This window comes from Elephas maximus, chromosome 8 (genome assembly GCF_024166365.1).
Source record: "Elephas maximus indicus isolate mEleMax1 chromosome 8, mEleMax1 primary haplotype, whole genome shotgun sequence".
In the NCBI taxonomy this organism is placed as follows: domain Eukaryota; kingdom Metazoa; phylum Chordata; class Mammalia; order Proboscidea; family Elephantidae; genus Elephas; species Elephas maximus.
Window position 1 is genome coordinate 7213627 of NC_064826.1, and position 72089 is coordinate 7285715.

At 44.1% G+C, this 72089-nt stretch overlaps 2 pseudogenes and 2 gene segments (V, D, J or C); all 4 read right to left on the reverse strand.

Moving 5' to 3' along the window:
• Nucleotides 1–43640: 43640 nt before the first annotated feature.
• Nucleotides 43641–44169, reverse strand: LOC126082139 (T cell receptor beta variable 6-5-like). The segment is given in 2 exon segments: nt 43641–43981; nt 44091–44169. Coding segments are annotated over 2 exon segments (390 nt in total).
• A 16332-nt stretch (nt 44170–60501) lies between these two features.
• On the reverse strand, nt 60502–61636 carry LOC126082140 (T cell receptor beta variable 20-1-like; annotated as a pseudogene).
• Nucleotides 61637–62647: 1011 nt separating this feature from the next.
• On the reverse strand, nt 62648–63333 carry LOC126081534 (T cell receptor beta variable 19-like). The segment is given in 2 exon segments: nt 62648–63003; nt 63122–63333. Coding segments are annotated over 2 exon segments (405 nt in total).
• Nucleotides 63334–72050: 8717 nt separating this feature from the next.
• The window catches only part of LOC126081532 (T cell receptor beta variable 20-1-like), a 1249-nt pseudogene continuing 1210 nt past the window's right edge, over nt 72051–72089 (reverse strand).

Here is a 72089-nt window from a genome sequence, read left to right on the forward strand (position 1 = left end):
TGGGGAAGCAGGGCTTATATATGATTTGGGCAGCAAGATGGTGTCTGCACAGGCATACTAGGGAGGAAAATTCTAGAATGCAGCCAGGAAACAGGAGGTGATGTGGCTCTTGTTGGACCTCCTGCTTCGAAATAGGATCCAGGTGATGGTTTTTCTTCTGATTTGTTCCTCCTGTTGCTGCATCCTCTGTTAATGTCAATTAATGCTCACAGCTGGCCCTTCTGTGTACGCAGGGCAAGCTCAATCTGGCTTGGGCTAGTTTAAGGAGTAATAGAAATTTACTGGAATTCATAGGGTCAGGTTACAGTAGATGCTATGGGGATTCCAAAGTGGAAAATCAGATCCTTCTATTACAGGAACTGTTAGCATACCAGGATATCTGCAAGTCATTATCAGGGATGAATTACCCAATAAGCAAGGTAAACATGAGCTTAATTGTGCTTACTTACCAATCTGTAATGCAGAATTTTGCCTGTTTTTCAAAAGATGTGGTGAAACCCATGTGAAATTGTAAACTACAGAGTAGTAAGTAAACAGAGTTTAGGAGCACTGGTGATGCAGTGGTTAAAGTGCTGGACTGCTAACTGAAAAGTTGGTGGCGTGAAATCACCAGCTGCTCTGTGGAAGAAAGATGTAGCAGTCTGCTTTGGTAGAGATTTACAGCCTTGAAACCTAGGGGGTTGCTATGAGTCAGAACTGACTTGACAGCAGTGGGTACCTTGGTTATTGTAAACTAGTGCCTATGGTGCTTACTGGTTAATCCACCCCTGGCCATTTATCCATCCAGTACAAGGATCTAACAGCTTCTCTTTCCAGGTGAAGATCTGTGTCTGCTCTTTAGGGTGCAGGCATATTTTATAGAAAGACCTACATAACTCTCCCTGGCGGTCAAAGGGTTGAATTCACCAGATGCCTGTGGACCTTTCCTGTAGTCCTTCCCCTCCCCTGAGGTCAGTGGAGAGTGGACAGCTCCAGCAGGTGAGGCAGCAGCCAGGTATCTCCAGCATGTAGTGGAGTTTAGAAGAAGCCGTATGTGGTGTCGTGACCTGCCAGCATCCTCCGCGGAAGTGTATTATAGCTACACCATTGTCCAGCCATTAACATGGATTGACAGTTTGTCAATCTCCCTAGCTGCACTCAAGGGGAGTGTGCCCCTAAATCTCTGTTCTAAGTTCTCTGCCTTTCTCCTTGTACATTTGCTCACTGAGGGGACGTATGCTCTTTCATTCTCCAGCCTTGCTGAATGTCCCGAGCTTCTCCCTCCACCCAGATCTGTTCTTGGGCATCCACCTGATTCCTGCGTATCCCTAGTTAGATTTCTGTCCCAATAGTACTTGGTCTCAAGGTTAATCATGGTCTCCCCCAACTTGGTCCTCCCAGCCCACCCAACTGTAGTAATCTCCACTACCCCTCTTCCTAGCGAATCCCATGTCTAACCAGTTACCCATCCTTTCGATTGGACTACCTAGACATATTTTAAATCCCTCCTTTCCCTGTATTTCTACCGTCACTATCATCATCCTAGCTCTACTTAAGAGTACAGGATCCCCATGTCAGTTGGCATGAGCCAGTGCTGTGTCCAGACCTGCCTTTCTCAACCCTGCTGACTGTTAGAGGCCCAGGCCACTTCCATTCCCTTGGATGAATATGGCCACAGCATCGACCGTAATCCAATCCAAATTTTTCCTGCTTGGATCAGGACTATCAAGTAAAATCCTAGAGCATTTCTCCCAGACTTTTGATGATCTAAATGTGAATTTCTTTTTTAGGTGTAGCACTTTCTTTCTGTGCTCATTCACTCTTGACAATAAGTACGAGGGGTGGCTTCATGGTTTGCTATTGTTGACAGTGCTGCTTAGGAACACTGTCGCATCTGTGTCTTCCCATATGTGAGAGTCTCCCAGAGCGTAAACCGGGGAGTGAGCTGCTGGGGTGTGAGATCTAGGAATGTGCAATAATATGAGATAATGCCAAACTGTCCCCAAATTTTTTCTGTCACTATGCTCCCACCAGTGATTTGTAATTGATCCTGTCCATTCTCGCCCTTGCCAACATTGGTATTATCAAACTTTTCATATTTTCATAACTGTCATGGATTGAATTGTGTCCCCCCCCCAAATATGTGTCAACTTGGCAATTTTTTTTTTTTTTTTTTGGCAAGGTCATGATTCCTAGTATTGTGTGGCTGTCCACCATTTTGCCATCTGATGTGATTTACCCATGTGTCATAAACCCTGCCTCTGTACTGGTAATGAAGCAGGATTAGAGGCAGTTATGTTAATGAGGGAGGACTCAGTCTACAGGATTAGGTTACATCTTTTTCTAAAAAAATTTTTATTGTGCTTTAAGTGAAAGTTTACAAATCAAGTCAGTCTGTCACATATAAGCTTATATACACCTTACTCCATACTCCCACTTACTCTCCCCCTATTGAGTCAGCCCACTCCCTCCTTCCAGTCTCTCTTTTCATGAAGGTTTTGCCAGTTTCTAACCCTCTCTACCCTCCCATCTCCTCTCCAGACAGGAGACGCCAACACAGTCTCAAGTGTCCACCTGATACAAGCAACTCACTCCTCATCAGCATCTCTCTCCAACCCATTGTCCAGTCCCTTCCATGTCTCATGAGTTGTCTTCAGGAATGGTTCCTGTCCTGGGCCAACAGAAGGTTTGGGGACCATGACCGCCAGGATTCCTCTAGTCTCAGTCAGACCATTAAGTCTGGTCTTTTTATGAGAATTTGGGGTCTGCATCCCACTGATCTCCTGTTCCCTCAGGGGTTCTCTGTTGTGCTCCCTGTCAGGGCAGTCATCGGTTGTGGCTGGGCACAATCTAGTTCTTCTGGTCTCAGGATGATGTAAGTCTCTGGTTCATGTGGCTCTTTCTGTCTCTTGGGCTCATAGTTATCGTGTGACCTTGGTGATCTTCATTCTCCTTTGCTCCAGGTGGGTTGAGACCAATTGATGCATCTTAGATGGCCGCTTGTTAGCATTTAAGACCCCAGACGCCACACTTCAAAGTGGGATGCAGAATGTTTTCATAATAGAATGTTTGCATATTGACTTAGAAGTCCCCTTAAGCCACAGTCCCCAAACCCCCACCCTTGCTCCGCTGACCTTCGAAGCATTCAGTTTATCCCAGAAACTTCTTTGCTTTTGGTCCAGTCCAGTTGAACTGACCTTCCCTGTATTGAGTATTGTCCTTCCCTTCACCTAAAGTTGTTCTTATTTACTAACTAATCAGTAAATAACCCTCTCCCACCCTCCCTCCCTCCCCCATCTATTTCTCAAGATCTTATAATAGTGGTCTTATACAATATTTGTCCTTTTGCCTCTGAGTAATTTCACTCAGCATAATGCCTTCCAGGTTACTCCATGTTATGAAATGTTTCACAGATTCGTCACTGTTCTTTATTGATGCATAGTATTCCATTGTGTGAATATATCACAATTTATTTAACCATTCATCCATTGTTGGACACCTTGGTTGCTTCCAGCTTTTTGCTATTGTAAACAGAGCTGCAATAAACATGGGTGTGCATATAACCGTTCATGCAAAGGCTCTTATTTCTCTAGGGTATATTCTGAGGAGTGGGATTTCTGGGTTGTACGGTAGTTCTGTTTCTAACTTTTTAAGAAAATGCCAGATAGATTTCCAAAGTGGTTGTACCATTTTACATTCCCACCAGCAGTGTATAAGAGTTCCAATCTCTCCGCAGCCTCTCCAACATTTATTATTTTGTGTTTTTTGGATTAATGCCAGCCTTGTTGGAGTGAGATGGAATCTCATCATAGTTTTAATTTGCATTTCTCTAATGGCTAATGATCGAGAGCATTTTCTCATGTATCTGTTAGGTGCCTGAATATCTTCTTTAGTGAAGTGTGTGTTCATATCCTTTGTCCACTTCTTGATTGGGTTGTTTGTCTTTTTGTGGTTGAGTTTTAACAGAATCATAAAGATTTTAGAGATCAGGCACTGGTCGGAGATGTCATAGCTGAAAATTCTTTCCCAATCTGTAGGTGGTCTTTTTATGAAGTCTTTTTTTTTTTCAGATGAGCATAGGTGTTTGATTTTTGGGAGCTCCCAGTTATCTGGTTTCTCTTCGTCATTTTTGGTGTTGTTTTGTATTCTGTTTATGCCTTGTATTAGGGATCCTAACATTGTCCCTATTTTTTCTTCCATGATCTTTATCATTTTAGTCTTTATGTTTAGGTCTTTGATCCACTTGGAGTTAGTTTTTGTGTATGGTGTGAGGTATGGGTCCTGTTTCATTTTTTTGCAAATGGATATCCAGTTATGCCAGCACCACTTGTTAAAAAGACTATCTTTTCCCCAATTAACTGACACTGGGCCTTTGTCAAATACCAGCTGCTCATATGTGGGTGGATTTATATCTGGGTTCTCAATTCTGTTCCATTGGTCTATGTGCCAGTTGTTGTACCAGTACCAGGCTGTTTTGACTACTGTGGCTGCATAATATGTTCTAAAATCAGGTAGAGTGAGGCCTCCCACTTTCTTCTTCTTTTTCAGTAATGCTTTACTTATCTGGGGCTTCTTTCCCTTCCATATGAAGTTGGTGTTTTTTTTCTCCATCACATTAAAAAATGTCATTGGAATTTGGATCGGAAGTGCATTGTATGTAAAGATGGCTTTTGGTAGAATAGACATTTTTACTATGTTATGTCTTCCTATGCATGAGCAACGTACGTTTTTCCACTTAAGTAGGTCCTTTTTAGTTTCTTGCACTAGTACTTTGTAGTTTTCTTTGTATAGGTCTTTTACATCCTTGGTAAGATTTATTCCTAAGTATTTTATCTTCTTGGGGGCTACTGTGAAAGGTATTGATTTGGCAATTTCCTCTTCGATGTTCTTTTTGTTGATGTAGAGGAATCAAAGTGATTTTTGTATGTTTATCTTATAACCTGAGACTCTGCCAAACTCTTCTATTAGTTTCAGTAGTTTTTTGGAGGATTCCTTAGGGTTTTCTGTGTATAAGATCATGTCATCTGCAAATAGAGATAATTTTACTTCTTCCTTGCCAATCCGGATGCCCTTTATTTCTTTGTCTAGCCTAATTGCCCTGGCTAGGACTTCTAGCACAATGTTGAATAAGAGCGGTGATAAAGGGCATCCTTGTCTGGTTCCTGTTCTCAAGGGAAATGCTTTCAGGTTCTCTCCATTTAGAATGATGTTGGCTGTTGGCTTTGTATAGATGCCATTTATTATGTTGAGGAATTTTCCGTCAATTCCGATTTTGCTGAGAGTTTTTATCATGAATAGGTGTTGGACTTTGTCAAATGCCTTTTCTGCATCAATTGATAAGATCATGTGGTTTTTGTCTCTTGTTTTATTTATGTGGTGGATTACATTAATGGTTTTTCTGATATTAAACCAGCCTTGCATAAAAAAAAAAAGTAATTTTTTTTTTTTTTATGCAAGGCTGGTTTAATATTAGAAAAACCATTAATGTGAAACCTGGTATAAATCCCACTTGGTCGTGATGGACTATTTTTTTTTGATATGTTGTTGAATTCTATTGGCTAGAATTTTTTTGAGGATTTTTGCATCTATGTTCCTGAGGGATATAGGTGTGTAATTTTATTTTTTGTGGTGTCTTTACCTGGTTTTGGTATCAGGGAGATGGTGGCTTCATAGAATTAGTTACGTAGTATTCCATCATTTTCTATGCTTTGAAATACCTTTCGTAGTAGTCTTGTTAACTCTTCTCTGAAGGTTTGGTAGAACTCTGCAGTGAAGCCGTCCAGGGCAGGGCTTTTTTTTTTTTGTTGGGAGTTTTTTGATTACCTTTTCAATCTCTTTTTTTGTTATGGGTCTATTTAGTTGTTCTACTTCTGAATGTGTTAGTTTAGGTAGGTAGTGTTTTTCCAGGAATTCATCCATTTCTTCTAGGTTTGCAAATTTGTTAGAGTACATTTTTTTGTAATAATCTGATATGATTATTTTAATTTCAGTTGGGTCTGTTGTGATATGGCCCATCTCATTTCTTATTTGTTTCCTTTCCTGTATTTCTTTAGTCAGTCTGGCCAATGGTTTATCAATTTTGTTAATTTTTTCAAAGAACCAGCTTTTGGCTTTGTTAATTCTTTCAATTGTGTTTCTGTTCTCTAATTCAGTTAGTTCAGCTCTAATTTTTATTATTTGTTTTCTTCTGGTGCCTGATGGATTCTTTTGTTGCTCGCTTTCTCTTTGTTCAAGTTGTAGGGACAGTTCTCTGATTTTGGCTCTTTCTTCTTTATGTATGTGTGCATTTATTGATGTAAATTGACCACTGAGCACTGCTTTTGCTGTGTCCCAGAGGTTTTGATAGGAAGTGTTTTCATTCTCGTTGCATTCTATGAATTTCTTTATTGCCTCCTTAATGTCTTCTATAACCCAGTCTTTTTTCAGGAGGGTATTGTTCAGTTTCCAAGTATTTGATTTCTTTTCCCTAATTTTTCTTTTATTGATTTCCACTTTTATGGCCTTGTGGTCTGAGAAGATGCTTTGTAATATTTCAATGTTTTGGATTCTGTAAAGGTTTGTTTTATGACCTAATATGTGGTCTATTCTAGAGAATGTTCCATGCACGCTAGAAAAAAAAGTATACTTTGCAGCTGTTGGGTGGAGTGTTCTGTATAAGTCTATGAGGTCAAGTTGGTTCATTGTAGCAATTAGGTCTTCCATGTCTCTACTGAGCTTCTTACTGGAAGTCCTGTTCTTCTCCAAAAGTGGTGTGTTGAAGTCTTCTACTATAATTGTGGAGGTGTCTATCTCACTTTTTAGTTCTGTTAAAGTTTGTTTTATGTATCTTGCAGCCCTGTCATTGGGTGCATAAATATTTAATATGGTTATATCTTCCTGGTCAATTGTGCTTTTAATCATTATGTAGTGTCCTTCTTTATCCTTTGTGGTGGATTTAACTTTAAAGTCTATTTTGTCAGAAACTAATATTGCTACTCCTGCTCTTTTTTGCTTGTTGTTTGCTTGATGTATTTTTTTCCATCCTTTGAGTTTTAGTTTGTTTGTGTCTCTAAGTCTAAGGTGTGTCTCTTGTAGGCAGCATATAGACGGATCGTGTTTCTTTATCTAGTCTGAGACCCTCTGTCTCTTTATTGGTGCATTTAGACCATTTACATTCAGTGTAATTATAGATAAGTATGTGTTTAGTGCTGTCATTTTGATGCCTTTTTGTGTGTGTTGTTGACAATTTCATTTTTCCACTTACTTTTTTGTGCTGAGACTTTTTCTTTGTAAATTGTGTGTTCCTCATTTTCATAGTAGTTGAATTTATGTTTGCTGAGTCGTTATGTTTTTCTTGGTTTTTATTTTGAGTTATGGAATTGTTATACTTCTTTGTGGTTACCTTAATATTTACCCCTATTTCTCTAAGTAAAAACCTAACTTGTATTGTCCTATATCGTCTTGTTTACCTCTCCATATGGCAGTTCTATGTCTCCTGTATTTAGTCCCTCTTTTTGATTATTGTGATCTTTTACATATTGACTTCAATGATTCCCTGTTTTGAGCATTTTTTTTTCTTTTTTAAAATTAATCTTAATTTGTTTTTGTAATTTCCCTATTTGAGTTGATATCAGAATGTTCTGTTCCATGACCTTGTGTTCTGTTGGTATCTGATATTACTGATTTTCTGACCAATTTCCTTTAGTATTTCTTGTAGCTTTGGTTTGGTTTTTGCAAATTCTCTAAGCTTGTGTTTGTCTGTAAACGTTTTAATTTCACCTTCATATTTGAGAGAGAGTTTTGCTGTATATATGATCCTTGGCTGGCAGTTTTTCTCCTTCAGTGCTGTATATATGTCATCTCATTGCCTTCTTGACTGCATGGTTTCTGCTGAGTAGTCTGAACTTTTCTTATTGCTTCTCCTTTGTAGGAGACCTTTCTTTTATCCCTGACTGCTTTTAAAATTTTCTCTTTATCTTTGGTTTTGGCAAGTTTGATGATAATGTCTTGGTGATTTTCTTTTTGCATCAGTCTTATATGGGGTTTGATGAGCATCTTGTATAGATATCCTTTTGTCTTTCATGATGTCAGGGAAGTTTTCTGCCAACAGATCTTCAACTATTCTCTCTATATTTTCTGTCATCCCTCCCTGTTCTCGAACTCCAATCACACGCAAGTTATTCTTCTTGATAGAGTCCCACATGATTCTTAGGGCTGCTTCATTTTTTTTAATTCTTTTATCTGATTTCTTTTCAGCTATATTGATGTCAATTCCCTTATCCTCCAGGTCCCCCACCCTGCATTCCAATTGCTCGATTCTGCTCCTCTGACTTCCTATCCAGTTGTCTAATTCTGTAATTTTACTGTTAATCTTTCGGATTTCTGAATGCTGTCTCTGTATGGATTCTTGCAGCTTATTAATTTTTCCACTATGTTTTTGAATAATCTTTTTGATTTCTTCAACTGCTTTATCAGTGTGTTCCTCGGCTTTTTTTGTAGATTGCCTTATTTCAATTATGAGGTCTTCCGTGATGTTTTGAAGCATTCTGTAAATTAGTTTTTTATATTCTGCATCTGGCAATTCCAGGACTGTATATTCATTTTGGAAAGATTTTGATTCTTTAATTTGGGGAGTTGTAGAAGCAATCATGGTCTGCTTCTTTATGTGGTTTGATATCGACTGCTGTCTCCGAGCCATCTATAAGATATTGTAATGATTTATTTTATATTTGATCACTGAGTCTTGTTTTGTTTTCTTTCAATATACGTAGATGGGCTACTAGATTGTGCTGTCTTGATTGTTGTAACCCTTGACTCACTTATGTCCTATTGCCAGCTGGTTTGGGCTGTTACCAGATACATAAGCCTAAGAGTCCATTCACTATTCTTAAGTAGAATCTGATTTTGGGTCATCAAGTGTGTGGTGCAGACTGTCACCTATCCACCTAGAGAAGTAGCGGTGATAGTTGTGTGCACCAGATTCTAGTAGCAGCAGGGTTTCACACTCTGGGGGGGCAGGATGCTGACAGGCTTCCCCCAAGTGCCAGTGAGGTAGGTATGTCTCTTTTCCTAAAGCACTTTGGTGGGTGGGCTCTGCAACTGTACCTTAGTCACCCAGTGCAAGTACCTCTACAGATTGGTAGGTGTCACCATCCTTAGACCCCTAAGGCAGGAGGCTAGGTGGTCTGGGGGAGCTTCAGCCCTCGGTTCCCCATTGTGGGTCAGTGAGGGCTCTGTTGAATACGCAGAGATATCAGAGCTGGGAAACTTGTCTTTCCAGTAATCAGCTAAAACAATTAAAGTCAGATCCCTATCAGAATTGCCCTTGCATTATAATAGCCACCTTGTTCCCTGTAGGGATGAAAGCCCAAGACTGTGGATCTCATATGCTTGGCTGGAGCTGGATCTGTATTTTTAGTCCAATTTCGGGAAGTCAGGGAAGGATTTTTGGTCCCTGGGTTTTTTGTAGCTGCTTCTCTCAGGCCAGGAGAATGGTTTAGGAAAAGACCAAAAAAAAAAAAGCCGCAGAGCACTTCACTCTCTGGCTCAGGAAATTCCAATGTTAATGAAGCCGCCTGGGAAGGGGAGGGGAGCGATCAGATAGATAGGAGAGAGTAGCACCTGGGAATATAGACAAAGTTACTTATCTTGCTTGGTGATGACTGTTTTATCTGAGATTCCCGAGGGGTGTGTAGCCTGTGTGCTTTGGCTGGGTCAAGATTGCCCCCGAGTGTCAGGCCCGCGTCCTGTGCTTGTGCTGTCTCAGAAGCCGTGGTCAGTTTCTTCACTCCCAGTCCAAAGCCCAGCGCCAAGGTTCCCCAGGTGGGACGCCACACGCCAGGCTCCAAAACCAGTCGCTGCCTCCTGGTGACTTCTCCTGTCAGCTGTGTCGCTGTGCTGCCTACGTGCACTGGCTGGGCTTCCCCCGAGGTCACTTCTGGGGGCTAGGGCTGTGTCCTGTGTTTGTGCCATCTCAGGATGCCGTGCTCATCTCCCCTGCACTCAGTCTAAAGCCCGGCGCCAAGGTTTTCTGACTGGGACGCTGGCTCCAGGCTCCGAAAACAGTCATTGCTTCCCCATGGTTGCTTGTTCTCAGTCTTAGTCACTCAGGTCAAGTCTTTAGATCTGTGTTTGATGGTCAGGGTTTGTAGATTGTCATGTATGTGATCGATTCACTTGTTTTTCTGAGTCTTTGTTGCAAGAGGGATCTGAGGTAGCTTCTACCTAGTCAGCCATCTTGGCCCTGCCCCCACCTTCATTTTTTGAGTGATAGTTTTGCTGGGTATAAGATTCTTGGTTGACTAGTTTTTTTTTTTTTTTCCTTTCTTTCAGTACTGTGAATAGATCTAAACATTTTATGTCATGTATTGCAGCAGCTCTGGATACTGATTTCTCTGCCGCACCCGCCGCCTTGTTTGTGTGTTTATTTATTTGTGTGTTGGTTTAGCGACTCAACTGGAGCAGCCTATTTCCTCTGCTGTGTGCAGTCTCCAATGCTGCCACTTCTTAGAGTGCGTGGCCTTGACGTGGTGCAGACTCTCTGACTCCCACCCCTTCAGTGATGACAGAGGTTTTGGCTGGGCTCTGTTTGAATCTCCTAAAAGAATATCCCTGCTCCATAAATGAGTGGGGTACTGGGGGTGTGTGGCAGTCACTAGTTTTCTTGGCCTGTCTCTCCCTATGTGTAATACCCTCCCAATGAACAAGCTGGGTGAGGAAGACCAGTCCCAGTATTCTTGGCCTGTTGTGCCTGGGGCAGAGCATCCACCCTACCAGTGGGTGCTTGTTGGAAGAAGGCAGCCCAGACCTCTCGGCTGTGCTTGCCTGGAATAGAGTTTCTGCGACACAGAACTAGGGGGAGGGGTGAGAAAGAATGCTCATAGTCTGCCTTTCCAGGGAGAAACTGTAGCTCTAGATGGGGTGGGGGTGGGGGGCTGGGAAGAGGGAGCTCCATGTCTTTAACTCACCCAAAGTAGAAATTCTGTCACACTGAGCTGGGGAGAGGGGAGTGGTCAAAGCTCAAACGCCACAGGTTCTCACTGTTCTTACCAAGATTTAGTAGATTTTCTTAAATAAACGTGTCCCCATATGCTGTATGCCCTTGGGAACATTTCCAGAGACATTAAATGATTTTCTTCTTCTTCTTTTTTTTTTACTAGAAATGTACATTACACTGGGGAGAGAGACTGTGGAGTTCCTCATGCTGCCACTTTGGAAGTGCTTCTCTCTCAGTAAAACTTTCTTTACAGAAACAGGTGACTAGTCTGTGGGCTGTATTTGCCAACTCCTGCTCTAGGCTACCTTTGCCTCTCTACAAAGCATGGCCCTTCTGGGGGTGCTGGTGAGTGCTCTCTGGTGGTCTTCCTTACAAATTCTAGCTGTTTTGGTCTCTTCCAAATTTCACCTCTGTCTTCCCTCCCTTCTTCCCCCACTTCTTTCTTCACTCCCTTGCTTCCTTCCTGTCTGTCTTCCTTCCTTCCTTACACAAGCTAATATATGTTAAAAATAAAAAAGTTTAGTGCCTAGTTGTAGTAAGTGCTTATTGAACAATAGCTGTTATTACTATCATTATCATTAAAACACATACTAAGAATTTATAGAAATCTCTTTTTACTACTCTTGACCTATTTTTCTAGACTATTGTGCTTTTTTAAGGTACAGGATTTTACATTTCTAGGTAGTCAATTTTACTATTGCAACTTGAGGTTCAAAATTTTTCTTCAGCTCTTTCAGCTTGAGAAACGCCCAGCATGTTCTTCCTTTTTGGTTTTCCATCTCCAGCTCTTTGCACATGTCATTATAAGACTTTGTCTTCTTGAGCTGCCCTTTGAAATCAACTGTTCAGTTCTTTTACTTCATCAATTCTTCCTTTTGCTTTAGCTGCTCGACGTTCGAGAGCAAGTTTCAGAGTCTGACATCCACCTTGGTCTTTTTTTTCTTTCCTGTCTTTTCAATGACCTCTTGCTTTCTTCATGGGTGATGTCCTTGATGTTATTCCACAACTTGTCTGATATTCGGTCACTGGTGTTCAACGCGCCAAATCTATTCTTCAGATTGTCTCTAAATTCAGGTGGGATGTACTCAAGGTCATATTTTGGCTCTCGTGGACTTGCTCTGATTTTCTTCAGTTTCAGCTTGAACTTGCATATGAGCAATTGATGGTCTGTTCCACAGTTGGCACCTGGCCTTTTTCTGACTGATGATATTGAGCTTTTCCATCATCTGTTTCCACAGATGTAGTCAGTTTGATTTCTGTGTATTCCATCTGGCGAGGTCCACATGTGTAGTCAGCGTCTATGTTGGTGAAAGAAGGTATTTGCAATGAAGGAGTCGTTGGTCTCGCAAATTCCTATCATTCATTCCCTGGCATTGTTTCTATCACCAAGGCCATATATTCCAACCACTGATCCTTCTTCTTTGTTTCCAAGTTTCACATTCCAATCACCAGTAATTATCAATGCATCTTGACTGCATGTTCGATCAATTTCAGACTGCAGCAGTTGATAAAAATCTTCTATTTCTTCATCTTTGGCCCTAGTGGTTGGTGCATAAATTTGAATAATATTCGTATTAACTGGTCTTCTTTGTAGGCATGTGAATATTATCCTCTTGCTGGCAGCGTTGTACTTCAGGATAGATCTTGAAACATTCTTTTTGACAATGAATGCAACACCATTTCTCTTCAAGTTGTCATTCCCAGCATAGTAGACTGTATGATTGTCCGATTCAAAATGGCCAATACCAGTCCATTTCAGCTCACTAATGCCTAGCATATTGAAGTTTATGCATTGTATTTCATTTTTGATGATTTCCAATTTTCCTAGATTCATACTTCGTGCATTCCAGGTTCCAATTATTAATGGATGTTTGCGGCTGTTTTCTCTCATTTTGAATTGTGCCACATCAGCAAATGAAGGTCCCAAAAGCTTTACTCCATGTATGTCATTAAGGTCGACTCCACTTTGAGGAAGCAGCTCTTCCCCAGTCTTATCTGAGTGCCTTCCAACCTGGGAGGCTCATCTTCCAGCAGTATATTGGACAATGTTCTACTGATATTCATAAAGTTTTCACTGGCTAATGCTTTTCAGATGTAGACTGCCGGGTCCTTCTTCCTAGTCTGTCTTACTCTGGAAGCATCAAAAGAAGATGGAAGGAATACAAAGAGTTATTATACCAAAAAGAATTAGTCGATGTTAAACCATTTCAAAAGGCAACATATGATAAGGAATGGATGGTACTGAAGGAAGAAGTCCAAGCTGTTCTGAAGGCATTGGCGAAAAACAAGGCTCCAGGAATTGATGGAATATCAATTGAGATGTTTCAACAAACAGATGCAGCACTGGAGGTGCTCACTCGTCTATGCCAAGAAATATGGAAGACAGCTTCCTGGCCAACTGACTGGAAGAGATCCATACTTATGCCTATTCCCAAGAAAGGTGATCCAACCGAATGTGGAAATTATAGAACAATATCATTAATATCACATGCAAGCAAAATTTTGCTGAAGATTATTCAAAAATGACTCCAGCAGTATATCGATAGGGAACTGCCAGAAATTCAGGCCAGTTTCAGAAGAGGACGTGGAAACAGGGATATCACCTGCTGATGTCAGATGGATCCTGGCTGAAAGCAGAGAATACCAGAAGGATGTTTGTTTACCTGTGTTTTATTGACTATGCAAAGGCATTCGACTGTGTGGATCATAACAAATTATGGATAACATTGTGAAGAGTGAGAATTCCAGATCACTTAATTGTGCTCGTGAGGAACCTTTACATAGATCAAGAGGCGGTTGTTCAGACAGAACAAGGGGATACTGATTGGTTTAAAGTCAAGAAAGGCGTGTGTCAGGGTTGTATCCTTTCACCATACCTATTCAACATGTATGCAGAGTAAATAATCTGAGACGCTGGGCTATATGAAGAAGAATGGGGCATCAGGATTGGAGGAAGATTCATTAACAACCTGGGTTATGCAGATGACACAATCTCGTTTGCTGAAAGTGAAGAGGACTTGAAGCACTTACTAATGAAGATCAAAGACCACAACCTTCAGTATGGATTACACCTCAACATAAAGAAAACAAAAATCCTCACAACTGGACCAATGAGCAACATCATGATAAATGGAGAAAAGATTGAAGTTGTCAAGGATTTCACTTTACTTGGATCCACAATCAACAGCCATGGAAGCAGCAGTCAAGAAATCAAAAGACGCATTGCATTGGGCAAATCTGCTGCAAAGGATCTCTTTAAAGTATTAAAGAGCAAAGATGTCACCTTTAAGTCTAAGGTGCACCTGATCCAAGCCATGGCATTTTCAATAGCATCATATGCATGTGAAAGCTGGACAATGAATAATGAAGACCAAAGAAGAATCGACGCCTTTGAATTGTGGTGTTGGTGAAGAATATTGAATATACCATGGATTACCAAAAGAACAAATGAGCCTGTTTCATAGGAAGTACAACCAGAATGCTCCTTAGAAGCAAGGATGGCGAGACTGCATCTTACATGCTTTGGGCATGGTTTCAGGAGGGATCAGTCCCTGGAGAAGAACATCATGCTTGGCAGAGTACAGGGTTGGCAGAAAAGAGGAAGACTCTCAACGAGGCAGATTGACACAGTGGCTACAGCAATGAACTCCAGCATAACAATGATTGTGGAGATGGCTCAGGACCGGGCAGTGTTTTGTTCTGTTGTGCATAGGGTCGATATGAGTCGGAACCAACTCGATGGCACCTAACAACAACAGGTAGACAAACTTATCAGTCTTCATGGTTTTTGCCTTAATTCAGAACACCATCCTCACCCAGAGATAAATTATAAGACATTGCACTCCCCTATGACCAGGCACAATTTGTCCCATTTAGGTTGGCCACTAGAACCCCATCTCCCTCACTCTTGTGACCCTCTTTTTTACTTTCCCTGGAGACTTTGTGTGTCTCAGTGGATTTATTGCCCTCTTCCATACAGATGACTTCTTCCTATACATCTCCACACATACTGTCTTTCAGTCTGATTTAATTATTTAGGGTTTCCATTTGACCATTCCAACATCACCTCCAACTCCAGATATGAGCAGTCTAGAGTAGTGCTTTTTTTCCAAGATAGTTTCTCCCCTGAGGGATTTTTATTTAGGGAGTATTTCTACTTTCATTCTCCTATTAGTGTGCAAGTTGCCCCAGGTCTGTGCTGAAAACACATGGGTCCTTCTGGTGTGCTGAAGACTGTAAGAGTTGATCAATGGCCAGAGAATCAAGTTCATGTGCGTTGGGTTTCCCCAATCCTTCACGTAAAGCCTCTTGTATTTCTAAGCCTCTAATTTAGATTCAGGAAACCTGGGGGCGTAGTGGTGAAGTGATAAAGCTGCTAACCAAAAGGTCAGCAGCTCTTATCCACCAGGTGCTCCTTGGAAACTCTGTGAGACAGTTCTACTGTGTCCTATAGGGTCTCTATGTGTCAGAACTGATGTGACAGCAAAGGGTTTTTTTTTTTTTTTTTATTAAAGTGTTCTGGTGGTGCAGTGGTTAAGAGCTTGGCTGCTAACCAAAAACATCGGCAGTTCTAATGCACCAGCTGCTCCTTGGACCCTATGTGGCAGCTCTTCTCCATCCTGTAGGGTTGCTGTGAGTCAGAATCCACTCAACGGCAAAGGGGTTTGGTTTTAGGGTTTAATTTAGATTAAAACAAACAATTGAAAAAAAAGAAAGAAAAGAGTTCCTTTTTTTTTTTTTGCTGAAGATGACAGAACACATTGAACTTGAAATCAATGGTGCAAGGAAGAGTGGGTGATGAAGTTGATCCTGGAAAAACGCCACATACTGGATATAAGGGAAAATACTGCGAACTGAACATCAGGCCTGTGTAGCCACTTTCGGCATTAGTGACAATGGTTTTTGCAGGTTTGTGCCCAGCTCTCTGCCTACAGATAAGGTCATAAAAAAAAAAAAAAACATAAACCCACTTCCTGCTGTTGCTGTAAGAAGGAGGAGTGGGCCCTAGAGAAGGCTCTTGGATCTGGGGAATAGGTTTATGAGCAGAGGGGAGGCAAGGCCTCATCTCTGTGTTTCTACTGCTGGCACACAGGTACATGGCTGAGTCTCCCACAACTGGAGAGCGGATGCCAAGCGCACAGAAGGAAGTGTTGGGCCGGCTGGGTTGGAAGTTATCCGAGGTGTCTGTTCCATTGTTAAATTCTGTATCGTAATAGTAGAACAACAGCTTTGGAGCTTGGCTCTCCTTCTGCTGGTACCAGTACATGACATCATGGTTCAGATTCTGGGAACAGCTCAAGTTCACTGATTTTCCCACCCTGGCAATGTGGTGTTTTGGGCTCTGGGTGACTGTAGCACCCATGGGACCTATACAGAAATAGAGAGACCAGGGAAACTTAGAGTCAGAAAGAGGCCAATGTTGCTGCCATAAAAGAAAGTCACAGAACTGAGGACCAGCCCAGTTGTGTCGAGTCGGCTCTGAATTATGATGACTAATGTATGTCAAAGTAGAACTGGGTGCTACAGGGTTTTCAGTTGCTGATTTTTCAGAAGTAAATGGCCAGGCCTTTCTTACAAGGCCCCTCTGGGTGGACTTGAGCCTCCAAATTTTCACTTAACAGCCAAGTGTGTTAACTCTTCGCACCGTCCAGGGACTTCAGAACTGAAGACAAGAGAATCTTAGTCAAAGAAGTCTTTTCTTCCCAGGACTCACCTGGTGTCAGAAGACAAAGGATCACGCAGGGGAGAAACCTGGAACCCATGGCAGGGCCAGAGCAGGAGTGGGGTGCCTGTCTGTTCCAGGCTCTGATCTCTGGGTCGAGGGAGGAGTTCAGAGTCTCTGGTCCCGGGTAGGTAGATTTGCCTGTGGTGACAGAGCTGCTGGTGACGTCACAGGGTGAGGCTCACCCATCTCTTTGATATTATACCCAGCTTCCTTCCTGGCAGGGAGACTGGGTGTGGCTGGGTCAGGCACAGAGCAGCAGTTCATCCCCTATACCATTTTTTGCTTCTTTAACACAGGGCTTCCATTATTTGCCCCTGCCGCATGTCCTTCCAGACCTCTGCACCCAACTCACTTTTTCTCACATCCTATTGGGTGGCTCATGGCTTAAGGAGCCCTGGTGGCACAGTGATTAAGTGCTCAACTGCCAAGCTATCAGCTCTCCTGTGGGAGAAAGGTGTGGTAGTCTGCTTCCGTAAAGATTTAAGCCTAGGAAACCCTATGTCTCAGTTCCACCTTGTCACGTGGTGTCATGTTACCATGGAGTTGGTAACTTTTTTTTTTTGGCATAGGGTGGCTCAGAGGTCCCTCCATGCATGCACAGTTTTGCAATCCTGCTGAGAGAGTGCTTTTGCATCTTACACCCACATCACAGATAATGGCTGATGTGTACAAACTACGCAGGTGCTGTCGAGCTGACCCAAACTCATGGCGACCCCATGTGTGTAGAGTATAACTGTCCTCCATAGGGCTTTCAGTGACGGAACGTTTGGAAGCAGATCTCGGGGCCTTTCTTCCAAGACGATTCTCTTTGGACTGCAGCCTCCCACCTCTCAGTTAGCAGCCGAGTACTTCAAGTATCTGCATCACCCAGGGCCTCTGTCTGCAAACTATCTCGACCCAGTACAGCATCCCAGCCCAGGGGGTCCTCTATCTATGCCCACTTTATAGAGAGTGTTGAGAAATTCTCAACCACTCTCAGCTATCAGTGGCACCATGATGCCTCCTTGTGGCCAGTGGGGAAGTCTCTAGAAGCTCCCTTCCTATACTGGTCAAAGGAAACCTGTGCACTAGAATGAGCTACAGTGGGGCTTAGAAAATCTTCCAGGTCCTCGCTGTGCTACCAGACCTGTGTGTTCAGGCCACCTCACTAGTGGACTGGGGTGATTAAGTTTTCTAGCTCCTTCTCTCGTTTCTTTAAGTCTGATTATACAGTACTCACTGCAGGTGTTCCTGCCTTTCCTGTGACCATGATGAGTCTGTTCAGATGTTTGGGGAAACGAACCAGAATATTACCCTAAATGCCCCTGATATTCACTTTATATACAGCTTCCTATGGCATTTTTGTTTTGTTTTGTTTTTTCTTGTTTTTCTCTCTCCTTCTATAACCATAGATTTTCTTCTTGTTTATTTCTAGAACACCTCCTTATTGGGGGTCTGTAGTATACACAACATTTTATAAGCAACCCAAGCTATTTACACTAAAAAATGTCAACCCTATGGAGAAAGGGAAATTAGATTTGATCTCTGATAATGGATCTGGCTTTCTCACTAAAAAATCAGACTTTTAAAAGTAGTTGGAAATGAATATATTCTACACAAATGTGACTTCAAAATAATCACCAACATCACCCTCATTGTCATGAAACATCCTTAAAACCAGCAGTCAATGGGTTTTTACTCATTTTTATTTCCACCAGGGAGGCTTGTTTCATCTTACTAATGGGAGAGATGTGAGGAGGTAGTCCGAGTCCCAAATCTTTCAGATTATAGCAGCAGAGTGGTCAAGGAGTGTTTTGGAGTTACACCAGGTTAAACAAACTGAAACAAACCCATTGCTGTTGAGTAAATTCCAACTCATGGAGACCCCATATGATAGAGCAGAACTGCCCCATAGGGTTTTCTTGGCTGTAATTTTTACATATCATATCTCCAGGCCTTTCTTCTGCAGAGCTGCTGGGTGGGTTCAAACCATCAACCTTTAAGTTAGTAAGTTGAGCATATACTGCTTGTGCCGGAAAGACACACCAAACCAAAAAACCAAACTTGTTGACATCAAGTCAAGTCCAACTCATAGCTACCCTATGAGACATAGTAGAACTGCCTCATACTGTTTCCAAGGAGAAGCTGGTGGATTCAAACTCCTGACCTTTTGGTTAGCAGCCATAGCTCTTAACCATTGCACCACCAGGGCTCTGAATAACACACACACACTTAAAAAATAGAAGTACACAGATTGGGCTCTTTTAAGGTACCTTGGAAAGACCCCAAGTCACAAACATCCCTTCTAGATTTTCTTGAAATACTCTTGTACTTCAGGAGTCAATCCTGGCTCTTCTTTCCACTCCCTTGAGGAGGAGACATAGGGAAAGGCTCCTGTTTAAACTGCCCTGAGCTGAGAGGAGAGGGTGGTTTTGCACAGCAGGGATAATTCTTGGCACATAAATATGCCCCTGTTCCCCGTTCCAAGGCTGGAACTGCAAAGTGAACTATGTTCCTTCAGAACTTGTGCTGGGCATCCAAGTCATCATGCGTGTCTGCCTTCAGGAAGTAAACCAGAAGGTCCATTCTTTGCCCCTCATTATGCCTGTACCAGACAGAAGCATGATGTCTAGGATTTGGGTGACAACTCAGAGTGACCCTGTGCTTAGGGAGCTGAGTGACTCCAGCCACTGTGTGTCCTGTGGAGGAGAGAAAAACACAGAATCTAAGACAAAATGGCCAGGATTGATGACTGGGAAAAGGCATGGTGGAGGTGCTCAAATTCCTGAGGACTCTCTGGCTCCCAGGAGACAAAGGAAGAGGAGCATGGAGCCCACTGCAGGGCCAAGGTGAAAATTAGAACATCTCTAGATGAGGGACCATCTAATTCTGAACAGAAGGAGGAAGGGCATCTGTGTCCCCTTGACCTGTGAGGTGTGGCCCTGTAGTGACATCACTGTGCTTGCCAACATCCACAGCCTCAGTGGCTTAGTCTAAGGAAGTGGGAGCAGAGAGGGAGCAAGGGTTCTCTGGGGTGGTTGAGATTGAGGGGGTGATGGAGAAGAACCGGAATCAACTAAAATTTTCCTGCGTGTGCATTTAAATAGGTATTAACCTCACGTGTCTGTCAGTTTGTCCTACTGTGGGGGCTTGTGTGTTGCTGTGATGCTGGAAGCTATGCCACCGGGGTCGCCCATGGAGGACAGGTTTCAGCTGAGCTTCCAGACTAAGACAGACTAGAAAGAAGGACCCGGCAGTCTACTTCTGAAAAGCATTAGCCAGTGAAAACCTTATGAAATGCTTGCTGAAAGTGAAGAGGACTTGAAGCACTTACTAATGAAGATCAAAGACCACAGCCTCAGTATGGATTACACCTCAACATAAAGAAAACAAAAATCCTCACAACTGGACCAATGAGCAACATCATGATAAATGGAGAAAAGATTGAAGTTGTCAAGGATTTCACTTTACTTGGATCCACAATCAACAGCCATGGAAGCAGCAGTCAAGAAATCAAAAGACGCATTGCATTGGGCAAATCTGCTGCAAAGGACTTCTTCAAAGTGTTGAAGAGCAAAGATGTCACCCTGAAGACTAAGGTGTGCCTGACACAAGCCATGGTATTTTCAATCTCATCATATGCATGTGAAAGCTGGACAATGAATAAGGAAGACCGAATAAGAGTTGACGCCTTTGAATTGTGGTGTTGGTGAAGAATATTGAATATACCATGGACTGCCAAAAGAACGAACAAATCTGTCTGAGAAGAAGTACAACCAGAATGCTCCTTAGAAGCAAGGATGGCGAGACTGCGTCTTACATACTTTGGACATGTTGTCAGGAGGGATCAGTCTCTGGAGAAGGACATCATGCTTGTCAGAATACAGGGTGAGCAGAAAAGAGGAAGACTCTCAACGAGGTGGATTGACACGGTGGCTGCAACAATGAGCTCAAGCATAACGATTGTAAGGATGGCGCAGGACCGGGCAGTGTTTCGTTCTGCTGTGCATAGGGTCGCTATGAGTCGGAACCAACTTGACGGCACCTAACAACAACAACAACCTCATGTGCGTTTATGGAGAAGTCACCACTCACATAGTCTTGGATATGATGAATGAACCCTACCCCACCCACCTAGCCCGGTCTTCTCTCAAGCATCACATCCCAAAAGATGGGAATTTCAACTTCAAAGTGGCTATGCTGCTATTCTTGTCATTTCTAATTATCAACGTTTGTTATGCCCAAATTCTGTATTCCCAGTCTCACCTAAACCCACTTCAGTCAAGTTTTTGTCCCTACCACTCTCACATCCAGCATGCTCAGAAAGTGAAAAATTATCCTCAACTCTGCTCCAGCAGCAACTTGTCAGCTGATTGGGGTAAAACCCTCGGGATTTCCTCGACTCCTGATTGTCTGTTTCTCCCTATTGCCAGTCTACTGGGAAAGGTGACTGGCTATATCAGCAGCATACTCTCAGAATCCATCTGCTTTCATCACCTCCATTGCTAATACTCTGGAGCAGACCACCACCACCTTCTGCTTGGATTACTACAGTAGATACCTACCTTGTTTCTCTGTTTTCGCCTCACTTCCTAACTAGCTGGCAAAGTGAGCTTCTAGATCATGTTGGAGCATGCTGCTCATCAGCTCCAGACCTCTACTTGCTCCCAATTTTATTCAGAATAAGAAAGCAAAGCTCTTAAGGCCTTGGAGGTCTTACGTGATCTACGCCTGGCCCATCACCTTGCTGACAACCCCCCAGCACTCTGTTCCTTGGTTTCTCGTCATCCTGGCCTTCTTGTTGCTCCTTGAATATCCCTTAGGCCCTTGGCCTGCACAGTTCTTCCCCAAGATGGCTGCATGTATCTCTCCATCTCCTACAAGTCTTTGTTCAAAGATCTTCTCATTGGGTGGGATCTGAACAATTTAGCTACAGTTCCAATGCTCCTTACTCAGGCAGTCCAAGACCACCTTGCCTTAGGCTGCCTTTTCCTTTTTCCATAGCAAGTGTCACCTGTGTATGCTATGGTGCGGGGAGGAGAAAGGAAGTACTAGGGTTTCTGCAAAAGGAGGGGGTGACTCTGCAGAGCTGTAGCTGAGCTGCTGGCACAGAGGTACAAGGCTGGGTCCCCCAGCTCCACACACTGGATCCTCAGGGTGGAGGATGATCCATCAGGCATCCGAGCAGAGAATCAGTCCTTGAGTGACTCTGCCTCCTCTGTAACAGCCTGACTGCAGAAATAAATCAGTTGCTCCAGCCCCTGCAACAAGATCTGCCTGTACCAGAAAAGGGCATTGTGGCCAGAAATGGGTTTATATCTCAGGGTCACTGCATGTCCCATCTCTGCCACCATGTGCCTGGGTGTCTGTGTGACTCCAGCATCTGTGTGCTCTGTAGAAGAAGACAGAGAACATAGTAAGGAAAATAATTGTTATCATTACTGGGAATGCCAGAAATTCAGATTCCTTATTTCTGGGGTCACACCTGCCCCCAGGAGACACAGGGCCACCCAGCAGAGGAACCTGGTGGCCTTGGCAGGGAGAGGCAGGAGGAGGTTTTCCCCAACTGTGGGCATGAAGCAGGTTGAGGAAGAGCCTAGGCTCTCCTGTCTCCACGTGGTGGAGGGCGGAGGGCAGTGATGTTGCTGTCTCTGATGCCAGGATGGGATCCCCTCCCCAAGGTGAACATCACCTTCTGTAACAAGGGGTGCCTGCAAGAGCGACAAAAATGAATTAAAGCTCCACCCGGGTGCAGGCAGCTCACTCAAAGACGCCAAGCAGTCCCATCCATCAGGTGTTGCCTCTCAGAGCCCCAGGCTTCAGGAAGCATAAGTGACATGGAGCATCTGCCTTCTCTGATGAGTCACAGAGCAGAAGCCTGCTAGAAATTCCCACTGGCCTGGGCCATCAGGACTTCAAAATCTAAATATCAGTAAATTAAGGTTTTAATAATCTCGACGCCTTCATTATTCTCTCAGACACACAAAATCAAGATAATTCATCTCTTAGTTGGGGCTTTGTCCCAGAATCCCTCTTGGAGCATTCCAACTTGGCCACACTGCTCATGACTAAGAGGCCTATCGATGCCCTGAGAAGACAGGACTGTGAAGAATTTATCTCTGGTGAAGGCTGAGCCCAGTGTCTTCAGCCCACAGAACAGCACCTCCTGTAAGTTTCTTATTTCTGTGCTCTAGTGGGGCCCTCCTGGCTTCTCCATGGTGAGGCTCAACATGGCAGGAATCCTTCAGACACTGGTGTGAGCTTTGCAGTGTTGGAGGCGGTTTGAACACTCCCCAGGGATCCACAATATAGTACTTACCAGCTAAAGCTCATCTTCCTCTAACTTCTAGCAAGGCTCTTCAGGGACCAACACCTGGTGTTCTCTCACTAGTCAGGCAGCCAGTACTCACAGATCAACTACTTCTGGTGGTGAGGCGACAAATCTGGAAAACGGGCTGTGCATAAATAACAAGACCTCTGTTTGCAGAGAAGACAGACATACAGTTCCTGCCTTTGCTGTTGGCACAGAGCCACACTGCTCCATCTCCCCACAAGGGGAGCATGTGAGAAGACAGGGGAGCCTAGGACCTGTAGCTTCTGAGTTCTAACAATGAGACTTTCCTAATGGTGGAGATGCTAGTGTTGTGCATATCTGCAAATCCTTTGCATCATACCAATCCAAAGCTTCCCTGCAATTGCCTGCTCACCATTGGTCTGAAGCCATTTGCACAACAATGGGAGAAGCCTTAAGGCCTCCTCGCCCTCAACACTGGCTTGGTGTCTGCAAATGGACCTCAGGATTCAGAGACCAAGCCTGAGCTTTTCCTGAGCCCCCAATGCCAGGCAGTTCTCTCAGCCCCTCTATGGAGCCATTACACGGCCTGCAGTGCCTCCTAGTGGCCAGCGGGGCAGAGCCACCAGAAATGAGCCAACTTTGGTCAAGCCCCAAAGTGAACTTGAACCATGCTGTATTACATTGTTTTAGGCACAAGGGAGAGTTACAGTTGGTGTTTTAGACATTCTAAAATAATGACCCTCTTTCTAAGACTGAACACCTGAGAGAGGGGTACTGAAGTCAGAAGATCAGCTTTAGCGCCAGTAAAGCTGGGGCTCAAGCTTGAGCTAAGCAGGCCATCAGACCGGCACACTCCTGACTTGGATCTATCCACCCCTGACCAGCCCTCCCAAACATCCAGGCATCCCCACTGAGTAAAGGGTCTGCTCACTAACTTTGCTATAATCAGAGGCAGGAGAATAGAAAGCATCAGTCCCGCAGGGAGACAAGTACAAAGATGGAAGCAGGAGGCTGGAACTGAGCATGCCAGGTCCTTTCAAAGTCACTAATCAAATGATCCCCCTCTTCTACTTGTGGGAGAGTGAAGGGAAGGGAGTGGGCCAGACATTGTTCTGGACAACCTCCCTCCTCCCCAAGAGGGAGTTGTGAACAAATGTTTTCCTCTAAGATTCTCAGGATTTGGGTTTTCTTAACACCTCAAACCGAACCATTATGGCTAGGAACAGCAAGAGATGAGCAGCCTGTTGGGACGTTTCTGAGGCGTCTCCCTCAATACCAACTGCTGCTCCTTTGGATCTGCTCCTGGGACCACCACTGGGCAATCAGGTCAGGCCCCAGAGACCGTGAAATGGTTTACAAGAGTACATCAATTAAATTACCCCTGAGGCCACACTGGCTGACACCTGAGAACTAGCTTTCTATTCTCCTGTCCCCCCAGTCTGTGCTGCCATCTTGCCCATTGTGACGCCACAGAGGTTCAACAGTATTAGGGGTTGAATTGTGTCCTCCCAAATATGTGTTGTAAATCCAAACCCGTATACCTGTAGACGTAATCTCATTTGGAATAAGGCTGTCTTTGTTAGGGTAACGAGGCCAGATCAGTGTAGGATATATTTTAAACCAATTGATTTTGAGATAAAAGAAGGGCAAATCAGGCAGAGAAGAAGGCAGACACAGGCAGGAGAACAACACTATCTGAAGATGGTGGAGACAGAGTAGTCCACAAGCCCTGGAACTCCCAGGATGGCCAGCTAGGGAAGCCGAGGCAAGAATTTTCCCCTAAGGCTGACAGACAGAGCCTTCCCTGAGAGCTAGTGCCTGGAATTTGGACCTCTAGACTCCTGAACTGTGACAAAATACGTCTCTGTTCATTAAAGCACTCCCCACTTGGGGTAATTCTGTTACAGCAGCACTAAGAGACTAAGACAAACAGCAAGATTAAATGGCATCATAACGACTCACCAATAAGAAAGTGCCAACCCCCGGAGGGGCCCCAAATTTGAATATATACTACTTCCATTAGAAAAATTTTCGCAAGGGCGTAGGAAAGACCAATCTAAGTCATCAATTTTTCATCAACACACTCTCTTTTCCCAAATCTTAATGGTTCCAGGCTTTACGTAGAATTTTTAGTTTCACAAGAATTTCACAAGTGTAATCACTTTACTTTGCTCTGCCATTACCTAATCCTTAAGATTCAGCTGAATATTTTAAAGTCTAAAATGTTTTTAAAATTTGTCCTGTTACTTTCTGAACGCGAGTAGCATTAGCAGTATTCACTGAAGCTGAGTGACTTTTCCCCTTTAAGTGGTTTTTGTTTGCATTCTGGTCCAAGTCATGACTTTTTCTAATCTATTCTTCTGGATTTTATGTCTGTGTGATCTCCCATAGCAAGAGACAGGAAATTAATAACATCTGGGTCTTCTAAAACAAGCATACAAATATTGCCAATCTTTGAAGACTTAGTTTGCAGCACGGGGTATATCACTTAGCTCCTGGCACAACGATGCTGGGCAATAAACCTCCCCAAACCACAGTGCTTAAAACAACAAACACTTATTTTTGCTTGTGAGTCTATGGGTAGGATGGACAGTTCTGTGAATCTTGGCTGAGCATTGCCGATAGTAGTCTTTTGTCTGATATATGGTTTGCAACTATTTTCTGCAAGTCTGCAGCTTTTCTTTTCATCCTCTTAACGGAGTCTTTCACAGAGCAAACATTTTTAATTTTGATGTGGAAATCTCTCTTGGCAGGTTCTTGGTGATGGTGGATATGGCCTTAAAAAGAAGAACAGAGCTCAGAGAAATTCCTGATCACTGAAATTATGTATAAAATGGAGTAACAAATGAGCATTATCTACATCAATCTACCTGGTGGTTCTTTCCCAAAATAAGCATTTTCAAATATCTGTTATGTCCCACTGTGAAACTGAAGTGAACAGAGCCATTTACTGCTTCATAGAGAAGGAAAGCATTCAACAGTGTCTTGAGTGACCACAAGAGTTGGACAATATGGAGAAGGTGGTGAAAAACATTTCTGTTGATGGAAATTACAAGAGCAAAGCTACAGAAAGCCATGAAATTTTGTAAGAACGCTTTGCAAGGGGACAAAGTACATTTAACTACAAAAACCAGAATAAGGTAAATTCCATGGAAGGCTGGGCAGCCCTGATTTTAAGACTCAAATACCATCCCAAAGTGAGACTGTCTTGTGGACAGCAGGGAGTCATTGGATGAGAACAAATTGGAAAGTGTGCATTAGAAAGACCATGATGGTGTCACTGTGGTTGTTGTTAGGTGCCGTTGAGCCGGTTCCGACTCATAGCAACCCTATGCACAACAGAATGAAACACTGCCCAGTCCTGCGCCATCCTTACAATCGTTGTTATGCTTGAGCTCATCGTTGTAGCCACTGTCAATCCACCTCGTTGAGGGTCTTCCACTTTTCCGCTGACCCTGTACTCTGCCAAGCATGATGTTCTTCTCCAGGACTGATCCCTCCTGACAACATGTCCAAAGTATGTAAGACGCAGTCTCACCATCCTTGCTTCTAAGGAGCATTCTGGTTGTACTTCTTCTAAGACAGATTTGTTCGTTCTTTTGGCAGTCCATGGTATATTCAATATTCTTCGCCAACACCACAATTCAAAGGTGTCAACTCTTCTTCGGTCTTCCTCATTCGTTGTCCAGCTTTCACATGCATATGATGAGATTGAAAATACCCTGGCTTGTGTCAGGCGCACCTTAGTCTTCAGGGTGACATCTTTGCTCTTCAACACTTTGAAGAGGTCCTTTGCAGCAGATTTGCCCAATGCAATGCGTCTTTTGATTTCTTGACTGCTGCTTCCATGGCTGTTGATTGTGGATCCAAGTAAAGTGAAATCCTTGACAACTTCAGTCTTTTCTCCGTTTATCATGATGTTGCTCATTGGTCCAGTTGTGAGGAGTTTTGTTTTCTTTATGTTGAGGTGTAATCCATACTGAAGGTTGTGGTCTTTGGTCTTCATTAGTAAGTGCTTCAAGTCCTCTTCACTTTCAGCAAGCAAGGTTGTGTCATCTGCATAACCCAGGTTGTTAACGAATCTTCCTCCAATCCTGATGCCCTGTTCTTCTTCATATAGTCCAGCTTCTTGGATTATTTGTTCAGCATACAGATTAAATAGGTATGGTGAAAGAATACAACCCTGACACACACCTTTCCTGACTTTAAACCAATCAGTATCCCCTTGTTCTGTCTGAACAACTGCCTCTTAATCTATGTAAATGTTCCGCATGAGCACAATTAAGTGTTCTGGAATTCCCATTCTTCTCAGTGTTATCCATAGTTTGTTATGATCCACAGAGTCGAATGCCTTTGCATAGTCAATAAAATACAGGTAAACATCCTTCTGGTATTCTCTGCTTTCAGCCAGGATACATCTGACATCAGCAATGATATCCCTGGTTGCATGTCCTCTTCTGAAACTGGCCTGAATTTCTGGCAGTTCCCTGTCAATATACTGCTGTGGCAAAATTTTGCTTGCATGTGATATTAACGATATTATTCTATAATTCCCAAATTCAGTTGGATCACCTTTCTTGGGAATAGACATAAATATGGATTTCTTCCAGTCAGTCGGCCAGGAAGCTGTCTTCCATATTTCTAGGCATAGACGAGTGAGCACCTCCAGAATAAATTAAATTAAATCTTTTTGCAGCAATGAAGAAGGTAGCAAATCATTTTTTTATTTGCCAAATCCAAATAAAAAAATCCAAGTTTGTTTGTCAGGGAGACTGGTATGTGATCATCTCATCATCGAGTTGACAGGATAGGAGACTGTTGACAATGCCAGCTGTTATAAAACAGTCACTCTAAGCGATTTTGTCTTCTATAAATATTGGTGTCTTAAAATTCACTTATTTATTCATTTGTTCAACACATATCCTTTTATTACCTTCCTTGTCTAACACACAATGTTAGTATTAATGGTGAAAAGTCCCTACCTGCAGGGACTAGGGGAGATAGAAGTTCATTCATTCAGCAGATGTTCATGGAGCATCTACTATGCTTTAGTCCCTGTTCTAGGAACATGGTGGTTAAAGGAAACATGTCTGCCCTGATGTAGCTCACATCAGATAGAGGAGGAAGACAGCACACAATAAGCGTATGTGATTGTTAAGCTGGTGTGTCAACTTGGCTGGGCCATGATTCTCACTGTTTTGGCAGTTGTATAATGTTGTGATCACTTCCCTGTTGAAATCTGATCACTTGCATGATGGAATCAGTTACTGAGTGTTACTGTTGGGGATGGGGTCTCTAGTGGCTCCCTTCCTCCTCAGCCATCATCTCCCCGCCCTCTTCCACCTACTTCCTTACTGCTTACCTTGCTGGCGCTTTTGCTTGTTCTGATCCTGCAGCTGGGTCCCAATCATCTGGTCTCCGCTTCTTGGGACTTGGGCTAGCAGCTTCCTGGTGGCCTTGCACTGCTCTCCGGCCTGCTGGCCTTGAGTTTTCCAGCCCCTGCAGCTATGTGCATCAGGAGAATTCTTTCCTGCTTCACAGACTTGGGACTCACAGCCTCTAAAAACCATGTGAGCCATTTCTTCGATATAAATCTCTCTTTATATATGTGTGTATATATATAAGCATGCTGGTTTTGCTTCTGTAGAGAACTCAGCCTAATACAACAAATAGATTAATAAATCATAGCAAAATCGATTGTTACTAGTTTCTGTCAAGTCAATTCTGACTCATGGCGACCCCCTATGTCACAGCATAGAATTGCTCCATTGGATTTTCTTGGCTGCACCTGTAAAGATTATAGCCTAGAAAACCCTGAGAGGCAGTTCTGCTCTGTCACATGTGATCGCCATGGTGAGGATCGATCTGATGGCTCACAACAACAACAACAATTTTAATGGGAGCAGATTTTCTGTAGTAATGCCGGCTGTGTTTGAACCACAAACCTTTAGGTTAACAGTTCAGCACAAACCCACACAGGGCCCTTTAAGAAAGTATATCAGAAAGTGTTAAGTACTGTGGAACTGCAACAACAATGTTAGAGCAGAGCAAAGGATTTGGAGTGCAGGAGGTGGGCATGGTAGAAGATATGTAGTATTAAATGGAGTGATCAGATCAGGCCTCGTTGAAAGATGAGATTTGTGCAAAGACTTGAAGACATTAAGGAAGTAGGATCAGGAGAGATCTTGGAGAAGGATATTCTGGGCAGAGGGAACAGTTAGAACAAAGGCCCCGAGGCAGACATGCACCTGGTGGTATCTTAGGGGACAGGCTTGAAGGCCAGTGTGGCTGGGGCAAAAGAAGCACCGGGAAGGCTTGTGGGGGAAATGTGGACCACAGGTCGGAGTGAGAGTGAGAAGAGCAGGGAGAGGCTGGGTGCCTGAAGACGCAGCCATGTCAGGAGCCTGCCCTCCATGGGAATGGCAAAGGCAGGAAGGCAGCAAAGTCCACAGTGCAGGTGGTTTATGTTCAGTATAATGTGTAGTGACTTTGGAACCCACAGACACCCTCTGAGCAGTTAGTGAGGAACACCATAAACCCATTTCCTGTACAAAATTCCTCCACAAAATGTCCCATGTTGGTATTGTCTTTGCAGTGTCTGACCCACTTGCTTCTCCTGAGGAGGAGGGGCTGGGAGGTGAGAGTGTGGGGGCGGGGGGAAGCATGAGGGTTTCTGCACAGGGAGAGGGTGGCTCTGCAGCTCTGTGGCTCTGCTGCTGGCACAGAGGTACAGGGCTGAGTCACCCTGCTCCACTCGTTGAATCTTCAGGGTGGAGAATGACTCGTCAGGCATTTCGGCAGACAACCGATCCTTGAGCGTCTCTGCCTGCTCTATAGCAGCCTGGTTCTGGAAGAAAGCCAGCAACTCCAGCCCCAACACTGAGGTCTGTCTGTACCAGAAAAGGGTGTTGTGGCTTGAAGTGGGCTCATATCTCAGGGTCACCTCCTGTCCCATCTCGGCCACCGTGTGCCTGGGTGTCTGAGTGACTCCAGCATCCATGTGCTCTGTAGAAGAAGATAGAATTTGGAAGCAGAATGAAGAAAATACAGAGAAGCCAGACATGAGGATGCTAAGTGTCCTGAGGACTCACTGGCTGCCAGGAGGCCCAGAGCCACACATTAGAAAACACAGGCGCCCATGGTGGGGTGGACAGATGTGGACTATCCCCACCAGGGCCCTTGTGAGCATGAGCAGAGAAGGGGTTTGGGAACACTTTATCCCCCACAGGTACCTGGGTCAGTGACATCACTAAATGGGCCCCAGCCCATCCTGGGGGCGAAGCACAAGGCTGAGCCCTGTGACTGATCTGAGACACAGTCTTACATGTGCACTGGCTCCAAGGGGTTGCTCAGATAGCATCGGTTCTCAACACCTTCCTCTCTACAGTCTCTTATCCAAGAGTCTGCCAGGGATTTCCAGGCCAATGCCATTGGCACCTCAATCACCAAACATCGAAAGGTGACACCACTGTCTCACTGTGAGCCGGCTTCCCTGTGTTCGCCCACACCGCTCTGCCCATAGCTCCTTGCTCCTCTTCCCGTACACACGCTCACAATCACCCACTGAATCTGGAAGAACAAAGATGCCCACTGTGTTGTTGGAGCTCCAAGGGCTGAAGGGTTGCCCCGAGAACTGGAGAGGTGGAGAGCTCTCTTTGCTGGGAGTCATCTCCCTGTGTTATCCGTCCTTGAGCTGTGTGAAACCCCAAGCCCACGATCCAGGGTCTCCCACATGAAATAAGCGGGGGGTGAATCGTTCTTGGAGATTTGCAAGTGAAATGCTCTGGAGTGGACTAAAGTCTTGCTTTCAACCTAGAGATGCACGGGGTGTTGCAACAGGTAGAAACATGTTAGCAGCTGGACTTTTCCCTAGAAAAGAGGCCTCGTGAAGCCACAAATCCACTTGCTGTAGTGGTAGACGTTCTGAAGAGCTGAGACAAGGCTCTGTTTCTTGGGCTGGCCAATTAATTTCTTTGTTAATGGAGAAGAACCGTCTGTGTCCTGATTTGTGCTACTGGCACAGGGACATACTGCTGGGTCCCCTGAGCCTGGGTGCACATGCCTGTTTTAATGCCCATTTCAGAGACCAAATATTGTGCAGGCTTGTGTGTGTCACTTGAGGGGTCTGTGTACCTTGTGAGTTCTGTTCCTTTGTGGGTTCTTTTGGACCCAGAACTTAAAAGGTTGACCCTCGCTCTGTTTAGAAGAAGGTCACTGTTTGTTCCCCCCCATTACCAGGTGCCCGGTCGTGGTCTGCAGAGCAAGCCCTCCTCTTCCCCAAAGAGGCCCACTTCCTGATCCTTAGAAACTGTGAAAATGTGAAATTACATGGCAAGGAGAAGTTCAGGTTGCAGATGGAATCGAGGTTGCTAATCAGCCGACCTCAAATAGGGACATTATCTTGAATTTTCGTAGTGGGCCCAGTGGGATCAGCAAAACCAAAACCAATCTCATTGCCCTGAAGTAGATTCTGACTCATAGTGACCCTATAGCCCTGGTGGTGCAGTGGTTAAGAGCTATAGCTGCAAACCAAAAGGTCAGAAGTTTGAATCCACCAGCTGCTCCTTGGAAAACCTATGGGCAGTTCTACTTCACCTATAGGGTTGCAATGAGTAGGATGTGATCGCAAGGGACCTTAAATGTGGAAGAAGGTAGAGCCAGAGTGAGGCAGTGGGAGAAAGACTCATCTGACCATTGCTGGCATTGAAGGTAGAGGAGCGGCCACCAGACAAAGAATGCAGGTTGCCTCTAGAAGGTGGAACAGGCAAGGAAATGGATTCTCTCCCAGAGCCTCCAGAAACATCACGGCCCTGCCAACACACTGATTACTTGATTATAACCCAGCCAGGCCCATTTTGGACCTCTGACCTCCAGTGCTGTAGGAAAATCAATTTGGGTTGTCTTATGCTACCATGTTTATGATAATTTGTTCCAAAGGCAACAGGAAACCCATATACTAGGGGATGGTATTCATAGGACCATTGGTGAAAGAGGCAAAAGTCAGATACAATAATACAGGGATGACTGATGCCCAATCACATGGGAAGAGCTTGAAATGTGTGCCAGGGAGGCCCAGGCACGCATTTCTTGTCTGTGCCCAGACATACCTACTTCCAGGTCACACAGGAGTCCAGAGTCTATGGCAAAGCAGAGCTAGAGTGGACATCTTCCCAGGGAAAGCAAGCAATGTTGAGGGAGAAGATTCCCTCACTCTGGTCCATCCTGTGGTTGTGCTGGAGGTTTCTATGACTATCAGCTGCCTGTGCCCAGGGTCTCTCTGATAAGGCTCAGGCTGGAGACTCCGTATTCCCCTGCTCTGCACCTACACTCAAGGCAGAGCAGGTAGGGTCAGACTCTCTAAGTTCCTCAGGCACCATCGCTTCTCTGCCTCCCCCACACAAACTACCCGGGTTCCACATCACACTGTAAGCAAGTTCAGAGCAGGGCCCAGTTCATCCACACCCCAGCCCATCTCTACAGCAATAGAGGAGAAAGGGCTGGTCTCCAACCCTTCATTCTCGGTCATCATCGGAGACATCTGCAAGCCAAGGCCTGAATCCAGGCAGGGTGAGACCCAGGGATTCCCCTAACTCCTTATTGCAGGGAGCTCTCTGAGCCCTCCCCATGAGCCCTGGATAGCAACAGGGCCACAGTGTCTCCTCGTGGCCAGGGGCAAAAATACCACAAATGAACTCTCCAGGATATGAGGGGAGTGTTGGCCTTTTAAGGAGCTCTGGTGGTGCAGTGTTTAAAGCATCCGGCCACTAAACAAAATGTTGATGATTTGAGCCCACCAGTCCCTCTGTGGGAGAAAGACTTAGCAGCCTGTTTCTATAAAGATTGATAGCCTTGGAAACCATATAGGGTCATTATGAGTCAGACCTGACCCCAATGGTTTTTTGTTTTGTTTGCTTTTTTTGATTTTTATTGTGCTTTAAGTGACAGTTTACAAATCAAGTCAGTTTCTCATACAAAAATTTTATACACCTTGTCATATACTCCTAATTGCTCTCCCCCTAACGAGACAGCACACTCCTTCCCTCCACTTTCTCTTTTCGTGTCCCTTCAGCTAGCTTCTGACCCCTCTGCTCTCTCATCTCCCCTCCAGACAGGGGATGCCAACACAGTCTCATGTGCCTGCTTGATCCAAGATACTCATTCTTCACCAGTATCATTTTCTATCCCCTAGTCCAGTCCAATCCCTGTCTGAAGAGTTGGGGAATGGTTCCTGTCTTGGGCTGACAGCAGGTCTGGAGACCTTGACCTCCAGGGTCCTTCTAGTCTCAGTCAGACCATGAAGTCTGGCCTTTTTATGAGAACTTGGGGTCCTTATCCCACTGCTCTCCTGCTCCCTTGGGGGTTTTCTGTTGTGTTTCCTGTCAGGGCAGTCATGGGTTATAGCCAGGCACTATCTAGTTCTTCTGGTCTCAGGCTGATGTTGTCTCTGGTTTATGTGGTCCTTTCTGTCTTTTTGGCTCATAATTACCTTGTGTCTTTGGTGTTCTTCATTCTCCTTTTGCTCCAGGTGGGTTGAGACCAAGTGATGCGTCTTAGATGGCCACTTACTAGTGTTTAAGACCCCAGAAACCACTTTCCAAAGTCTGATGCAGAAAGATTGCTTAATAGATTTTATTTTGCTGATTGACTTAGATGTCTCCTGAAACCAGTCCCCAAACCCCTGGCCCTGCTACGCTGGAAACTGCTTTTGGTTTAGTACATTTGTGCTGACCTCTCCTGTATTGTGTATTGTCTTTCCCTTCACCTAAAATAATTCTTATCTACCATCTAATTAGTGAAAACTCCTCTCCCTTCCTCCCTCCCTCGCCCTCTCATAACCATCAAAGAATATTTTCTTCTCTGTTTGAACTATTTCTCCAGTTATTATAATAGTAGTCTTCTACAATATTTGTCCTTTTGCAATTGGCTAATTTTACCCAGCATAACTTCCAGGTTCCTCCATGTTCTGAAATGTTTCACAGATATATCATTGTTCTTTATTGATGAGTAGTATTCCATTTTGTGAATATACCACAATTTATTTATCCATTCATCCCTTGATGGGCACCTTGGTTGCTTCCATCTTTTTGCTACTGTGGACAGTGCTGCAATGAACATGGCTGTGCGTATATCTGTTCGTGTAAAGGCTCTTAATTCTCTAGGATTTATTTCAAGGAGTGGGATTGCTGGATCTGGTAATTCTATTTCTAGTTTTTTAAGGAAACGCCAAATCAATTTCCAAAGTGGTTATACCATTTTACATTCCCACCAGCAATGTATAAGTGTTCCAGCCTCTCCACAACCTCTCCAACATTTATTATTTTGTGTTTTTTTGGATTAATGCCAGCCTTGTTGGAGTGAGATGGAATCTCATTATAGTTTTGACTTGCATTTCTCCAACGGCTAATGATCATGAGCATTTCCTCATGTACCTGTTAGCTACCTGAATGTCTTCTGTAGTGAAGTGCCTGTTCATATCATTTGCCCAGTTTTTAATTGGGTTATTTGTCTTTTTGTAGTGGAGTTTTTGCAGTATCATGTAGATTTTAGAGAGCAGAAGCTGATCAGATATGTCATAACTAAAAACTTTTTCCCAGTCTGTAGGTAATCTTTTCACTTTTTTGGTGAAGTCTTTGAATGAGCATAGGTGTTTGATTTTTAGGAGCTCTCAGTTATCTAGTTTCTCTTCTACATTGTTAGTAATGCTTTGAATACTCTTTATGCCATGCATTAGGGCTCCTAACATTGTCCCTATTTTTTCTTCCATGATCTTTATCGTTTTAGGGTTTATATTTAGGTCTTTAACCCATTTTGAGTTAGTTTTTGTGCATGGTGTGAGGTACAGGCCTTGTTTCATTTTTTTGCTGATGGATTTTTTTTTTTTTAATCCAGTTATGCCAGCATCATTTGTTAAACAGACTATCTTTTTCCCATTTAACTGACTTTGGGCCTTTGTCAAATATCAGCTGCTCATAACGTGGATGGATTTATGTCTGGATTCTCAATTGTGTTCCATTGGTCTATGTATCTGTTGTTGTACAAGTACCAGGTTGTTTTGACTGCCATGGTGGTATAATAGGTTTTAAAATCAGGTAGAGTAAGGCCTCCCACTTTGTTCTCCTTTTTCAGTAACACTTTACTTATCCGGGGCCTCTTTCCCTTCCGTATGAAGTTGGTGATTTGTTTCTCCACCTCATTAAAAAATGTCGTTGGAATTTGGATCGGAATTGCATTGTATCTATACATTGCTTTTGGTAGAACAGCCATTTTTACAATGTTAAGGCTTCCTATCCATGAGCAAGGTATGTTTTTCCACTTACGTAGTTCTCTTTTGGTTTCCTGCAGTAGTGTCTTGTAGTTATCTTTGTTTAAGTCTTTTACATCTCTGGTAAGATTTATTACTAAGCATTTTATCTTCTTGGGAGCTACTGTAAAGGGTATTGATTTGGTGATTTCCTCCTCGATGTTCTTTTAGATGGTGTAGAGGAATCCAACTGATTTTTGTTTATCTCATATTTGGATACATGCTGAACTCTTCTATTAGTTTCAACAGTTTTCTTGAGGATTTTTTCAGGGTTGTCTCTGTATAAGATCATGTCATCTGCAAATACAGATACATTTACTTCTTCTTTACCAATCTGGATTCCCTTTATTTCTTTATCTAGCCTAAATGCTCTGGCTAAGACCTCCAGCACAATGTTGAATAAGAGTGGTGATAAAGGGCATCCTGTCTGGTTCCCAGTCTCAAGGGAAATGCTTTCAGCCTATCTCCATTTAGGATGATGTTGGCTGTTGGCTTTGTGTAAATGGCCTTTATTACATTGAGGAATTTTCCTTCTATTCTTATTTTGTTGAGTTTTTATCATGAATGGGTATTGAACTTTGTCAAATGCCTTTTCTGCAACAATTAATAAAATCATGTGGTTCTTGCCTTTTGTTTTATTTATATGATGGATTACATTAATTATTTTTCTAATGTTGAACCATCCCTGCATACCTGGTGTGAATCCCACTTGGTCATGGAGAATTATTTTTTTGATATGTTGTTGAATTCTATTGGTTAGAATTTTGTTGAGGATTTTTGCATCTAAGTTCATGAGGGATATAGGTCTGTAATTTTCTTCCTTTGTGATGTCTTTACCTGGTTTTGGTATCAGGGATATGCTGGCTTCATAGAATGAATTTGGGAGTATTTCCTCCTTTTCTATGCCCTGAAATACCTTTAGTAGTAGTGGTGCTCACTCTTCTCTGAAAGTTGTGTAGAACTCTGCAGTGAAGCCATCCTGGCCAGGGTTTTTTTTTTTTTTTTTTTTTGGAGTTTTTTTGTTTACCTTTTCAGTCTCTTGTTTTGTTATGGGTCTATTGAGTTGTTCTACCTCTGTTTGTGTTAGTTTAGGTAGGTAGTGTGTTTCTAGTAATTTATCCATGTCTTTTTTTTTTTTTTTTCTATGTTGTCAAATTTGTTAAAGTGTAATTTTTCATAGTAATCTGATACAATTCTTTTAATTTCTGTTGGGTCTGTTGTAATGTAGCCCATCTCATTTCTTATTTGGGTTATTTCCTTCCTCTCCTGTTTTTCTTTTGGCCAATGGTTCATGGATTTTGTTGATTTTTTCAAAGAACCAGCTTTTGGTCTTGTTAATTCTTTCAGTTGTTTTTCTGTTTTGTATTTCATTTCGTTCTGCTCTAATTTTTATTATTTGTTTTCTTCTAGTGCCTGAGGGTTTCTTTCATTGCTCTCTTTCTATTTGTTCGAGTTATAGGGATAATTCTTTGATTTTGGCCCTCTGCTTTCACTGTGTCCCAAAGGTTCTGATAGGAATTGTTTTCTTTCTCATTGGATTCTTTGAATTTCTTTATTCCACCCTTAATGTCTTCTATAGTCCAGTCTTTTTTTGAGCAGGGTATTGTTCAATTTCCAAGTGTTTGATTTTTTTTCCCCTGCTTTTTCTGTTATTGATTTCTACTTTCATGTCCTTATGATCAGAGAAGATGCTTTGTAATATTTCAGTGTTTTGGATTCTGCTAAGGTTTTCTTTATTACTTAATATGTAGTCTGTTCTAGAAAATGTTCCCTGTGCACTAGAAAAGGAAGTATACTTGTCTGCTATTGGGTGTTTTGTGTATGTCTACGAGGTCAAGTTGGTTGATTCTGGCATTTAGAACTTCCTTGTCTTTATTGAGTTTCTTTCTGGATGTCCTGTCCTTCACCGAAAGTGGTGTGTTGAAGTTTCGAGAGTAATTGTGGAGCTGTCTGTCTCACTTTTCATTGCCATTAGAGTTTATTTTATGTATCTTGCAGGGCTGTCACTGGGTGCATAAATATTTAATATGGTTGTATCGTCCTGGTATTTTGTCCCGTAATCATTATATAGGGTCCTCCCTTATCCTTTGTGGTGCATTTAACTTTAAAGTCTATTTTGTCAGAAATTAATATTACCACCCCTGCTCTTTTTTGATTGTGGTTTGCTTGATGTAAATTTTTCCATCCTTTGAGTTTTAGTTTGTTTGTGTCTCTGAGTCTAAGCGGTGTCTCTTGTAGACAGCATGTAACAGATTGTTTTTCATCCATTCTGACACTCTCTGCCCCTTTATTGGTACATTTAGTGCACTTACATTCAGTGCGATTATGGATAAGTATGAGTTTAGTGCTGTCCTTTTGATGTCTTTTTTTTGTGTGTTGTTGACAATTTCTTTTTCCCACTTAGTTTTTTGTGCTGAGTAGTTATCTTTATATATTGTCTTTTCCTCTTATTTGTTGTTGTTGATTTTGTTTCTGCTGAGTCTCTATTTTTTTTCTTGTATTTTATTTTGATGTGTAGGATTGTTAGTCTCCTTTGTGGTTACCTTAATATTTTTCTAAGTTTAAACCTAACTTTTATTTCTTTAAATCATCTTATCTTCCTCTCCATATGAAAGATGTATGACTACATTTCTTAGTCTCGCCTTATTGTTTTAATGTTGTCTTCTTTTACATAATACATTGCTGTGTCCCTGTTTTGAGCATTTTTTTTAACTTGATTTATTTTTGTTGTTTCCCCATCTGATTTGACATCTGGCTGCTCTGTCCAGTGTTCTAGTCTTGGGTTGATGCCTGATATTATTGATTTTCTAACCAAAGAACTGCCTTTAGTATTTCTTGTAGTCTTGGTTTGGTTTTTACAAATTCCCTAAACTTCTGTTTATCTGGAAACGTCCTAATTTCACCTTCATATTTGAGAGACAGTTTTGCTGGATATATGATTCTTGTCTGGCAATTTTTTTCTTCAGTTTTTTGTATAAGTCATCCCACTTGCCTGCATGGTTTCTGTCGAGTAGTCTGAGCTTATTCTTATTGAGTGTACTTTATAGGTGATTTTTCATTTATCCTTAGCTGCTCTTAAAATTCTCTCTTTATCTTTGGTTTTGGCAAGTTTGATTATAATATGTCTTGGTGACTTTCTCTTAAGATCTACCTTATGTGGTGTTCGATGAGCATGTTTGATAAATATCTTTCTATCTTTCAGAATATCAGGGAAATTTTCTGCCAAAAAATGTTCAACAATTATCTCTGTATTTTCTGTTACCCCTCCCTGTTATGGTACGCCACTCTTCAGTTATTTCTGTTGATAGAGTCCCACACGATTCTTAGGGTTTCTTCATTTTTTAAAATTTTTTTATCTGATTTTTCTTCAAATATATTGGTGCCAAGTGATTTATCTTCAAGCTCACTAATTCTACCTTCCATTTGCTCAATTCTGCTTCTCTGACTTTCTGTTTAGTTGTGTAATTCTGTAATTTTATTGCTAATCTTCTGAATTTCTGATTGCTATCTCTCTATGGATTCTTGCAGCTTATTAAATTTTTTATTATGTTCTTGGATAACCTTTTTAATTTCTTCAATTGCTTTATCTGTGTGTTCCTTGGCTTGTTCTGCATATTGCCTGATCTCTTTCCTGATGTCTTAAAGTGTTCTGTTTATTAATCTTTTGTATTCTGCCCCTGGTAATTCCAAGAATGCACCTTCATCCAGAAGGTCCCTTAATACTTTGTTCTGAAAGCTTTTTGAAGTGATCATGGTATGCTTCTTTATGTGAATTGGTATTGACTGATGTCTCTGAGTCATGTACAAGTTATTGTATTAGTTTATTTTATGTTTGCTTTCTTTTTTTTACTGTATCCTAGCTTCTTGCTTTGATTTGTTTTGATATGCCCAAATAGGTTGCTTGAGTGAGATAGCTTGATTATTTTTGCCTTTGAAGCTCTGACATCTGTCACCAGATGGCTAGAGCTGTTATTAGGTGTATCAGTCTTGAAGTCCATTCTCTTTTCTTGTATGGATTCAGCTAAGGTGTCCAGGTAGTTGGTCATCAAGTGTGTGGTACAGGCTCTGTCCTACAGTCTTAGAGGGACAGGGGTGATTGGCATAGGTACCAGTATTTTGTTGCAGCAGGGTGACACGCTCTGAACAAGGCAGGGGGCTGACAGCCATTCCCCGAATGTCTGTGAAGAAAGTACATCCCTGTTCCCTATAGCGTACAGGTAGATGGTTTCTGTAGATGGACCATGTGCACCTAATGCTTTTGGTTGTAAGGACTGGGAGGTACCAGTTATCCTTGGACCCCTGTCATGGATGGGTGGGTGGCCTGAGTGGAGCCACCCTGATGTGGGTAGGTGAGGACCCTGTTTAACAGGCAAAGCAGTGTCAAACATCAAACATCCACCTCTGCACCGCACAGCTGAAAGAGTTGCAGTCTGCCCACAAGGCCCTATTCTCCTGATGTAGGCCCACACAGGTCCATTTGTGGAAGGAAAGTCATTCAAAGTCCATGGACCATTTATGCCTGTACAGGAGCTGCTTCTGTCCTGAGCTCCCCAGGTTAGTGGAGCTGGCAAATTATCTTTTCCCTCAGTTGTGAATTTATTCCTTCTCCAAGGCCAGGAGAATGGCTCAGAGCTCTCAGCAGGACATATCTCAGACCCAGGGAAATCAACAACCAGTGAAGCTCGCTTGGGGGCAGGGGGTGCAGTAAAATATACACAAGTACTTACATTTTGCTGAGAGCGGCATTCTTCTCTGGTTCTGGAGGTGTGAGTAGGGTGTGTGGCTGGCTGTTTCTCTCTGAGGAAACTGCTGCCAAATGCTACTACCAGCCCTCCACAATCACTCCCAAGGATGGTGCCTGAGCGATCCTGATGATTCAGGTCTGTTAGCTCCTCTCCGCTTCTGAACCATCTCTCTCTCCCCCTGATGCTCAGTCTGTTTTCCAACTTTGCCTTTGATATTCAAGGTTCCTAGCTTGTCATAAATATAATTGTTTCACTTGTTTTTTTAGGTCTTTGATGTAAGTGGGATCACCAGAAGCATCTGACTATTCCGCCATCTTGGCTCTGCCTTTGGTTTTCTGGACTTTTGGCTGAGTAGAGTAATATGGGAATCAAGGTCTGTTTGTGTTACAGGGTCAATAAAGGGCACCAATTGTGGCTAAACAAAAGATCAGAAGTTCAAACCCACCAGCTGATCCTTGGAAACCTTATGGGGTAGTTCTGCTCTGTCCTACAGGATTGCTATGAGAAAAAATTGACTTGACAAAAATGGGTTTGGTTGGTTGGTACCGTGACCTAAGATGGAGCCCCTTGAGAGTTGCAGTGCAGCAGACTGGTTGAGGCAATAGTGTCAGCTGTGATATTGATGGGCAGCAGGGCTGAGATGGGAAGCCAAAAGGGATAGCTAACACTACATTCAATCAGAGCGTAGCCCAGCACCTCTCCTCTCCAAAATGCAGCCAGCCCTGTGTGGATAAGAAACTCTCGCCAATCTCACTGCAGAGTGGAGAAAGGCAGAGAACCTACCTCCTCTCTAGGTATCCATGAAGAAGAAAAAAGATGAAGAGAGTAAACTCATTAACCAGGTAAACTGTTTCCCTCCTACAGAGGAGGTGCATCAAGGAATAGAACAGTTGGGACAGGAACATTATTTTAGGGGAGTCCTTCCCCAAACTGGGAGTGTGGAATTAAGCATTGTCCTAGGGGACTGGGGTGAAGTGGGAAAGAGGAGTCACATGTCAGTTACTGCCCCCAATTCCACCCACTGCATCTAGAGTAAAGAGACCTCGTGGCACAGTGGTTAAGTGCTCTGTTGCAAACCAAAAAGTTGGAGGTTCAAACCCACCAGCCACAAGGCGGGAGCAAGAAATAGACTGTTTCTGTAAAGATTACAGCCTTGGAAACATATGGTAACACTACTCTGTCCTATGGGGTCAGCATGAGTCAGAATTAACTCAGGGTAACAGGGGATGGGTGGGCTTCTCGGTTGTAGTCATAAAACACAGCATAGATGTGCCACAGTTGTGCAGTAGTTTAGTTAACCTTGACCCCCTTCTACTCTCTCTAACCAAGTCTAAACATTTCTTCTCTATTCCACTGCCAACCTTGTCACATGGTCTAATGGATCATCAGTGGTTATGTAAGAAAAGCACATGACAACATGCCACCACACCAGAAATAACACACCAAATGTGAATAGATGTCCCAATTAGATTATAAACCTCTTTTAAGTTTTTAAAAAATTCTTTCAGTAAAATTAAAGTCTAAGTATAGTATCTCTATTCCATTTAGATCAAATATCAATGACTCTTAAATTAAAATCTAAAGGAATTAAAATTCCAAATCAAATTCTTTTGACCTCAGAGCCAGTCATTACAGACAAGGTCACTCAAATCAACCCTTCTGTTGGTAAGTAAAGAGTTGGGTAAAATAACAGCAACAAAGCTTCAGCTAAGCAAAGCCTGACAATGTACTGAGGAATTCTTAGGCTGGAATCTGGGGAAGGAAAGAGCCTAGGGAGGTGAGCACAGCAGCCTCTTTGCCCTGGAGCATTTGGCAAGCCTACTTGGCACTCAGGAAGCTGACTCAGAGACAAGGATGTAAGAGTCAGAATGCACCAAATGTGGGTGCTAACAAAGGGCCCTCAACATATGCTGGGTCTCCTAAGGGCTACATTGTTGTTAGCTGCCATTGAGACAGCCTCTAACCCATGATGTCTCCATGCAAGACAGAATGAAGTGCTACCCAGTCCTGCTCCATCCCCATGATGGGTTGTTGATCAGACCATTGTGATCCACAGGGTTTTTATTGGCTGATTTTCAGAAGTAGATTGCCCAGCCTTTCTTCCCAGTTCATCTTAATCTGGAAGCTCTGCTGAAACCCGTTCAGCATCATGGCAATACGAAAGCCTCCACTGACTGACTGGTGGTAGCTGCATATGAGGTGCATTGGCCAGGAATTGAACCTGGGAATCCTCATGAACCAGAGGTGGTCCTGTTCTCTAGGTGATCCATGACATCTCAAGTCTTGAATTCAGACTCAGTTGGCCCCAGATTGTTTACACCACTCACCCTCCCCAGATACATGACAGAACCTATAGAAAATCCTCTCTGGAGAAAGATGCCTCCACCCTAGTCCAAATATCACTTCTGCAGATAGAGTGTCTGGCACCAATCAAAGACAGGCTCATAAAGAAAAATACAAACACTATATCTGAGAAGCAGCAGGAAAAGGAAGTCAACACAAACAACCCCACAATGATTCCAGGTGTTAGAATTATCAGGCAGACTTGAAAACAAGTATGTTCAAAGAAACAAAGGGTAATCTCAGAAAATGTCATTAGAGAACTAGCTAGTATTTATAAATAATAACATAACAGATTTCCAAAGAAACTCAATAAAAATTCTGCCAAGTAGATGATGAATGGTTGTGCTCATCAAGGATTGAGAAGGGTGTGTCTTCATGGGCATAGGAGTTGAGTTCATATAATGGGTAAGCTCACATAAATGATAGCTTGCAGTCTAGGTTGCATAAGGAGGGAAGTGAGGCCAGGCAGGGCTGAGGGACAGTGACAATGCCTTCAGGGGATTCCCAGTAAACTGCTTCCCAGTAATTGTAACCAATGCTTCCAAGTGATGTCTAGTGTTGCCTTGGAGAATCTAGGCAGGAGTTAAGAGTAGATGATGTGGAGACAAAGTGTATTATCAGAGGTGGTGACTGGATCAGGGGAATCAATTAGTTCTTTGTTCTTACTGTTAGTTGCAATGGAGTTGGCTCTGACTCATGGCGACCTTAGGTATAACGGAATGAAATGTTGCCCAGTCCTGCACCATCTTCATGATCGTTGATATGTTTGAGCTCCTTTTTGTGGCTATCATGTCAGTCCATCACATTAACGGTGTCTCTCATTTTTGCTGGCACTACTTTGCCAAACATGATGTCCTTTTCCATCAATTGGTCTTTCCTAATGACATGTCCAAAGTAGGTGAGTTAAAGTCTCATCATCCTCACTTCTAAGGTGCATTGTGATTGTATTTCCTCTAAGACAGATTTGTTCCATCTTCTGGCAGCCCAGAGTATATTCAGTATTTTTCACCAACACCACAATTCGAATCATCAATTCTTCTTCTGTCTTCCTTTTTCTTTATCCACGTTTGCATGCATGAGGTGGTGTAAAAGACCATGGCTTGGGTCAGGTGCACCTTAGTCATCATCAGAAGCTCTTACTAAGGAATATTTTAATGCACTAGGAACTAATTTAACGCACAAAAACAGACGGTTGAAAATGCCCTTGTTGAGTCTCTGGAGACCACTGTGCTGTCAAGAGCTTCTGGAGGTGGCCTTCCTGAGGCCAGGGCTTGTGAGCACAAGGCACCTCAGACCCTCTAACTGCCTTTTTGTGAGGGGCTGGGGTGGCCTTGCAGCACTGTGGAGAGACTGCTGGCGCAGAAGTACACAGCTGTCTGTGAGGGGGCAGCCGATCCCAGTGTGAGAAGGAAGTGCTCCGTTTTTGGTCTGGAGACATTGTATCCGTCAGGGATATCACCTTTGTCAGTGACACCAGCACCGACAGAGGAGTAGATCAGCCGCAGCCCCAGTCCCGGGTCTTGTCGGTACCAGAGCATGTAGTCATGGTTCAAGTCTTGGAAGCATTGCAGGGTCACCTTCCCCCCTGTCCTTGTGATTTTGTGCCTCGGGGTCTGGGTAACGCCAGCATCTGTGTGCCCTGTGGGGACAGAGAGCAGCAGAACCTGATGCTGTGGTCCCAGGAGAAGGGCTTGTATGGAGTCCATGGGAGGCCCAAGGAAGGAGACGCACCTCGGACCAGGACTCACCTGCCCACAGGACACAGAGGGCCGCAGGGAAGAGGAGCCTGGGGTGCATTGCACTGCGGAGAGAATCTGTGTCTCCTGGCTCAGTGGTAGGAAGCGGAGCCTCGGTGAAGACACTCAGTGATGTCATCATCCCCACAGGCACTTGGGCTGCGGAGCTTAGTAGCTATGCCCCTCCCGACAGAAACAAGTCAATCACAGATGTACAGCTGAAAAGCTCAGAACGGGAACATTTGTAGCTCTGTTTGTAAAGCAGTTAATCTGCGTATATGCCCTGTCCCTGACTTTTGGGAGGAGATTTGTTTCTTTATGCATATTTTATTCCCACTATGAAACAATCCCTCATTAGTAATGTTTCTGAAGTCCCTGGGTGTCACAAATGTTAAGCCCTCGACTACCAGCCAAAAGTTTGGCAGTTTGAACTTACTCAGAGGCATCTTGGAAGGAAAGCCTGGTGAATTGGTTTCCAAAGGCCACAGCCTTGAAAACCCTGTGGACCAGTCTGCTCTGCACACATAGGGCCACCACATGTCCGAGATAATTCATTAGTAACTAACACCAACAACAAAGTGTTTACTCTTTCCTATAGGGTCGCTATGAGTCGGAATCAACTTGACGGCTGTGGGTTTTGGGGTTTATAGGAAAGATCCTCCTGGCTACCCTGGTGCCTTTTATGACTTGTTTGATCAAAATTCTCCTCCAGGAATATTTTATCAGTTTTCCTCCTCACCCAGACTCTTCTGGGTCACCGGTGTCTGCCCACAGAGACCCCGTGGTTAAAAGAAGCAGCCTGACAGCACCTTTTCAGAGGTGAAGGCTCATTTTGCAGGGTCTCTAGCTGCCCTCCACTCTGGAATCCCATGTGTTCTTGTGGGCCAGGTCCTTCCTTGTTTGGGATGAGGGTGAAGAGGGCTGAGCTGCCTGAGTCCTTGCTACTGTGTTGTCCTGGAGGAAAAGTGGCTCTTTTGAGTTGCAAATGAGGTTCACAGAGAGCCTCCCAGGTCACAGGGAAAAGCTCTGTCTCCATTCAGAAAGTCTGTCCCCACCAAATGGAGGACTATGGGTTGAGTCACGAGCTTGCTATAGCTCAGAACTTAAGTGTGGTCAACAGCAGTCCATGTTGCTGTTTCACATACGGGCCATAGCTCAGTGGGAGCTATTTCTGTGACCATGCATTTTAAGGTAATATTTGCAAAAGGGAGATGGTTGGATCTCAAGTCATCTGCTCGCTCAGCGTGTTATCATCTCGTGTTGCTGCTGTCAGCTGCTGTTGAGTTGATTCTGGCTCATGGCGACCGTCTGCGTTAGAGCAGAACAGCGCCACAGGGTTTTCTTGATTGTAATCTTTATGGACGCGGGTTGCCAGTCTTTCTTCTGTGGGTTTCAGCTGCCAACCTTCTGTTTAGTAGCCTGGTGCTTAACTGTTTGCTCCACCCAGCGGCTCTGTTCTTAAAGATAAGGAATGCAAAATTTTAAAATTACATCTTGTTTCCCAAACCTCGAAGATTTTTTTCCATAGTAGATATCCCAGAAATTAACACATGAGTAACAACTATCCTATATCTAAACTACAACAGGTTTTTAGGAACAAGAGGACAGCAAATTTACATTTACTCTCATGCCTTTCATTTACTGGTCTATGCAGCAGGGGCGCTAGATACGGTCTTGGCACTCAAAACATACCCATTCCTGTCCAGTTGTTTCTGACTCATAGCGACCCTATAGGACAGAGTAGAACTGCCCGGTATGGTTTCCAAGGCTTTACAGAAGCTGATTGCCACACCTTTCTCCTGAGAAGCTGCTGGCTGGGTTTGAACTTCCGACCTTTCAGTTAGCAGGAGAGTGCTTAACCATTGCACCACCAAGGCTCCCTCTTGGCACCAAAAAAAAAAAAAAAAAAACCCAGATCCGTTGCCATTGAGTTGATTCCGACTCATAGCGACCCTATAGGATAGACTACAACAACTGCCCCATGGAGTTTCCAGGTCCTGCTGATGAATTCGATCAGCTGACCTTTTGGTTAGCAGTTGAGTTCTTAGCCACTGCACTGCCAGGGCCCCAGGCACCCTTAAATGCCCTCCAACACTCTCAAGAGCCAGAAGCCTTGAATCTCCATTTACCAGAGTCCCCTGACAGCACATTTCGGGAAACAGTTTAGCTTCTTTCAATAAGCTACAGTGGGGAAAATTTGGCAGACAGAAGAAAAACATTTCATCCATAGCAGCAGGCAGGTGCTTTGCAGGGGCCTCTGGATATTTCCCAGTGAATCACCCACATGGTGGCTCAGGTCCACTCTGACCCTCAGCTATTTTCTCAGGCTCGTGACCCGGGCAGCTGTAGTAACTTCAGATTTCTGATGGCTAGTGGGTGCCTGAGAGCTGGCTGCAGCCTGCCCAGGCACTTCCTCCCCAGCCCTTCTGACGCTTTGAGAGCACCAATTCCCTGTGTTAACTCCCACCCTGCGCTCAATTCCTGGTGGGCTGCTGTTGCCTTGGCTGAATCCTCTGTGGTCCTGGGAAACCCCTTAGTTACTTAGCTCTGGATTAGGAGATTGTCATGGCTGTGCTCCATGTGGCACTATGACGGAGCAGAGGAGAGCGTCTTCCAACGGAGCCACAGCTCGGGACCAACACGTGTTCTCTGGCTGAAGCTTTAGGTCCTGGAAGTCGGGGCAATAAGCGGCAGGAACCACACACCATGGCTCGTGGCCTCCCTCACCTGCTCAGCTGGTCCCTGCACAGAGAGGTGTGCTCCATCGCATCTTACTAACCAAGACCAGGGACACTGTGGGAGTTAGGAAACATTGGTTTTGGAGCCTAGAGACCTAGGCTTGAAACCTAGCTCCGATATTTGTAAATATGAAATACAGGGAGCCTCCATGAGCCGCAGCTTCCTGTCTGTAAAATGACGGGAGCCGTCTCCAACTATCAAGGGGATACAACAATGCCCTTCCTTGTACCTCACTCTCTCCCACCAGGTGCCGCCTGCCAGGACCCAGCCTAGACTCTTTAACGTGTGTCTCCCACACAGCTGTCAGCAGCTCTCCATGGAGCCACAGCGCCCTCAGGTGCTGCCCTTTGCTAGGATTGGAGGGTGCCGGTGAGAGCTGAGCACCTGAGTGACCTGATGGTCAGGAAGCTCCAGCCTCGCTCGGTGGCAGGGAGTGCTGGGGAAGGGCTGCAGTACCGAGGGGCTGGGCTGGGGCTGGGCTGCCACCCGCTTGGCCTCCCCTCACATCCCGAGTGGGGGCCAGAGGTTTGGGTACAGGTGGGAGGTTGCTCTTCAGCGCTGTGTCGCTGCTGCTGACACAGAGGAACATGGCTGAGCCCCCCTGCTCCAGGGTGCTCAGGTTCAGCTCCGAGTGGTAATCAGTGAACTGTTTGGCTGAGAATTGGCCCGGAATGTCTCCTTTCTGTCTCTTCATCTTTTCAAAATACTCTACTAGGAAGTTGGTGCCCTGACCCTGGTTCTGCTGGTATCAGTACATGCTGCTGTGTCCAGAGATAAGGTGGCGTTGCAGAGTGGCTTGTGCCCCCTTTCCTGTGATAAGGTGTCTTGGAGACTGGACGATACCAGTGTACACAGGACCTGTGAGGAAGGGGACAAGCTGGAACCTAGCTCATGGGGAGCCTGACACTCAGCGTCAACTGAGACCTGTGAGTTCAGGGAGGTCTCTTCCAAGCCCAGGACTCACCTGCCCCCAGGAGACTCAGAGCCACCCAGCAGAGGATCCCGGAGCTCCTGGCAGGGTCGGGCAGGATGGGGTGGATATTTCCAGCTCAGTGTTTGGAGATAACAGGGTATGTCCTCCCCTTGCTCTGACTAGAATGTCCCTGTGAAGCTGCTGTTCTGACATCACCGTCCCTGTAGGATCACAAGCACCTCCCCCATCCCCCGTGACAGCACAGGCTCAGTGGACCCAGGTCCTCCCCTCTGTCCAGCTCCCAGGAAGCAGGTGGGGCCGGCAGGCTGAGTCATCCGGGCAGGGTCTGGGCAGTAACCATCTCACAGCCTCTCTGATCTTTCTCTGAGACTGTTGATCCTTTGCATGCACCTGGCCTTGGTTACCCTGGGGGCTGCCTCCTGAAGCCCCTCACACCCTCACCAAACATAGGCTCCAGAGTGCTCCCTCCCTGCCGTGGCAAAGGCACCTGCAGATCATGTCAGCGGATGCAAGAGGACTGCATTTGACCCCTCGTTCCTCGCACTAGCCTGGGTCATCAAAGACTTGCCCCCTGCCAGGGCCCAACCTAGACTCTTTAACCTGTGTCTCCCACACAGCTGTCAGCCACAACGCCCTCACGCGGCCAGTGGTATGGCCACAGGATGCAGCACTATGATGTGACCAGAGGAGGCTGGGCCTCACCTGGGAGGCAAGACACCCCGAGGACTGCTGGGCACAGGCCCATTTCATGTTTGCTGCCTCCAGTGCAGGCTTCCCAGCAGAGAGGGAGGCACGAAGCCAACATTTGCCTAAAAGGAGAAAGCAAACTCTAAATTTCATCAATTAGTGTTCTAGTCAGGGAGAGACCAGCCAGTCATTAGATGCCCGCTGCCTTGGGAAGGGGGTGGAGCCTGGGCAAAGCCCCTCTTTAACCAAACTTAATTCCTGAATAGAGGAGGTCCTGATTTTCTCAGCTCGAAAATCTTCTCCACAGTGCGTGGAGTAACCCTGAAGGGGAAACTGCCTCTTTGCAGGTCTTGTTTTGTGAATACCCATTCAACTATTTTGCTCTTTCGTATTGAGTTTGCTGGCCATTTTATGTTTGATCTGTAGGAATTCTTTACATTAGGGATTAAAAAAAAAAAAAAAAAAAGTTGCCATCAAGTTGACTCCAAACCATGTGTGCACAACAGTGTGTGCAGAGTAGACCTGCTCCATATGGTTTTCAAGGTTGTGACCTTCCAGAAGCGGATCACCAAGGCTTTCTTTCAAATCATCTCTGGGTGGATTTGAACCGCCAACCTTTCAGTTAGCAGTTGAGCACTTAACTGTGTGTACCACCCAGGGAATCTTTTATTTATATATATATCTCCCCATTGCCGTAGAGTCGATTCCACTTATAGCGGCCCTATAGGAGAGTAGAACTAACTGTCTCATAGGATTTCCAAGTGTTACCAACTGCCAGTCTGACACAAATGGTCCTCATCTTTTCCCAAGTAAGAATACAAGTGAAAGACAAACTATCTTCAGCAAGCTTTATTTTGCTTGAGTCAAGCAAAAGGAGTCAGCGGGGAACTAAGCCTCTCCAAAAGGCTGACTCAAAAAGGGAAGCAATTCTTGGGCTTATATGGGTTCGGTGGAGACAATAGAATAATAAATATTTAGTGGGCTTCTTTCAAGGGGCTGGCACTTCTCAGAATGGTGGTGGATGATAATTAGATTGTACTCACTTCTCGAATCCAAGATGGAACCTGCTGATATTCAAGATGGAGTCCTCTCGGCAGCCCTTGGCATCACTTATTATGGGATATAGTGTAAGCAAACTGATGTTTGGCCCTATATCTCCATCTTTGGAGGGCTAAGGAAAGTTAAATATCGGTCACACTTTGTTCTTCTGCACATACAGGAGCCTGTAAAGGAAAAAAGGCTAGAAAAACACTAAGAAGGAGGTGGTAATTCAAGGGATTGTTTCAACCTTATCTCACATTGACAGGGTGTGGTTTCTGTTTACCCAACTTCTAGATGGTAATCTTTTAACAGATGTTTTGTTCCACCAGCACAGTTAACCCTATCTGTCTCTCAATGAGTGGCTGGTGAATTCGAACTGCTGACTGTTTGGTTAGCAGCTGTAGCTCTTAACCACTGTGCCACCAGGGCTCCAGATATATATAAAACCCAAAATCAAATGTCTTAGCCGTCTAGTGCTGCTGTAACAGAAATACTACAAGTGGATGGCTTTAACAAAGAGAAGTTTATTTTCTTACAGTAAAGTAGGCTGAAAGTCCAAATTCAGGGTGTTAGCTCCAGGGGAAGGCTTTCTCTCTCTGTCGGGCCTCTCATCAACCTTCTCCCGAACTAGGAGCTTCTCAGCACAGGGACCCTGGGTCTAAAGGACTCCCTCTGCTTCCAGCACTGCTTTCTTGGTGGTATGGGGTCCCCAAGTCTCTACTTGCTTCACTTTCCTTTTTATCTCTTGAGAGATAAAAGGTGGTACAGGCCACACCCCAGGGAAACTCCCTTTATATTAGATCAGGGATGTGACCTGGGTAACAGTGGTGTTTCAATCCCACCCTAATCGTTTTTAATATAAGACTATAATTACAAAATGGAAAACAACCACACAATGCTGGAAATCATGGCCAAGCCAAATCGATACATTTTTGGGGGGACATAATTCAATCCATGACACCAAACCTGTTGCCTTCAAGTTGATTCTGACTCATAGCAACCCGATACGGCAGAGTAGAACTGCCCCATAGGGTTTTCTAGGAGCAACTGGTGAATTTGAACTACTGATCTTTTGGTTAGCAGCCAAGCTCTTAGCCACTACACAACCAGGGCTCCCCATGTATACGTAAAACCAAAAAACAAAACCCACTGCAGTTGGGTCGATTCCAACTCCCAGTGACCCTATAGGACAGAGTAGAACTGCCTCATAAGGGTTCCCAGGCCAAAATCTTTATGAAAACAGTCTGCTACATCTTTCTCCCAAAGAGTAGCTGATGAGTTTGAACCCTGGACCTTCTGGTTAGCAGCTTAGTGCTCTAACCACTGTATCACCAGGACTCCTATATAGTATATAACACATACATATATAGTTATGTCTCAGATTAATTTGCTTAGTGTTATCTTTGGATGAACAGATTTTTTTAAGTTGAATAAAGAATAATTTATTATTATTATTATTAATTTTATGGTCAGATTTTTTTGTCTTCTCTAAGAAATTTTTACCTGCTCCAAGGCAATGAAGATACTCACAAGTGTTTTCTTCCAGAAGATTTTATAATTCTAGAGTTTAACTCATCAAGGACTTTGATCCATTTCAAATTAATTTTTCTATGGAAGGATCAGCAAACTTCTGTGAAACATCAGATACTGAGAATAACAGGTTTTGCGGGCCATCTGTTCTCTGTCCCAGCTACTCAAAAGCAGCCATTGATAACATGGACATGAACGAACATGGTTGTGTTCCAGTAAAACTTTATTCATGGATACTGAAAGCAGGTATAGACAACATATAAATCAATGAGTGTGACTGTGTTCCAATAAAACTTTGTTCATAGATACTGAAATTTGCATGTCATATAAGTTTTACATGCCACAAAATATTATTCTCATTTTGATTTTTTTTCAACCATTAAAAAATATAAAAACAAACAAATGAACAAAAACGCTCTTAGCTTCCGGGCCATGCAAGAATAGGCAGAGACTGGATTTGACACGTGGGCTGTAGTTTGTTGAGCCCTGGATTGTGGTGTGAGATAAAGATTGAGATTCTCCTTTTTCCGTATCAATATACATTTTTTCTTGCATCATTTGTTGAAAAGAGTATTCTTTTCCCTTTTAATGCTCTTTTTAGTTTTGATCTAGGAACTAAAATATGCGTCTTTAACTTAACATAGTCTACCTACAAAAATATTCTATTATTTAGCTGTGTGTTTTTCAGAAATGTCTTTTATTAGATAAAGGAAATTTCCTATTACTCTTAATTGCTGAGAGTTTTATCAAGAATGGATGTTGGGTTTTGTCAATAATTTTGGGATATCTATAGAGAGGATGGAGCCCTGGTGGCGAAGTAGCTAAGAGCTCAGCTGCTAATCCACCAGCTGCTCCTTGGAAACCCTATGGGGCAGCTCTACTCTGCCCTATAGGGTCACTATGAGTCAGAATCAACTTGACAGCAAACAACAACATAGAGAGAATCGTATGCTTTTTCTGCTTTTAATATTTGATATGCTACTTGTTTTGTACTATTATAAAACTAAGTTTTGAATGTTAAACCAACCTGGCATGACTGAGTTAAGCGCCACTTGGTCATAATGTGTTATATCCTTCTTAGATATTACTGGACTTAGTTTGCTTCGACAGTTTAAAAGAACTATTGAATCTGTGTTCATGAGGGACATTGATTTGTAGATTTCTTTTCTTGTAATATCTTTATCTGATATTGGTACCAGGGCAATGCTGGCCTTAGGATGAGTTGTAATATCTTTATCTGATATTAGTATTGGGAATGCTGACCCCAGAATGGGTTGGGAATTTTTCCCTGCTCTTCAGTTTTCCCTGAAGTAATGTTTTAGTGGCATCCTACCGATTTGATTGGTTATGTTTTCGTTCATTTTGAAAACCACTTTCTAATTTTCCTTTTGGCTTCTTTTTTGACTCACCGGCTATTTAAAAGATTATTATTTCATTTCCAAATATTTGAAAAACTGCCAGAGTTCCTTCTGTGTTATTGATCTCTAATTTAGTTCTGTTGAGGTCAGAGAACAAACTTTGTATAGTTTGAACACTTTTGTATTTATCGATACTCATATAATGCCTGAGTCTAGTCCATCCTGGTAAATGCTCAGTGTGCTTTAGAGAAGAATGTATGTTCTTTGGGGTTTGGGAAAGGTATTCTATCAATGCCTGATAAGTCAAGTTGGTTGGTAGTGTCATTGAGCTCTTCTATATTCTTATTTATTTTCTGTCTACTAGTTTTATCGATTACTGAGAGAGAAGATTTGAAACCTCTGACTAAAATTGTGGACTTGTCTATTTCTCTTTGCAGTTCTGCTTTTGCTTCTGTGTTTTGAAGCTCTGTTATTAGGTGCGTAAATGTTTATGACTGCTATGTTGTCTTGATAGACTTTTTTTTTTAATTGAACTTTAGATGAAGGTTTATAGAACAAACTAGTTTCTCATCAAACAGCTAGTACACACATTGTTCTATGACATTGGTTAACAACCACATGGGCTGTTGACACTCTCCCTTCTCATCCCTGGGATAACTATTACCAACTTTCCTGTTCCCTCCTACTTTTCAGTCCCCAGCTCAGGGCTGGTGTGCCTCTTTAGTCTTGTTTTGTTCCGTGGGCCTGTTCAATCTTTGGCTGAAGGGTGAACCTCAGGAGTGGCCCCATTACTGAGCTGAAAGGGTGTCCAAGGTCATACTGTCAGGGTTTCTCCAGTATGTCAGGCCAGGAAGTCTGGTCTTTCTTTTTTAGTTAGAATTTTGTTCTACATTTTTCTCCAGCTCTGTCCAGGACCCTTTATCATGATCCCTGTCAGAGCAGTCAATGGTGGTAGTTGGGCACCATCTAGGTATACCCGACTCAGTCTGGTGAAGGCTGTGGAAGATGCGGTCCGTTAGTCCTTTGGACCAATCTTTCCCTTGTGTCTTTAGTTTTCTTCATTTTTCCTTGCTCCTGAAGGGGTGAGACCAGCGCAATGTCCTAGATGGCCACTCACAGGCTTTTATGACCCCAGATGCTACTCACTAAAGTAGAATGTAGAATATTTTCTTTCTAAACTCTGTTACGCCAATTGAGCTAGATGTTCCCTGAGACCATGGTCCCCATGACGTGGGCGGGGCGGGGAGGGGGAATGTTTTTTAGCCAGAAAAGCAACTGGTATTCCTTTTAGCCTGCTTTTCTTTCTCTCTCCTGACCCTGTCTTTTTTGTGAAACCACTTTAATATTATTTGTTTGCTTTTTTGACTTGTCCTTTTGCCTCTTCCCTACCTCTTTCCATCTCAGGTAATAAATCATACAATAGGATGTGTATCAATCATAGTTTTTGCCTTACTTACAAAATCATTTATAGCTACTTTATAGTCAAAATTAAATGCTGAACTACACAAAGCAACGTTTAATACTCCTGTGCAATGGATATAGAATAACAACAATATGGAATCCCTTGCTTGAACTAATCAATTTAAAAGATAGATCATTGCTGAGAGGTGTTAAGTCTCCTGTCACTTTATGAGATTCCATTGTCCTTTCCGCTATGTCAAGTAACCACAACCTGCAGTGTAGATTTGTCATATGCCAGATTTTCATTTCGTTTTAATACTTATATTAGAGTTTATAAAATACATATTTAATTTGGTATGTTTCACTTTGTCTAAATGGCATCATTCTCTTCACATTTCTCTATAACATAACATGTTGTTTTTTCCATCCAACAGATGTGTATTATATTTTCTCATGTCAGTGCATATAATTTTAGATAATCCATTTTCATTGCATTGGGCAAATCTTAGCATTCCATTGTATTAATTTTCTAGAATGTATTGTCAATTCTTCTATTAATGCTTACTTTTTTTTTTTCCAGGTTTTTGCTGTTACAACCTTAGATATGCAGACGACACAACCTTGCTTGCTGAAAGTGAAGATGACTTGAAGCACTTACTGATGAAGGTAAAAGACTACTTCAGTGTGGATTATATCTGAACATAAAGAAAAATCTTCACAACTGGACCAATAAACACATGATAAATGGAAAAATATTGATTTAAAAAATTTTTCTTTTTTAGGCAGACCATCAATGTCGGGTGAACTTTCTAGATTGTTTTATTTGAGGACCGACGACCCCAACCATCCTGGTAAATTTTAGACTTTCCTCTTGAGTTACTAAATATTCACAGAAAAGAACATTCCAGTCTTGTAATGGAGAGAGGTGGAGTACAAACACCAATATCCAATTAGGGGGAAAGGATTTGGGTAGCTCAAAATTTAGTGCTTAGTTTTCTGTCAATCTGTTTGTTTTCAGTGTGGATTATTCTCTCTCATCTGCATTTGATATTTAGCTTTAAAGTTACAGACATGAAAAACCAAAAAACCCACTGCCATAGAGTAGATTCCGACTAACAGCGACAGAGTAGAACTGCCCCATAGGGTTTCCAAGGAGTGGCTGGTGGGTTCCAACTGCCAACCTTTTGGTTAGCAGCTGAGCTTTTAACCACTGGGCCACTGTTGCTGTTGTTAGGTGGCATTGAGTTGATTCCAACTCATAGCAAGCCTATGTACAATAGAATGACACACTGCCCAGTCATTCTCATGATTGTTGTTATACTTGAGCCCATTGTTGCAGTCATTGTGTCAACCCATCACGTTGAGGGTCTTCCTCTTTTTTGCTGACCATCTACTTTACCAAGCACGACATCCTTCTCCAGGGACTGACCCTTCCTGATAACATGTCCAAAGTAGGTGAGATAAAGTCTTGCCATCCTCACTTTTAAGGAGCATTCTGGCTGTACTTCTTCCAAGACAGACCGGTTGGTTCTTCTGACACTCCATGGTATATTCAATATTCTCTCTTTGCCAACACCATAATTCAAAGTCGTCAATTCTTCTTCAGTCTTCCTTATTCATTGCCCAGTTTTGCGTGCATATGAGGCAATTGAAAACACCATGTCTTTGGTCAGGTGCACCTTAGCCCTTAAAATGACATTTTTTCTTTTTAACACTTTCAAGGGATCTTTTGCAGAAGATTTGCCCAATGCAATGCATTGATTGATTTTTTCACTACTGATTCCATGGGTGCTGATTGTGGTAATGCCCAGAAATTCTTATTTAGTTGGTATGGGGTGTGCCTTTGGCATTGAGATTCTTGAAATGCTCCCAGGTGATTCTAAGGTCCCGCTGGGGTTGAGAAACTCTGCATCTTGTTTATCTTCTCTGGAGAGCAACAGAGGCTGTCCTGGGTTGGAGCTGTGCAGGGTGGAGCAGGGCATCTAGGAGGGGAAAAGCTCCCTAAGCAGACCTTGAATCACTCACCCTCTTTTGAACACAGCTGCACCATGCATTTCAGAGGGATTCCTTGGGCTTCCAATTCCCAAATCTTTCTGGGATCCAGAGGAAAGGGAATCAGCTAGTTTCTGGTGTCTTGGTCACCTTGCCTTAAGGGCTTATGCTATTTTTAATCCCTTGTTATACTTACATAAGCTTTCCACATATGTGTGCACTTAGGTAACCACCACCCGGATTACAATACAGAATATTTTCAATATATGCAGAAATTCCCCACTTGTTCTTCCTCATTGCTGTTTAGATTTCTATTACCAAAGATTAGTTTTGTCTGTTCTTGACCTCCGTATGAATAGAATCATAAATTATGTACTCTTTAATGCCTGGCTTCTTTCATACAATTTAGCCATATTGTTGTATGTGTCGGTGGTTTTTCTTCTCTCTCTCCTTCTCTTCCTCTCCCCCTTCATCCTCCTCCTTCTTCCTCTTCTTCTTTTCCTTCTTCTTCTGCTTCTCCTTCTTTTCCTCCTCCATCTCCTCCTTCTTTTTCTGGGTACTATTGTCTTGTATGAATATACCAATATTTTTTTCTTGTTTATTGGGATTTGGTTGTTTCGGGTTTTGGTTGTTGTGAATAAAGATGCTATGAGCGTTCCTGTTCGACAGATAAGGCGATTTCCCAGGCAGGTGCCTAGGAGTGAGATTGCTGAATCATAGGGAGATGCATTGTTCCTCAGTTCATCCACACCCAGGCCAAACTCTCTTCTCCAGGAAAGTTGCTGAGTGTTCCTTCAGGAACCTCTTCTCCCAATACAGAGAATTTGGACACTCCTTATTCAAATATTGATACCTCTTTTATCACTGATTTAATGCCAGGGTGATTCCCTAGCATAACACATTTGGCTTAAAGTAGATTCTTGTGGTATGAAGATCTTACCCTAGACTCAGTCACATATCTATCCATACTTATTTATTGATGTATTTATTTGTCAATTAGGTATGAACCAGACAAATACAGGTGTCAGCTACGTGGTGATGTTACCAAATCCTAGAAGGTAGGTCCTTATCTGGTGAGCTGAGACTTGCCAATTATCTGGACATCAATCTTTGAGAAAGGGAAATAACTTTATTGAAATTAGTAGAGCAAGGATCCTGGAGGAAGTTCCTCAGATCCGGCTCCCTGAGCTATGGGGAAGCAGGGCTTGTATGTGATTTAGGCAGCAAGATGGTGGTTGTGCAGGCTACTGGGGAGGGAAAATTCTAGAATGCAACCAGGAAACAGGAGGTGGCATAGTTATTGTCGGACCTCCTGCTTTGGAATAGGGTCCAGGTGATGATTTTCCTTCTGATTCGTTCCCCCTGATGCTGTGTCCTCTGTCGATGGCAATTAGAGGTCATAGCTGACCCTTCTGTGTGTGCGTGGTGAGCCAAATCTGGCTTGGGCTAGTTTAAGTACTAATGGAAGTTTGCTGGCATTTGTAGGGCCAGGTTACAGTAGATGCTATGGGGATTTCAAAGTGTAAGATCAGATCCTACTACTAGAGGACCTGTTGGCATTCCAGAATATGTGCAAGTCATTATCAGGGGTGAATTACCCCATAAGCAAGGTATACACAGGCTTAATTGTACTTACTTACCTATCTGTAGTGCAGAATTTTATGTGTTTTTCAAAAGATGTGGTAAAACCCAAGTGAAATTGTAAACTACAGAGTAGTAAATAAACACAGTTTAGGAGCACTGGTGGTGCGGTGGTTAAAGTGCTGGACTGCTAACTGGAAAGTCAGTGTTGTGAAATCCCCAGCCGCTCTGCAGAAGAAAGATGTGGCAGTCTGCTTTGGTAGAGATTTCCAGCCTTGAAAACCCTGTGAGGTTGCTATAAGTCAGAAGCGACCCGACAGCAGGGGATTCCTTGGTTACTGTAAACCGGTGCCTACTGTGCTTGCTGGTTAATCCGCCCCTGGCCATTCATCCATCCAGTACAAAGATCTAACAGCTTCTCTTTCCAGGTGAAATCTGGGCCTGCTGTTTAGGCCCCAGGCGTATTTTACAGAAAGATCCGCAAGGCTCTCTGGCGGTCAAAGGGAGTATTCACCACATGCCTGTGGGCCTTTCCTGTAGTCCTCCCCATCCCCCAAGGACAGTGAGAAGTGGACAGCTCTAGCAGGTGAGGCAGCAGCCAGGTATCTCCAGCACGTAGTGGAGTTTAAAAGAAGCTGTGTGTGGTGTGGTGTGGTGACCTGCCAGCATCCTCTGCTGAACTGTGTTATAGCTACACCATTATCCAACCATTAATATGGATTGACAGTTGCCTTGTTAACCTCTCTAGCTACACTCAAGGGGAATGTGCTCCTAAATCCCTGTTCTAAGTTCTAAGTTCTCTACTTTTCTCCTTGTACATTCGCTCATCGAGGGATTGTATGTGCTTTCATTCTCCAGCTGTGCTAAATGTCCCGAGTTTCTCCCTCCCTCCAGATCCGCCCTTGAGCATCCAGCTGATGCCTGCATGCTTCCACTAGGGTTTCTGTCCCAAGGGTACCCGGTCTCAAAGTAAACCATGGTCTTCCCCCACCTGGTCCTCCCAATCCACCCAGCTCTAGTAGTCATCTCCACCACCTCGCTGTCTAGTGACTCCCATGTCTAACCAGTTACCTGTCCTTTTGATTGGACTACCTGAACGTATTTTAAATCCCTCCTTTCCCTGTATTTCTACCACCACCATAATCATCCTAGCTTCACTTAAGAATACAGGGTCCCCGTGTCAGTCGGCATGAACTGGTGCTGTGTCCAGATCTACCTTTCTCAACCCTGCTGACTAGTAAAGACTCTGTCCTCATCCATTCCCTGGGGTGAATATGGCCACAGCATTGACTGTAATCCAAACCAAATTTGTCCTCCTTGGACCATGACCATCAAAATAAAATCCTTAGCATTTCTTCCAGATTTTTGTTGATCGGAATGTGCACTTCTTTCTTAGGTGTAGCGCTTTCTTTCTGTGCTCACTCACTCTTGTCAATGAGCACAAGGTGTGGCTCCAGGGTTTGCTATTGTTGACAGTGCTGCTTAAGAACACTGTCGCATCTGTGTCTTCCCATGTGTGTATGTGAGAGTCTCCCTGGGTGTAAACCTGGGAGTGAGCTGGTGGGTCGTGGGGTTTAGGAATGTCCAACTATATGAGATAATGCCAAACTGCCTCCAAATTGTTTCTGTCACTATGCTCCCACAGTGATTAAAAATTCATTTTGTCCATTCTCACCCTTTCCAACCTTGGGTATGGTCAAACTTTTCATGTTTTCATAACTGTTATGGATTGAATTGTGTCCCACCCTAAGTATGTGCCCACTTGGCTAGACTATGATTTCCAGTATTGTGTGATTGTCCACAATTTTGTCATCTGATGTGATTTTCCTATGTGTCATAAATCCTACCTCTATGATGCTAATGAAGCAGGATTAGAGGCAGTTATGTTAATGAGGGAAGACTCAGTGTACAGGATTAGGTTGCATCTTGAGTCAATCTCTTTTGAAATGCAAAAGAGAGAAGCAAGCAGAGAGACAGGGGTGCCTCATACCACCAAGAAAGTAGTGCCAGGAGCAGAGCTTGTCCTTTGCACCTGGGGTGCCTGTGCTAAGAAGCTTATTGATCAAGGGAAGATTGATGACAAGGACCTTCCCCCACAGCTGACAGAGAGAGAAAGGCTTCCACTGGAGCTAACACCCTGGATTTGTACTTGTAGCCTATTCGACTGTGAGAGAATAAACTTCTGTTTGTTGAAACCATCCTCTTGTGGTATTTCTGTTATAGCAGGACTAGATAACTGAGACAATAATCTCATGTATAAAAACTTGCATATCGTTATGTCTTGCTTAGCATTTTCCTCATCCCCAAAGAAATTAAATATCTCTTCCTCTGTTTATTGGTCAAATAAGTTTCTTCTTCTATTAAGGGCATGTGCATGTTTGTTTTTTTTCCCCCTTTCTACTTGATCATTCAAGATTGGTGGTCACTGTAATATTTTGATTTCCCCTAGCGAAAGATTTTTCTGCAAGGGCCTATACTCACTGCTCTACTTAACCGCTTCTGGCTTTGACAGAGCTCTCTAGGTCCTTAGACAAGCCATGTTGTTGAAAGTCACCCTTCTTTGCTCCTCTGCCTTCTCTCCCCTTAGTCACCTCTCTCAAGAGGCAGCTCAGCCAACACCTTCCATATAGCTGCTCTTACCTGTTCATTCATCAACCAAAGCACTATGTAGTTCATCACGGAATTGTTCCTCATGACTGAGACTTTTGCTTCACTGATTTATCCCTCTGTTATCTCAAGGGCCCAGCATGGTACAAGATGTTGTCAAGTAGTCTAGGAAATCTGAAGTCCACGTTTACCACAGAAAACTCACACATTTTATAGATCTATCTACAGTGAGTTTTTCTTATCATGTTTTCCATGATTAACATGTGGCAGAGTCAAGACAACCACCCAAGTTTTATAATTTTCCATCCAGGGACGTCTCCATGTTGGTGTCACTTTATAGACCCAGCGCCATGCCCGTTTTCTGGGTTTCACAATGGTGCCCCTACAGTTCACACTTTGAAACTCTCTGTGTATATATACATACACATGTATACACTGTCTCTCTACACATACACACACACATGCTCAATCTCTCTCTTTACACACACACACACACACACACCACACACACACACACAATCACAGGTGTCTCAGTTCAAGGAGCTATGGTTTCCTACCCTGCACACCCCTTCCACAGGGCCCATAGACCCCTGGGGAACAGAAAGAGGCATCCAGGCAGTGGTTCTTGCTCGGGTCCCTGATTTATGCCCTGCACTGTGTCACTAGCACTCCAGAAGTAGAGGCTGCTGTCCTGGGCTGTGCATTTGTCACCGTCAGAGTTGAAAATGTGAGGTCTGGGCTGCTGATGGGGAACTTGGCCTCGCTAAGCTGTGCTCATAGGTTACCCTGGAGCCCTGGTTAGAAGTTGCAATCAGGGTGAAGCTCTGTTCCGGGAGCTGGAGATACCACAGCATCGTTGTTGCCTGGATGCCCGTGACGCGGGACTCGATCTTCACTGAGGTCCCATTCTTGCAGATGGCCCAGCTTGGGTGTCAAGAGACGAGGGCACCCAGCATGGGGCCTAGAGACACAGAAACCAAGGGTGAGGGGCCTCAGGCCGGGAGCCCTACATAACCCAGGCAGATACCTCAGCCTTGCGCCGCCACTCTTCCCCCAGCTCCAGAGAGCCCTATTTATTCTGTGAAATCTGCCTGTCCTGCACCCAGGATCACAAGCCACCCCCCTGACTGGTCATCTCTCACCTTGCCCTTTAGCTCTTAGAGAGGACAGCCGCTCCTTCTCACAGTCACACGGGCACACGCACACACTCATATACACACACCATACACTCACACACTCATATACACATACAGACACATTCGTATACACACTGGTACACATGCTCATACGGGCACTCACATACACACTTATACACACATATTGTATGCACACCTGTACACACACTCATACAAACACTCACACACATGCACACTCTTACATGCACTCCCACACACTTTTACGCTCACACTCATACACACATTCCTTCACACACACACTCACACACACATTCACACACTCACACACACACACTCATACACACACACACACACACACACCCTCATGAGGCACATACCGTGCCCCAGGAGCAGAAGCAGCACCAGCAGCCTCCGGAGCTGGCCTCTCACCACACCTCCCAAGAGACTGGGTCCCTACTGTGCGTTCTTCTCTGCACCCCTAGGGGGTTTCCTGGGGGATGCCCTGGTCTGCCCCCTGGTGTTGAGCTCACCAATGTTGCAACCCGCATCCATTTCCCAGTCCTTGGAGAACCACGCATTGGCGAAAGGGGACGCAGGCTTTCTAACCCAGCCTCTGATTTTAGAAGAGATAAGCTGAGACCTGGAGCTTTGAAATGGCTTATGCACCTTCGCACGGGGTAGCCATGAGTCAGAATCACCTCAATGGCAGCTAACAACAACAACTGTGCAACTTTCTTAGCCGTATAAAAGGAAAGGGGGTATCTGTGTAATGGATGGCATTATTGTCAGTTCTCTGCTTCTGTGCAATGTTTACAAAGTTATCAGACTAAGACAAATTGTGGTTGTTAATCACGACACCTGCTGGTGAGCAGAAGAAGTCCCAGGCTATAGGTTCAGTGTCTCTTCAGAACTCTGACGAGAACAAAGGAGTCTGGTGGCTCAATGGTTAAGCACTCGACTGAAAAGCAGTTTGAACCCACCAGCCGCCCCACAGGAGAAAGATGTGGCAGTCTGTTTCCATAAAGATTACAGCCTAGAAAACCTTATGGGGCCGTTCTACTCTGTCCTGTAGGGTAGCTATGAGCCAGGACTGCCTCCACAGTAGTGGGTTTGGCATTTTTGGTGATGAGGACACCCCTTCGTTATCTCAATGTGGCATTTACTTCAGGACTATGGCATGACTGTTCCCCTCATAGAATGATGGGCCTAATTCTAGAAGTGTTTGTTGATCATTGCCCGCAGGTCTCTGTGTAAAGCAACGTGGAGACTGGAGGATAATTAATTCGAGTTACTTTACTGTAGTGGATGTCATAGTTGAGTATTGGCCCGTGGAAACGGGTCCTAGGAAATTTAGGGAATTTCCTTCTGCTTTGAGTGTGCTGGGCTACCTGACCTGCAGGATTACTACCGGAAACAAAGAGCAGTTGCAAAGATTCTGAGGGTTTTCTCCGAAGCTTTTTACTTTCATTTTTATATACCCTCTTTTTAGTTCATTTTATACCACAGCAGCAGTTTCATGTGCCTGCCTGGACTGGAGGAGGAGGGCAGGGTGTGGACACAGAAAGCCTAGGCCTGTGGTTGGGACACGTTTATGCACAGGGAGGGGGCAGCTGTGCTTCTCTGTGGCTTGCTGCTGGCACAGAGGTACAGAGCTGTCTGGTTCCTTTGGGCCCGTGTCACCGCCAGGGGAAAGCGCTCCTTCTTCTCCCGAGAGGCGCTGTAGCCTGCAGCTGCATCTCCTTCCTGGACATCATTTGTCACAGGTGAGTAGTAGACCAGCTTCAGCCCCTGCCCCGGGTCCTGCCGGTACCAGTACATGGCGTCATCACCGAAACTCTGTTCACAGTCCAGGCTTACGTCCCGTCCTTCCTCTCGGACCAGGTATTTTGGGGTCTGAGAGATTCCAGAGTCTGTGATGCCTGTAAGGAAGCAAAAGAAGCTGCAGCCCAGAGAGGAGGTGCTGTTGCTGCTGTCACTGGGGGGCTGACAGCAATCGTGGCAGGTGGGGCAGGAATCCTTTCCTGAGCCCACACTCACCTGTTCCCAGGAGACAAAGGGCCACATAGCAGAGGACCTGGCTGCCCATCATGGGGTGGGGTCTCCTGGTATCACCAGCACTTGGGGAGAGAAGGGAGGGAGAACACTCTGGGCACTCCCTGGCCAAATATATGAATTCCTCAGAAGGCTAGATGAACAGGTGTCAGGGACCCTGAAGCCGCTCAAGCCGGGCTCCCGAATTCTGCAGATGAGGAGACTGAGGCCAGGAGACAGGAGTCAGTCAGTGCACCTCCTCGTGCGTCTCATGGCCTCTGCATCCTCCTTTGCCCTGAGGGCGGCACCTCCATATCTCCCAGGCACACCTCCATTGACTGGCCCATCTGTTTTACCTCCTAGTTACTGCGATGGTTTGATTGCCTATATGAGCTCACAGACACTCTGGTCGCGTACGATGCAGGATGCCACGTGATCCCATTATCTTTCTCGGGCAGGAGTGTCCCCTGGAGTCCGTCATAGGTACCTGCAGCAGCCGTGGAAATCAACACACCACTCACGTCTGCGGCTGAGCAGAGCACGGTGGCTGCCCTTGGGTCCATGAAGGACCTCACACTGGGGTCTTGCCTCCACTTGGCCACTTTCTCTCTGGCCAGTTTTAGGTGTTCATTTACATCAATTCATTCTCTTGGCTGTTTCCTGGTCTTTCTTCAATGTCCTTTAGTCATATCTATATACATGTATGTATATGCACACACATATATACAGATATAAATATATGTATAAATATATATAAACAGATATATGTATATACACACATGTATACATATACATCAGAGCCCTGGTGGCACAGTGGTTAAGAGCTAACCAGAAGGTCAGCTGTCCGAATCCACCTGCTGGTCCTTGGAAACTCTATGGGTCAGTTCTACTCTGTCCTATAGGGTTGGTGTGAGTCTGAACAGATTTGATGGCAATGGGTTTTAAAGTCCTCATGGCAGTAGTCCTCAAACTTTACTGCTAACAAGAAATCTTCAGGGGCTTGGTAAAATTAATATGTACTCCTTAGCCTACCTCCAGATATTCTGACCCTGAAGTTCTGACCATACCCTGGAACAGGCCTTATGCCTGTACCTCTGGTGACGCTGAAAGAGTTGTCTGCACATGACATTTTCAAAGGTTTTGAGTAGAGATTTAAAAAAAGGCTAAATTAACAACAAAAATAACAAGAAAGGACAGCTAAGTCATTAAACTAAAAGGTTAAAATGTAAACGGAAATCCTGATGGTGTATTGCTTAAGAGCTACATCTGCTAACGAAAACATGGGCAGTTCAAATCCACTAGGCGCTCCTTGGAAACCCTATGTGGTAGTTCTACTCTGCCCTATAGGGTTGCTCTGAATCAAAATTGACTCAACAGCAATGGGTTTGGTTTTGGTTTATATTTAGGTTCTGAATACTGCATTAAAAAAAAAAAAAGAAAACAAGCAATTTAATGGGAAATGGTATGAACGAACCTGAGCTGAGAGAGATCTCCAGGCTTATTGTACGGTCAGTATTGCCAATTCTTCAAAGAGGTCAAGCAGGCAAAGGAGCAATCATATCTTTGTTCTGATTGTAGGCAGTTTGGACTGTTAGGAGAGCGGTTTCATCAGGGTGGAAGTAGTAGTCCAAGAGAAGGCTGACAAGAGCATCCAGAGGAGTGACGCCCCTGTGACAAGAGCAAAGGTTTCAGCCACCAGGAATAACAGTGGATTTGGAGGGGACCATGAATGGTGTGCTAAGGAACACTCTTTATAGAGAGCTAGAAAAGGAACTTGAAATGTTCTTAGTTGCTTTCAAGTTGGCCCTGGCTCATGGCAACCTCAGGTATAACAGAATGAAAAGTTGCCTGGTCCTGCACCATCTTCATCATTGTTGTTATATTTGTGTCCATTTTTTCAGCTGTTTCGTCAGCCCATCTCATTAAGGGTCTCCACCTTTTTTGTTGACCCTCTACTTTGCTGTCCTTTTCTACTGATTGCTCTTTCCTGATGATAGGTTCACAGTGTGTGAGTAGAAGACTCTCCATCCTCACTTCTAAGGAACATTCTTGCTGTGTTTCTTCTGAGGCTGATTTGTTCATGCTCTAACAAGAGGCCATAAAATTACAGCAGCAAAGTGAGAGCTGCTGTTTCAAGGGGTCAGAATGAAATTTTGTCTGAAAAAAGAAGTAGGTTTGGACTTCTGAGGGTAAGACAAATTAGTTCAGCTTATATTGAAAAAAGGAAGATGTGTCTAGACAGAACCTATAACTTTTTCAAAGCTGAGTAGCTGAGTGGTGGGGTGGTTAGAAATGGCCAGTTTTGTGGCCAGAATGGATTACATAATTTTAACAGAGCTATGTTGAATTCTTGGTCTGCTCTGTGTAAATGTAATGACCCAGCTAGGTGAGTTAATAACCCAGCGGCTCGCTACACCTGTATCGATGTTGACTGTGTTGTCCCCACTACATTTCAATCACACACCTGAGAACTGTTTACTTGTCTGCACCTCCGGTACCTTCCCAGTGATAACACACTAGTCTGCTCTTCTCCCTCAGCTTTATAGAAACCAATAAGTGACTTCGCAGATTCTGATGTTGTCACACTTAAAATTAGTATGTTTTTTCTGCTGCCCAGGTTTAACCCCTTAAAAAGAGATTAACTGGAGCATTCACTGGCTTGGACATTGTTCTGAAAGCTCACATTTGATCTCCTTGCCATTTCCTTCTCTTTTCCTGGGGTCTCTGTATCCAGCAAATACACTGACAATTCCCCTGCTCACTTGTAATGGACACCTATTGGGTGCCCAGGTGCCTAATCTGGGAATTCATTTCCCTGAAATCCTCCCTTCTTAATCCATAAAGTCAAAGGGCCAGGCCCCAGGTGCGCTGTTCAAAACGACACAACCCCTGTAACTAGAGTTGGGTTTTCTAAGAGCACGTTCTTGAGAAAAGCAGAGCCAATCTGTCCTTTCTTCTGGATTTTGTAACGTAGGTTGAGAGAAAGTCAAATTGGTCCCTATCAATGTGGTTGGAAGACTACAATCAGAATCTATAATCTTCTACGTACTATGAGATCTAAGAAATGGAGAAGGCAACTTATAATAAGGAAGAATCATGACACAAACAAGGTGAGAAAACAAATGAGTTGTAAGGTCGGCCATGTCATTGTTGTAAGACTTCATTCCAGATTGTTTCTGAGAAATTTCTTTGCTCTTATTTTGATGTTTTATGGAGTCCCTGGATGATACAAATGGTTAAGTGTGTGACTACTAACCAAAAGTCTGGCAATTGGAACCCACCCACATGTACCTTGAAAGAAAGGCCTGGCAATCTGCTTTTAAAAGGCCACAGCCTTGAAAGCCCTATGCTATGGAGCGCAGTTCTACTCTGCACAGGTGGGGTCTCCATGACACCAGCAACTGGTGAGTCTTTTTCAGGTGGGACATGTCTTCAGCCTTGCAGTAAACTCCCTGTTGGCAAAGGGCAGCTCTAGTTAGCTTCTCTTACTTCCTTCCAGCCAGAAAGCCACCTGCTTCCTGCACTGGGCCACCATGAGCTTGTGCATCTAGAATAGCTGAAGTTTCACAATGTGGACAGACGGCTGGCACAGTGATACATGGCTGAGTCCTGTAGTGCCACCAGCTGGATCTCCAAGCTGCAGGCTGAGTCTTGGTGGCACTCAGCTGAAAATCTCTCCTTGGGCATCTCATTTCCGCTAAGGACATATTTGTTCTGGAAGGAAATCAAGAACTTGAACTCTTTGGTTGGAATCTGCTGATACCAGTGAACACAGCTGTGTCTTATCGTCAGGACGCAGTCCATGTTCACTTTCTGCCCTTTCCTTTTGAGCAGATATCTTGGCATCTGGGTGACTTCAGCATCAAGGGAGCCTACAAGGGAAGGAGACAGAGATTATGGAGTGAGTCCAAGAAGAGGATCCGGTGACATGGGCATGGGGAAAGGCTTGGGGCTGTGGACTAGCACATTCGGGACAGAGATTTACCTGTACCCAGTAGGCAAAGGACCATAAAGCCGATGGCTACTGAGCGGATGGCAGAGTCAGGGGAACAATGGAGGCAGATGGCTTTCTCAGAGACTTCCCATCTCGTTTACACAGCTTGTCTGTGATGCAGCCACTTCATAGAACCCAGTGGTCCTCAGTGTATGGCTCTGTGCCTGAAAAAAAAAAGAACAGAAATTCAGAGAACATGGAGGGAGCTTTACCCTCACTTAAAGGAGAGACCATGTGATGTTGTTAACTCATAGGTAAATCGTGCTTAATTTGCCTTTCTTTGCTTCTCTGTCTCTGCTTTTCTTCCTTTAAAAAAGAAAGGTCTTTATTGTTTTTCTCCCATTCCCTACCCTTTCTACTCTTGCAGAAATTCCCGCCCACCCCAGGTAACCAAGCAATAACTTTATGTGGATTTTCCACACCACTTTCAGGCTCTTAAACTCATACTTGACTTACATTTTTAGGCGGACAACCTTATCAGTCTTTATGGGTTTTGTGATAATTCAGAACACCATTCCCACCCAGAGATAAATTATAAGACATCACACTCCCTTATGACCAGGCCCAAGGTGTCTCATTTATTTAGGCCATGGGAAGCCCATCTCCCTCAGTGCTGTGACCCTCCTTTTTGATTTTCCCTGCAGCTCTCGTGTGTCTTAGTGGATTTTTTGTGCTCTTCCATATAGATGACTCCATCCTATACATCTCCAAACATACTCTCTTGCAGTCTGATTTAACTATTTAGGGCTTCCATTTGACCATTCCAACATCACCTCCAAGTCCAGATATGAGCAGTCTGTAGAGTAGTGCCTTTTTCCCTAAGATGGTTTCTCCCCTGGGGGATTTTTATTTGGGAGGTATTTCTGCTTTCATTCTCCTATTAATGTACAAGTTGCCCCAGGTCTGTGCTGAAAGCACATGGATCCTTCTGGCAGACTGAAGACCGTCAGAGTAGATCAAATGCCAGAGAATCAAGTTCATGTGCACTGGGTTTCCCCAATCCTTCACATGATGCCTCTTGTATTTCTCAGCCTCTAACTTGGATTAAGCAGCCCTGGTTGAGCAGTGGTTAAGAGCTTGGCTGCTAACCAAAAAGATCAGCAGTTCTAATCTACCAGCTGTTCCTTGGAAACCCTATGGGGTGCTCTACTCTGTCCTAAGGGGTTGCTATGAGTAGGAATCCACTTGATGGCAACAGGTTTGGTTTTTGGTTTTAATTTAGATTAAAATGAACAATTAAAAAGAAGGGAAGAAACAAGTTCTTACTTTTCTGCTGAAGGGGACAGAACACATTTAACTTTAAATCAATGGTGCAAGGAAGAGTGGGTGAAGTTCATCCTGGAAACATATCACAAACTGAATATTGAGGAAACTACCACAAACTGAGTATTGGGGAAAATATTGGAAACTGAACTTCAGGCCAGTGTAGCCACTTTTCACTCTTGGCATAACTGACAATGGTTTTTGCAGGTTTATGCCCAGCTCCTGCCTATAGATAAGATCATGGTAGCCATAAATCCACTTCCTGTTGTGGCTGTAAGAGGGGAGGTGGGCCCTAGAGAAGGCCCTTTTATCTGGGGAACAGGAGGTTTATGAGCAGAAGGGAGGCAAGGGCTCATCTCTGTGTCTCTACTGCTGGCACACAGGTACACGGCGGAGTCCCCCACGCCTGGAGAGCGGATGCCAAGCCCACAGAAGGAAGTGTTGGGCCGGCCGGGTTGGAAGTTATCAGAGGTGTCTGTTTCATTGCTAAATTCTGTATTGAAGTAGTAGAACAGCAGCTTTGGAGCTTGGCTATGCTTCTGCTGGTACCAGTACATGGCATTATGATTCAGATTCTGCGAACAACTCAGGTTCACCAATTTTCCTGCCCTGGTAATGTGGTATTTGGGGCTTTGGATGACCATAGCACCCATGGGACCTGTAGAGAGACAAGGGATACTTAGAGCTGGAAAGAAGCTGATGTTGCTGCCACAAAATAAAGTCACAGAACTGAGGAGGAACCCAGTTCTGTCGAGTGGGCTCTGACTCATGATGACCCACGTGTGTCTGAGTAGAACTAGGTGCTATAGGGTTTTCAATGGCTGGTTTCTCAGAAGTAGATGGCCAGGCATTTCTTAGAAGGCCCCTCTGGGTGGACAGTTAACAGCTAAGTGTGTTAACCCTTTGCGCCATCCAGGGACTTCAGAGCTGAGGACAAGAGCATCTTAGTCAGACATCCTTTCGAGCCCAGGACTCACCTGGTGTCAGAAGACAAAGGACCATGCAGGGAAGAAACCTGGAACCCATGGCAGGGCCAGAGTGGGAGTGCGGTGTCTGTCTGTTCCAGGCTCTGATCTCTGGATCGAGGGAGAGAGAGTTCAGAGTCCCTGGTCCCTGGTAGATAGATTTGCCTGTGGTGACAGAGCTGCTGTTGACATCACAGAATGAGGTTCACCCCTCTGTGTGATATTATACCCAGCTTCCTTCTTGGCAAGGAGTCTGGGCGTGGCTGGGTCAGGCACAGAGCAGCAGTTGATCCCCTACAGCATTTACTGCTTCTTTGAGACAGGGCTTCCTTATTTGCCCCTGCTCCATGTCCTTCCAGACCTCTCCGCCCAACTCCCTTTTACTCACTTCCTATAGGGTGGCTCACAGCTTAAGGAGCCCTGGTGGCACAGTGGTTAAGTGCTCAACTGCCAACCTATCAGCTGTTCTGTGGGAGAAAGATGTGGTAGTCTGCTGCATAAGGACTTACAACCTAGGAAAGCCTATGTGGCAGTTTTACCCTGTCACTTCAGGTCAATGTGAGTTGGAAACAATTCGATGATAACAGTGTTTTCTTTCTTTCTTTTTTTTGATATAGGGTTGCTCAGAGGTCCCTCCACACATGCACAGCTTTGCAAACCTGCTGAGATACTGCTTTTGCACCTAACCCCCACATCACAGATGGATGACTGATATGTACAAGCTAAACAAGCGCTGTCGCGTTGACCCAACTCACAGCGACCCCACGTGGGTAGAGTACAACTGTCCTCCATAGGGATTTCAGTGACTGAAATTTTGGAAGCAGGTCACCAGGCCTTTCTTCCAAGATGACTCTGGGTGGATTTAAACCTCCAACCTTTCAGTTAGCATCCGAGTGCTTCAAACATTTTCACCACCCAGGAACTCTGTCTGCAAATTATCTCCACCCTGATACATCATTCCAGCCCAGGGGGTCCTCTATCTATGCCCACTTTTTAGAGGGTGTCTAGAAATTCTCGACTACTCTTGACTATCAGTGGCACCATGATGCCTCCTTGAGGCCAGTGGGGAAGTCTCTAGAAGCTCTCCTCCTACACTGGTCAAAGGAAACCTGTGCACTAGAATGAGCTACAGTGGGGCTTAGAAAATCTTCCAGTTCCTCACGGTGCTACCAGACCTGTGTGGTCAGACCACCTCACTAGTGGACTGGGGTGATTAAGTCTTCTAGCTCCTTCTCTCCTTTCTTTAACTCTGACTATACAGTACTCACTGCAGGTGTTCCTGCCTTCCCCATGACCATGCTGAGTCTCTTCAGATTTTGGGGGAAACGGACAGGAATTTTACCCTAAATGCCCCTGATATTCAGTTTATATACAGCTTCCTAAGGCATGTTTTTTTTCTCCCCTTCTATAACCATAGCTTTTCTTCTTGCCTCTTTCTAGAACACCTCCTCATTGGGGGTCTGTACTACAGACAACATCTTATAAGCAACCCATGCCATTTACACTAAAAAATGTCAGCCCTGTGGAGAAAGGAAATTAGCTTTAATCTCTGAAAATGAACCTGGCTTTCTCACTAAAAAATGGCAGTTTGAAAACTGGCTGGAAATGAATATATTCTACACAAACGTAACTTTAAAATAACCACCAACACCACCATCATTCTCATCAAGCATCCTTCAAACCAGCAGTGAATGGATTTTTCTTCATTTTTTTTCCTTCAGGGAAACTCATTTCATCTTACTAATAGAAGACATATGAGGAGGTAGTCACTTCCCAAGTCCCAAGCATTTCAGATTATACCACGGGGTAGGTAAGCAAGGAGCCTTCTGGAGTTACACCAGAATAAACACACAGAAATAAGCCCACTGCTGCTGGGTCAGTTCCGACTCATGGAGACCCCACGTGACACAGTAGAGCTGCCCCATAGGGTTTTCTTGGCTGTAATTTTTACACAAGCAGATCTCCAGGCCTTTCTTCTGTACAGCAGCCCAAAGTGCAGCCAGGACGCTCCTCAGAAGTGAGGATGGTGAGATTTCATCTTCTTGCTGTGGCAGGCCATCAGGAGGGACCAGTCCCTGGGGAGGGACATCATGCTCGAGAAAGTAGAGAGCGAGTGAAAAAGTGGAAGACCCGCAACGGGATGGATTGACACAGTGGCTGCAACAACGACCTCAAACATATTAACGATTGTGAGGATGGTGCAGGACGAGGCCACATTTTATTGGTTGCACATAAGGTCACTGTGAGTCAGAGCCAACTCGTGGGCACCTAACAAGGACAACAAAGCTACTAGAATCAGTACTGCACTCTTGTACCTGTCTCTGCCCTGCTACGTGCAAGAGGGTCCCTTTACCTGGAAGGTGAAGACTGAGTCTGAGCGTCCACATATCTGTTTTGCACAATAACAACAAGATGTTTTCCGATTAATTTATGCAAATAAGTAGTCCTCTCACCTTCCCTGTACCTGTTCTTACCTGTTCATTCATTAACCAAAGCACTATGTAGTTCATCATGGAAATTTTCTCATGAGTGAAGCACTTGCTTGGCTGACTTATCCCACTTTTATCTCGAGGGTCCAGCATGGTGACGAGACGTTGTCAGATGGTCTAGGAAATCTGAAGTCCACGTTTACCACGGAAAACTCACACATTTTATAGATCTATCTCTAGTGAGTTTTTCCTATCATGTTTTCCATGATTAACATGTGGCAGAGTCAAGACAACTATCCAGGTTTTATAATTTTCCATCCAGG